The following is a 71,845-nucleotide window of genomic DNA, read 5'->3' on the forward strand; positions in this document are numbered from 1 at the left end:
GAAGGGATCCGAGTGCAGAGCGCAACACCTGGTCCCTTATCATTTCAGCACGTAACACCCGACAGTGACGGTGTTTGTGCCTCTTCCCCCTCAAAAATGTGTCCCGGACAGCATCCCTGCCCCAGCACAGGGCCTCTAGTCAGTGCTCATCAGACACTGAGGGGCATTTTACAGCCATTAGAATATGAACTGTGAGCCAGCCCTGGGTTCCAGTCCTGGTTCTGCCCTCACCGGCCACATGCGAAACCGGTCCTCGCCTCAGATCCCTCATTTGTAAAACCAAGAAGGAGGGTAACAAAAATACTGACTTAATACAGCCATTGTGTAGACCAAGTGAGTTAATATACGTATAAAGAGCTCAGAACTGCACAGAACACCTAGTCAGTGCCGTATGTTTGCTGTGATCAGTGAGTGAATGAATTAAGCTTTAACTGCATACTCGCTGCCCTGTGTGGTGTTGAAATTCACTGGGCCGGTCCTTTGGCTACCACTCATTCATTCTCTGAATGTCAGTTGTGTGCTTACCACAGGCCAGGCACTGTGCTAGGATGCGGGGGTGAGAAAAAGTTGGGATGATAAACTTTGCTCTCAGATGGCTCAGAGGGCGGGGAAAACTGGTGGGTAAGTGAATGTTAATGAAAATGAATGTTAATGAATGAAAGCGATTTGCTGCAGGTGGTGGGGAGACTGGGAGGCTGCCGGCAGCGGTGGGGGGGGGGGCGTGCTGCCTGCGGGAGGGGGCGGCAGCTGGAGCGGAGCATCGCGAAGGTGAGTCGACAGCATCCTTTAGAGAAAGCACAGGCTGGATTCAGACACGTAAGAGTTGATGTTTCCTTTCTTTGTTTTAATTCTCATAATAGAAAATGACAACAAAGCAGCAGTGCCAACAGTCAACGGAGCACGATTCCACAGCTACAGTTTTACATCCATTAAGGTTAGAGATTTTTCATCAAAAGAGCACGTTGAAGCCCTACGTTAAGAAATAGCCTTTTCACTGTAGTAAAAGTTAGTGATCCCATCTCGAAACCTGGGGGCTTGAGTAGCAAAGGACTACAAGAATAGTGAAAATACCTTTTTGTTCAGTAAACTACTAACATTTACAAGTTGATTATGAAAACATTCGTAAGACACAGGAACGTTTCTGGTTCTCTTGGCATGAAGACTGGGTATCTGGACAGCGGTTAGTTACAAGAACAAGGTTTAAAACTTTGAACAGTAGAAACGTTAGATAGTAGAAAGGCTGTTAGGATATTTTCAACTGGGGGAAACAGGGTAGGAAAAAGTCAGAAACAAGAGAAGATGTGGGTTTGCCCAAAGGCTGTTAGCCAGTCCTCCCACCCCCTACCCCTTCTAAGATTTTCGCAGATATACTGGCGAGGGGCCAGGTCCCTCAAGGTCCCAGAGACACACAGTTACTGGGAGGGGGAATATTGGACAAGTTCAGCCCCACCCTCCCATTGAGTTTGTTGGATTTTTTTCCATCCAGGCTGACTCTGCACGGAAGCCCAAGACAGTGGCAAGGGAGAGGGCGTGGATTTCCAAATGGCTTGCTGGGTGCCGGACCACTGCCCTTGGCTGGAATTATTATTTGAACTTGAGGCAGCAACCATGATCACTTCTGCAGCTCAGAAGAGCTTTGAATTATTCAGTGACTCACAAATGGGGAAAGGTGGAGCTTTGGAAGACACCCACAGCTCTGGAGTCAGAGATAGCACGGTCTAGTGCTGGGTGTCCCACCCTCAGCACTACTGGTGTTTAGGGATGAATAATTCTTTGTCGTGGGGGCTGTTCAAAAGCATCCCTGGCTTCTATCCACTAGACACCAGTAGAACACATCCCCCCACATCATGAAAAACAAAACTGTCTTCAGACATTGCCAAAGGTCCCTTGGAGGGTAAAAGTGCCCCCAGGTGAGAACCACAGTCCCAGTGGTTGAGAAATGTCATAGATGTTCTGGGCTCAAGGCTCTGCTCCCCTGCTGATTGGTCTGACCTGGCAACTATCTCAAACCTCTACCGAGAGCAGGTAGGGCAGGAGAGGTGGGCCCCGTGAGGTAGGCCAGGCAAAGACAGAACATTCAGCCTCCGACTGCTCCCTCTGGCCAGGAGAACAGCTCCTAGGGCCTCCCCAGCCCACCAGGGACCTGAGGACAGTCAAAAAGCATTTGCCACGACGTGGAGAAGGGGGCTGGGTGACAGCTGGCAGAGAACACGATGCCTGTCCCAGGGCTGGGACTGGTAATCCAGGGTCCCCCCTGAGTTTCCTGGCGAATGCACAGCCTCTGGGCTGGGCATCCGGGCAGGGCCACCCCTGTCTCTCCGGCAAACGCACAGCACGCTGGGGGATGGCGCCCTGGGCCGGGCATCCCGAAACCTGTCCGCTCTCCACCAATTTACCGCGTGGCCCCAGCTGCCTTCCCAAAAGGTAAAGGTCCTGATGTCACTGTGAGGCTCTGAGACTGACAAATACCTGGGCACTGTTACCCACCCCTTCCTAGGACTCACAGTCAAAATCAGCTCTTCGGGACCAGAACAGCCCAGCCTCAGAAGCCCGTCCTGGGAAGGTCCATTCTAAAGGGCTCATCACAGAGGGAATGGACGCAGGGTGACCACCCAGCCTGCAGGGCCAGCAGCGCTGGCTCTGAACCCCAGCCCCTCCGCTGTGGGTTCCCAGGTGCACAGCCTGGCCTCAGCTTTCTCCACAGAAAAACATGACCGCACACCAGCCCCCAAGGGGTGATTTGAGAAGTACGTGAACTATATACAGCACACAGCACAGGAAGGTGTGTAGTCACGACAGCAGGAGGAATAATCATTGTTAACCACATCACCGCTAATTATGAGGGAGGGTCATGGTCCTGAGAGAGGGGAGTGCTTGTCTGGAAGGGATCGGCAGCAGTGTAGATGGCGGCCGAGCCTCTCCAGTCCCCAGGGAGGGATTCGGACAGATGCTTGTGGGCTGGCGGGCAGCCAGGCCCTCCATTTAGAACAGACTGGAAAATGGCCTGTTGTCTCTCCAGCCAAGTGGTGCCAGCCTGTCCCCCCGCCTCTCTCCCTCGGATCCTACGAGACTCCTGAAAGGAGATATAAGCGTCTGTCTCTGGCGGATAGATGGTGTCAAGGGAATCTCGTTTGCCTCTTGACCTTGATCCCATGGAAAAGGGGAGGGCAGCAATGGCAGAGCAGGAACCAGCAGAGCGATCTCTCACTGGGGCCTCATGGGAAGCAGAATCTCCTTGGGACATGCTCCGGCCTCTCCTCCAAAATTCCAAGGACAGCAACTCATGACCTCATAAAGCAAGCGAGGTCTGTTTGGTGAAGGGCACACATGGGTGTGGAACACCTACGGCTCGCAGCGGGGAAATGGAGGGGCTCGCTGAGGGGCAAGTGCAGGGTGCATTCCAGCAAACAGAGGACCCCTTCCCTGAGGAGCAGCGACTAAAGAGGCAAGCGTCTCCTCCCTCAGCATGGGCCGTCAAGCCAGGGTGGGCTCCGAGGCCAGCCTCACCTGGGAGAAGCCAGAACGGGAGCCCCAGGCTGGCTGGGGTCTGAGGGAGGAGCACCCCACCCCCGACCCCGACCCCACCCATCCCTGTGCTTGGGAGAGCCCTGGGGCTCAGCGGGAGGCCTGAGCCTGTGCTGGCTGGGGCCCAGCCTGCAGCATGGACCATCCCACATTGAGGATGTCCTCATCAATTCTGGCTGCATGAGCCTCCTCCTCCCGAGGGCCCCACTGTGGGTTCTGGGTTTGGGCCAGGGACCTTCTACACGTATCCCGAGAAAGCTGGTTTCTGGGAGCTTCTCTAGCCAGGCAAGAGACTTGTATTCAACTTTAAGGAACAGGGCAGGCGACACCGTGTTCCAGAAAGAGCCGGCTTTAGAAGCCAATGGTTCTAAATGGTTCAAGTTCAGCCTGCTCATCACTTTCATGCTGTGTGGCCTCGGGCAAGTTAGTCCACTCCTCTGAGCTCCTGGTTCCTTATCTGTGTATTGGAGCAATGATGCACTAGGGTAATTGTAAGGATTAAATCTGTGCATGCGAGTGGGGCACAGTGCCCGGACGCAGGACACAAGCCCTGATGTCAGATCTGCTGGCCTTTCTTAACACCCAAGACAGAACCCCAACTGAGGCAGGAGGGAGAGGGCAGCCACTCTGGCTGGAAATCTAACGTGCACATTGATTCTCACCATTATCTGAGTGAAGGTGGAGACAAAGAAACCACAGGAGATGGAGATGGAGTGAACTTGGGCAAGTCACTGTAATCTGTATGATGCAAAATTCGGATAGAAGGCCCCTAAAGCTCCTGACCATCTATGGCCCTGACAGAAAAGGGAGAAAGATTTGAAAGTTGAATTTAACTGTCACTCATGTCAGGGGGAAAAAGCTTTCACAGGGGAAACCCCTGTGCCCAGAAGTACCCAGTGAACAGGGGCCCACCAGGGCTGGCCTGGAGGCTGGAGCTCTCCTTACAGCTAGAAGCCAACCTTTTCTCTCCTCTCCCCATCATGGCAAACATAGAATTCTGTTTTCACAGGCCTTTTGAGAATAGGGAGCTGCCACCTGCCTCTTACAGGGCTGCGGGCTTCCCTGGGAATGTCAGGTCAGGAGGCAAAGAGTCAGAGAATTTGGGCTTGAGTGACCCCCCCATGAAGACACATTTTCTCCCCACCCTGGCTCTGGACCTCCCTCCTTGGCTCCTTCTCATAAAGACATGTGTCTAAGAAAGACCTCGCTCATGTGGCGGACGCCAGAGCTTCACGGAGAGGAGTTTGCTGTAGAAGCAGCTGGGACGGAGTGTTTCCCATGGCAACCACCCAGCCCTGCCTCCAGGCTGGTCCTGCCTGCACACAGCAGGGCCCCGTCAGTGATTCCAAAAGAGGTCCTGGTAGAAGGTGCCACATCCCTTCTCCCACTTTGCAGAGGTCACACTGGCTTTCTGTGCTCCTGATCTCCACTCGAGCTGAAGCATCTGTGGATGGACGCCGGGTGGCAGTGACGGATGCGGCCAATAAGAGCTGGCGGCTGTCTGCCGGCACTGTCTGGAGGTCGGGTGTAATCCTGTTACCAGGGCAGCTTGGTGCCAACCTCCCAGAGATGAGTGGCTGCCCCTGGACAATTAAGATGTCCCTTTGCCTGGCATCAGGAGCACTCATTTCTCCTGGGACCACAGTGACAAATTCAGCCTCTTTACAATTGTCCGCAAATATGCATGAAGGCTTCTTATTGGCCCTATAAGTTTCTCCAGCACAAAGGGGGAGGTCATGCCCTTCATTTTCTTTTCACAGTGCAGGGGGGAGGCAAGGAGAAAGCCACTCCCTGCCTGCAGGCGAGTGAGCCCGCCTCTGAGCTCCTCCCACTCTCGGGGGGCAGGGATGGGGGTCGGGGGAAGGCTGTCTCTGGAAGTGGGGGCACTGTGCAACGACCTTTCCTAAGGACGAAAGAAAACTGAGCCCTTCCCTCTACTGCCTCCTCCAGCACATCCATCCTGCTCTAGTCTTGACGAGGGGGCTCCCTGGTTTGCCAGTCCCCCCGGCCACTGGCTTTTAAGCACATAAGGACATTGACTCAGGCAGAACCCGTTCATGCCTGCAAGAGCACCTAGTGGCCAAACCACATTTAAATGTGGGTGGCTCACCACCGTGCCCACCCTGGGCTCAACTGCCTGCGATCAAAGGCGAACCACGCCCCTCTCCTGCCCATCTGCCAAAGGAGGAGGTGGACTGGAGCCTTATTCATCCCAAACTCCGTGATTTCTCAGAGAAGGAAGGACATCTTCAGTAGGGGTCCTGAAGAGTTAACTGCTGGGCAAATCTGATTTTTAAAGATGCCTTCTCCTCTTTTTAAAAAGAAGAGATAGACTATCCAGCAGATAAAAACCACCACGACCACCCTGGAAACCTCACCGTCTCACCAGTAACCCCCCCATTCCTGGGTTTTCTGATGCTTTCGGGTTTCATAAGGGGCCAGGTGTCTGTTGACAAAGATGCCATTTCTAAGTCAAACAAGGAACATTCAACAGCCCTTCAAGGGGCTGCCGCCAGTATTCTGAGGGGCTAAGTGGGAAACCAAGATTGGCGTGGGCACACTCAAGTTCTGAGGGCTGCTCCTGCCCCAGTGCTCCACACACCACGTGTGATAAGTTTGCATAAAAACAAGACACATAAATGATTATTTACTGTCAGCGAACTATCATCCAACCATGTCTGTATTTTAAACCTAACTGGCCATTCCCTCTGGTCTCATGTTCTTGAGATGCAGTTTTCAGAATTTCCCAATCTGCTCCTCGGAGGCTTGGCCCTGTTGTGACTCTGGGGGCTGGAAGTCATGCCTTCGCGTTTACTGGATCAGCTGGACCACAGCGTGGAGTATTTGAAATCAGGGCTGCTTAGGGGAATTCCGGTTGCATGGCGGCTCTGCTTGGAGAGGCTGTGTGCCTGGTCAGAACTCCTGGTTCTAGAACGTGGGTGTGGCCCGCAGCCGACAGCCGCAGCGCCTCGCTGGCTGGGCCGTCTGGAGTCGCTCAGAAGGTGAAGGCGTACACCACGCCAACCACCACGATGTTCCCCAGCGTGGCCACGATGGCGATCCACAGCAAGACGGCGTCATTGGAGGACCGGGGCGGCTCCTCCGGCTGGCCATGGCCGCTGGAGGCCGCGTGGACGTTGGTGGAGGAGTTAAAGAGGGAGTACTCGGTGCTGAAGTCCTCATTGGGCGAATCCATGAAGGCGCCTCCCATCATGGGCAGCTGAGAAGAAGGAGAGAGAGAATGAACAGGGCACCTGGGGGCAGGAGGACGGCCCGCAGTGGGGGGGGGGTGTGGTGGCGGGGCATCTACCTGGCCGAGCAGCCCTCTCCGAAGACACAGCATCTACCTGGGCTTTGCGTTTGGCGTTTTAAAATAATTGACGCCGCGTGGTTTAATCCAGAAATATCAGTATCCCTGCAACCTTGTGAGGCAAACGCTCAGGCCCATGTTGCAGGCGAAAGCCTCAGGGCTCCGAGCGGCTCAGCAGCCTTCAGCCCAGCCGGTGGGCAGCTCCCCTACAGACCCCCCTCCAGGATAGCATGAGTCCTAAATGTCTTTGCTCCTCTTCTAATTTTAATAACAATATAGGCTCAGGACGGAAGATTAAGACAATACAAAAGAGGAGAAAAAAGTGTAATCTCACCAATTTGGAATAATTACTGTTAATGTTTTGCACCTTAGAATGTTCATATTCTTTGTTCAATTGGCAGTCATTTATTCATTTATTTATTTAGAGGAGTAACTAGATTTGTCTATTTATTGATCGATTTTTAATGGAGGCACCGGGGATTGAACCCAAGACCTCGTGCGTGCTGAGCTACACCCTCCCCACTTAATCACTCTCAACAGTTTGATATCTTCCTTTGCAATCTGTTTTTCTGTGTGTGTGTATGTCTGTGAGAGAGAGAATACCTTTAAACCTGTGGCTGTATATTCCAGTATTAATAAGTCTATTAAAATACATTTTAACTGTTGTATAACATCGTAACATAAATACAAGCCATGACTTAACCGTTCCCCTAGAACTGGAAAGCTAGGAATTTTGATGTTCTCTTATAGATAGCACACTGATAAGCATCCTTGTGCGTGCATTTGGGTGCACACACGTGCCTGCACACACACTTTTATTTAGTGAGCAGACCCAGATACAGAACTTCCCAGTCAATGACTTGTGAACATTTCAAGCTTCTGCTGCACAGGGACAAACTCCCCCCAGGAGAGTGATTCTAATCTCCAAGGCTTGCTTTTTGGCACCTGAAGATGCTGGTATGTTTGTGCTCCGGGGATCAGAGCTTCCTCTTTCTAGTTGTAAAGGCTTTTGCTCCTGAGACTCAGGATGGAGGTGGGAGAGGTGGGCTGCTCAAAGGGTGAGCTTGGCCTGGATACAGCCATGGAGAGGCCCCCTTTACCCGCTCCAGCCCAGGAGACCAATGTCCATGCCATCCAGGCCTTTCCAGACCCCTCCAGAGGCTGACATGCCCTAAGCCTCAGGGTTGGCTCTGGCAACTGTTCGATCCATAGTAAACTTTTTTTTTTAATGGTACAGGAATGAATGAACACTGAACAGTTCATCTTTCCTTCAATTTATTGAGCACTATTCCTCTTACCAACATGGAGGCCCAGCTATGGTCAGGGAAAGTGCTAGGGATTTTTAAATACTCTCATCAAATCCCTCAGCTGTCCTGCTGGAGGGTACCACTGCACCCCCATTTCACAGATGGGTAAGCATGGGTCATGGCCACTGCACTCATCTGAGCTGCAATCAGGGACGAGAACCAGGTGTGTCCGACTGCAGAGCCAGGGTGCTTCGCACCCAGCACTCTAAGAAAGCGGGGCGAAACAGGAAGCTGACTTTCTCCCTCCCAAGCATGCCTGGACCTTGCAGCTGGTTCCGCAGCCACGTCCCCTGGCGTCCCTGCCGCACTCCCCCCATGTTAGTAACCGCACGTCTGGTGTCCTCTGCCCACTGGCCGGCTCAGCCTCTCCTCCCTCCCCCAGGACCCAGGTTTCTAGACAGACGTCCTGCTTGGACTCCACTCCTCCACCCTGTTGGGCTCTCTGGGCAAGTCCTGAACTCCCTCTCTTCTCTTCCGGGCATCTGTGCATTCAGTGAACATTTCCATCCGAATCACTGGGGGAAAAAGAGAGGGGACTGGGCAAAGCCTTTGGTCGGCGGAGGAGAGAGGAGCCCCCCGGCTGACACAGCCCTGCCACCAGCCTGCACGGGGGCTGCTGCCCCCGCCCCACGGGTCTCACCCCGTCCCCATCCCTGTGGGTATCTGACGCCCTGTGTTAGCTTCCTATAGCTAGTAAATGACCATAAGCTTCATGGTTTAAAAGAACGCACATTTATTATCTGACAGTTCTGGAGTCAGAAGTCTGAGTCTCGCTGTGTTCATCATACTGGGCTCACATGGAGCCTCCAGGACCACCTCCCAACTCAAGATCCTGCACCTTCATCACCTCTGCAAAGTCTCTGGCTACCTAAGGGGACACATTCATGGGCGGCTCTATCTGGAGGTCAGCCTCCCACTCCACATGGAATTCTTCTGAAGACAAGGCCCCCTCATCTCGTGCTCCCTCAGCTCCACTCATAATGCAGAAAAGGAGACACATACAACCATGTGGAATTAATGAACTTGAAACCAGCAGAAGGGCTCCTAGCAGGCTGCACTTCATACCCCTGACCCCAGAGGGCCCCCAAGGTGGGACAGCTCATTATCCACGGTGAGCCCCCCTCTGCCTTGCACCTGCAGAGACGGACGGCTCAGCACTGCCAGAGGTCACAGCCAGTGTCTGATTCTCCTGCCTCAGAGCTTGGGGAACGGGGAAACGGGAGGGTTCCGCTGTCAGAAAGGCTGCCTCCTTACAGTTAGTACAGCCGAGTGAATCATTTAATCAGCTTGCCTCAGTTTCCTTCACTGTAAGTAATGAAGATAATACACTGGAACCAGCAGTATTCTCGCAAGGAGTAAATAAGATCCTATATGATAAGTCAAATGTGGCACAAGACAATCGCTCGATAACTCCTAATAGTCTTTCCTTCTCTTGTTCATGTAGTAATTCACAATCGAGAGTATCACGTGCATTTCTTATCCAACTGCTTAAGCTAAAATGAGGGAACTGGGGCCCCGGCATTTCTGGTCCCGAGCCTGTGTGGGATCAACTCACCACAGGCTCATCTGCAGCAGTGCAGGCTCCCCTGCTCCCCCAAGTTCTGCCGCCGAGAGCTGCTCCAGGCCAGCACTGCCGCTCAATCTGTCTCCTCAGGTTTGTTAGTTTTGATGTTTTTTTTTCCTTTGTAAAAATAAATTCTACTTCAAAGTAATGGGGTAAGCAGGAAAATGAGTTTAAACAGCAAAATCCCATGAATAGAAAATCAAAGGAGGTCAGCCTCGGTTCCGTCATTTGGAAGTTGGGAAGATTTGATCAGAAACTGACTCTTGGTAAGAATGAAAGAATGTCGGTGGCGTGTCATTACTGAGACAAGCAACTGGGCCTTCTCACCCCCGTGGGCAGGTGAAGTCACTGGAGCCCTGAGCATGGGGCTGGCTGAGTGGCTTGGATGAGGGTTTAGCTCAGAGCAGATCTGGAGTGATGATACATAACTTCAAGCACCAGAGGGTCCATCATGCAGAACAGAATGCAGCCCGAGGAGGCGGAACGAGGGAAGGAGCCTCCTGCTGCTGAACTGGACACCAGCAGTCAGAAGGACACAAGGTTGGAGTGAGGGTGGGGGCTTGCTTCCTCATCAGAGATGACCGTGTCAAGATCAGGAAAACTCTCGCTGGCTTGTTGAAGAGGGCTCCCCAGCACAGAGTGGCCCAATGGCCAGTGTTCAAGGTCAGTGTTATCTCTACAAGCTTCCTGACCAGAACTTCCAGGACGGCAGGAAGCTTCCCTGTTTCCCAGTATCCCAGGGCCTAGGACAGAGCTGATGCTCAAAACACACTTCTTGAATAAATGAATTCTAGAATCAGCCAAAAATCCTGGGGGCACGCTGCGATTCAGCCCCTGAGCCAACATGTCCTCGCTCGGGGCCCAATTCTTAACCTGAGGCTCAGGCTTCTCATTTAAAAACAGGGAAAAGAACGCAGACTGCCTCATAGCAGAAGGGGGGCTGGGAGGCTCTGACAGTAAGTGAAAAAAAGCTTTTTGTTGGGGGAAAAGGCAAGTCACAAAAGAAACTCAGTTACCATCCCTGAAATTAAAAACACGCCTAAAAAAAATACTGTATCTCATGCACGGCTCCACTTGCAGGGAACCGTGCAAACATGGACTGTGAATATAGAGTCAGGTTCACGACAGTGGCTGCCTCTGAGGAAGGGGGTGGTGGGAGGAGACAGACTGATTTTGTTTAATATTTTATAATAAGAAAAGATGAGCAAACATGGTAAAATATGAAAAAATGGTCTATTCTGGTTAGTGGGCACACAGGCGTCTGTCACTTTTTGGTGTTTTAAACTTTACGACGTTAAAAGTGATGCTTTGAATAATGCAGCACGTCACACACAAGACGGTTAGGACCAGCTGCCCTCTGAAGCCAGGAGGGTGACCCAGCCCTCGGGGTCCCCGTCCCTCATGTGATGGGGTCACCGTGTGGCATGTGTGGCCAAGCGAGGAGTGGAGGGGCTCCAGGAGGATATGGCTGCCGTGGGCCAGGGGGAACAGAGCTGCTCGGAGGGGGCGTGGCCTCTGGGTCCCCATCTGTCCCTGCTGAGACAGAGGTTACGTAAATGTCCCCTAAGTGGGCCTCTCAGAGAGAGGAACAGAAGATGCTTTCAAAAGAAAGTCTTCAAAGCGCAGGAACCAGAGGTGGCCCAGCTGCACATTTTCCTGAATAATGACCGCCTTTCAGAGGAAATGAGAGAGAAGGGGCTTTTGTCGGTGGAGGCTCTGTGAAGGGGAGCTTGCTAGCCGTACCCCGGGCTACCCCAGGCCGTCCTCCCGGCCCTGCCACAACTAGATTCAATGCTCCTGGGCTGTGGATTTGAAGATAAATTTGTGCGGGAGTAAAAGCATTTCTGTAAGTGTCCCCTCCCACCCTCCTGGGCCCAGGAGCCTTGGGGTCTCCCTGCCTTCCTCGCTGAGCCTCGCTTACAAGGTAGCAGACCAGGAGAGTGATCGCCAAGGTCAAGCCCGGGGCCCCGGCGTCCTTGCCAGGTAGTAAGGAGGTCAGACGCAGTTACAGACGGTCCCAAAGTGAGAGCTTGTGTGGTGAGGGTCGTCAGATAAATTGACAAAATCTTCCGAGAAAATGCAGGAGACCTAGTTAAATCTGAATTTCAGATAAATAACCACGAAACTATTTTTTTAGTACAAGTATATCTCAAGTATTGCATTGGACATACTTATAGCAAAGAGTTATACTAAAAAATTATCTGACATTCGAATTCAACCGGGTGTCCTGTGTTTTTATTTGCTAAATCTGGCACCTCCACGCATGGCCAAGCCGAGAAAGAGCTGCAATTTCAGAATTTGTACAAGGGGCCGTGCCCTCAGTTTGTCTCTGCAGAGCCTGCCATCTGTGGCCCAGGCTCTCTGGTGACCTAGTTCATCGGAAAATTCCAGGGATGCCTCCAGCCAGACTACAAACATTATAAAGATAATTTCTCTCATCAGTAAGTTCTCAAAGGGTCTTTTGCTCCAAATATAAAGGCTGGATAGATTTAGAGTGTCATTCACCCATTCATTATTCATTCAGCAAACGCTGAAGACCCACTCTGCACCAGGAGGTGTTGGACAGACACTCGGGAGGTCAAGGGTAACCCATGACCTCTGCCCTTGTAGGGCTCACATTTAAAAGGAATAGAGACTCAAGCACGCTGTCCTAACATGGCATTACCCGCTCTTTAACAGAGATGAGAAAAGGCAGTGGGCTCCCACGGCGTGAGGCAGGGCAGGTTGGGGTCAATTCCGTGGGCTGGAGAACCAGGCATGAGGCTGAGCCCCAGCTCTGTCCCTTTCTGGCTGTGTGACAGGGGCAAGTGACTGACATGTTCTGGGCCTCAGTTTCTTTATCTGTAAAATGAGGATAATAGTGGGAGCCACACCCTAGGGTCTCATGTCTGAAATATGCAGCGTCCTGGCTGTAAGTACCCAGGGTTTGTGAGCCGTAATTGTTAGTATTGTCCTGAGGGGGTGGGGGTGGGGGTCCAGGCACCCGTGGCTGTTGCCCTCTCAAGTCCTCACCAGAGTGAAGCTCTCAATTTTCTCCATCTTCCACTTTTGGGTCTGTTTAATTTCAAGTGAATCCCACCGGGAGCAGGAGAAGAGGAGTCCAGGGCCCACCGCAGAATGAACAGTGATGCCCTTGCAGTGTGCTCCGAAGGCGAGGGTTGAAGCCCCGTCAGGCGGGAGCATCAGGGGAGAGAGCAAGGCTCCGACTTCCACCTCTCGCCTGTGGATCTTACTAAGCGTCACGACTCCCCGGAGGCCTGGGTTGAAGGGCACACTGAGCTGGCCGGTGAGGCCGCGGCCTCCTCACCCGGGGAAGGGAGTAACCAGGCCGCGCATGGTCAAGGATGCCCGGAGATGCCCCAGGAGTTCGCGCCGTCCTGGCTCCAGGCCCAGCTGTGCCTGCCGGCCTGGCCCTCATTTACTGCTCAGTCCGTTTCCTGTCTAAACGGTGAGGCCTCCAGCCCCAGACCCAGGGGACCTTTATGAAAAAGTCAGATTAAGATGAAAGGCTTGTGGTGCTGGAGAGACACAGCACAACTAGGAACTCTCGACCTGGGGGCTGATGAGGGAGCAGCAGGCGGGGCGGGAGCGGGGAGCTTTCTGGGGCTTTGCCTCCTTCCCTCCCCACTTCCCCAGAGAAGCCCTGGGAGAAACCCTCCTTCTCGACAGAGAACTGAGAAGAGGGACTCCCAGCAGCTGGAGAGCTTGGGGGAGTCTCGAAGTTCTTTCTTTTTTCTCTTTTCTCTCTCCCGGCCTTGTCCCAGGGCCAGTCTCAGTCACTGGACTGTGCTTTGATGGCCGTGATGGTGGAGGCTGTGACCTAAAATGTAGGAGAAATCCCTTCTCTCCAGCTAATAGGATGGAGAAAAGGGCCCCTCGGGGTCTGAAGTGTGCGGGAGTCTCCCTTACCTTTTTTTCCTGCTTTGCCGTGTGGGCATCTTGGCAGTATGGAGCTGGATGACAGCACAGGAGGATGGAACTGACAGAAACACCGACTTTCCAGCCAGAGGGTTGGGAAAGAAGGCCCCTGGGAGCCAGAGTATCCTGGGGGTAAATCTCTGGGGGAGAGAGCTGGAGAAGGGGTCCTCTAATTCTGTGTGTGAACCTCACATGTTCTGGGCTCGCTCCCAGCTGCACATGCTCAGAAGTGAACCAAGGAATCACAATAAAGGCTTTGAGAACAGAATGAAGCCCCCTGAGAGCCCAGACTCAGCCCTGAGAGGTGCCTGTGCAGAACAGCCCTCACAGAGCTGCAAAGATGTCACAGCCAGAACTGACATCAGGACCACTACTTACAGAAAATAAGGCAAAAACGTCCCCAAAAAAGAAACTGCTAAATGGTTTCACTGAAAAATTATATCGAATGTAAGGAAGAATCATACGAGTTCTACACAATCTCTCCCAGAAAACAGAAGAGGAGACACTTTCCAGTTTATTTTATGGGACATCTCCTAAATCATGTTAATGATGCTAGCATTATCTTGCAACCAAAATCAAAGACATGACAAGAAAACGGAAGATCAATTTCCTAACTGAACACAGACAAAAAGTAGACAACAAATACTAGCAAATTAAATCCAGCAACGTATAAAAAGGGATAATGAAAGACTGGGTCAACATTCAAAGTCAACTAATGTGATTCACTATAGTAACGGAAATAAGAAGAAATAAAACATGATCACATCAATAGACGCAGAAGAGACATTTGACAAAACTAAGTATCTATTAATGGTAAAAACTCTTAGCAAACTGGAAACAGAAGAAAACTCCTTAAATTTGATAAAGAACATCTACAAAAACAAAAAACAACAAACAATCTAGAGCTAATATCATACTTAATGGTGAAAGATTGAATGATTTCCCTCTAAGATCTGGGGAATAGGCAAGAATGTCATACTGGAAGTTCTAGCCAATGCAATAAGGTAGGAGAAAGAAATAAAAGGCATGTATATGGGAAAGGAAGAAATAAAACTACCTCTAATTGCAGAAGATATGATTGTCTGCATAGAAAATCCCAAGGAATTTACAAAAAGATCACCTCACTCTTAAGTGAGTTTAACAAGGTCATAGAATACAAGGTGAATATTAAAAACCAGGAGGGTGGATATAGTTCAGTGGTAGAGTGGGCCCTTAGCATGCGTGAGGTCCTGGGTTCAATCCCCACTATCTCTGTTAAAAAAAAATGTAAAAAACCCCAATTGTATTTATACATTTAAGCAATGAACAATTGGAATTCAAAAAAGAAAAGTCTTATTTACAAAAGTACCAAAAATAAAACACTACTATAAATCTAACAAAATACGTGCATGATCTGAATGCTAATGAAATAAATCAAAAAAATATCTGAGTAAGTGGAGAGAAATATTATGACCCAGAAGAATCAAGATTGTTAAGATGTGAATTCTCCCTACAGTGATGTATAGGTTCAATGCTATAACAATCAAAATCCTAGCAGGAATTTTTGTAGATATAGACAAGCTGATTCCAAACACACACACACATGCACACACACACACACACACAGACAAAGGACTGAATATAGCCAAAACAATTTTGAAAAAGAACTAAGCTGGTGCACTCACAGTACTTTAGCAAAAAAAAAAAAACAAAAAAACAAAAAAAAACCAAAAAAACAAAAAAAAAACCAAAAAAAAAATACTTGCTATAAATAAAATATAAACTTATAAATAAAAACTTACTATAAATCTATAGTTACCAAAACTATAGTTCTGGCAAAAGAATAGATACATAGATCAATAGAACAGGGGGGTCTAGAAATAGATTCATATAAACATGGTCAGTTGATTTTTGAAAACATTGCTAAGGCAATTAAATGAGAGGAGGGTAGTCTTTTCAACAAATGATGCTGAAACAACTGGACATCAACACGCAAAAAAAAAAGTTACCTGGAACCCAACCTCTTATATAAGAATTACTAAACAATTCTCATGACTTACACAAAAATTAACTCAAAATGGATCATAGACCTAAATGCAAATATAAAAGTATAATGCCTTTAAAAAATACAAAGGAGAAAGATGTCTGTGACCTTGGGTTCGACAAAGAGTTCTTTTAGATCCAACACCAAAAGCACAATCCATACAAAGAAAACACTGGTAAACTGGATTTCACCAATATTAGACACTTTTCCTTTGTGAAAGTCACTGTGAAGAGAATGAAAAGACAAGCCATAAACTGGAAGAAAATATTTACAAGTCACATATCTGACAAAGAATGTGTAACTAGAATATATAAAGTTCTCTGAAAACTCAACAATAGGGAAAAAAAATCACACTTTGAAAAATGAGCAAAAGATTTGAACAGCCACTGAGTGGGAGATACATAGAAGGCAGACAAACGCCCAAAAAGATGTTCAATGTCATTAATCATTAGGAAAATGCAAATTAGAACCATCATGAGCCACCACTACACGCCTATTAAAATGGCTAAGTTAAAAACACAAAAACCCGTCACTATTTAGTTCTAAGAATGTGGACGAAGCAAACAGAACTCTAGCACAAAGCTGGTGAGGAAGAAGAATGGTAGAGACATTTGAGAAAATCGTTTGGTAGTTTCTTACCAAGTTAAACATACACTTACCAAATGACCCTGGGATGCTGTCCCATGCATTCACCCAAGAGAAATGAAAACTTATGTCCACACAAAAATCTATGTGCAAATGTTCCTAATAGCTTTATTCATAAGTGCTCCAAACTGGAAACAGTGCAAACATCTCTTAACTTGTAAATGGACAAATGGTGGCACATTCTCACAATCAAACACTGCTCAACAATAAAAGTGACGAATTGCCAATGTACACAGCAACACAGCGAATGGCAAATGCGTTAGACTCTACTGAGTGAAGCAGGACTGAAAAGGCTGCATCCTGGATGATCCAATTCATGAGATATTCTGGAAGAGGCAGAACTGTAGGGCAGACACTGGGAGAAAGGTGTGGGTGTGACAACAAAGGACAGCAGGAGGCAATGTTCTGGGTGTGATGCAAAGTTCTAAATCTTCATCGTGGCCATCGTCATAGGCCTCCACGCATTTGTTAAAACGTATAGGACTGGATCGCCCCCAAATAGTAAATTTTACGGAATATATATTAGAAGGTACATCACAGCGCACCAGTGGAAGGGCACTGTCATCCATGCCGCCCCCTCTCTGATCCAGGCGCTGAGCCCTGCCCGTAGCATGTGGTCCTCTTCATGCCCCCAGGAAGTGGTGGTAATGTTCCCGATTCACAGTCTGGGCTGAGGCCCCAGTGCCGAGCCAGACTCCACCCACGACAGGCTCCGAAGCCCAGGCTCTTTCTACGTGGCCCAAATTTTGCTGCATCTCTGGCAATGGTGCTTAGGGAAACTGGGGCCCACATCAGAGATCACTGTGACGTTCTGACAGTTCTGCTGCGGCCTTAGGATGCTGACCTCAGGAAGGGCCAAGCACCCTGCCTGCTTTGCCTCCCTATAGCCACTCACTCCCTTGCCTCACTGGGAAGCTGGTCCAAGATCTACATGTACCAAAATTTCAGGTCTGGGTACTATTTCTGGAAACTTCTCTTGAGGTTCCATCTTCCTCTGGTGCCCAAAGCATTTCACCTGTGGTTCTCCTCCCCACCCCCTCAATACGAGAGCACTGTGTACTGAACTCATAACATACACACAAGAAGGATGGAAGGGAGAGAGGGAGGAAGGGAGGAAGGGAGGAAGGAAAAGTAGACTCTGATTCAAGGGCTGGAAAGTTTAACACCCAAATCCTGCCACCTTGGTCAGCACATAACATGGGTCAGAAGAATATTCTGATCAAGGAAAGTGACAGTCATGTGAAAGGTTATCAGGGTGGGGTCTCCTGCCTGTCACCCCCCGGGGCTCCTCATGCAGCACAGGCTTGGAGTTCAGCTTCCCAAGGCTGAGTGGTCCCATCCCTGGGGCTACAGGTCTGGTCAACAGGCTTCCTGCAGACCCCATCAGGAGAGAGGGCTTCAGGTGGTGATGAGTTGGCCAGAGGCTGGAGTCCCCACTGGGCTATGTGGTGAGCATCAGTATCTTAATTGGAGTGACCGCAACAGCAATGTGCCCATCAGAACACTGGAGTTGATGCCACCAGGGCCAGGGCAAGGCTGGGGGAGGGGTCTGGCCCAAACATTTCCCCATATGAGGAAGTGATTCCCTTACGATGGAGGCATGGAGGTCACATGGGCACTGGTGGGAGAAGCAGCAAAAAAAATGTCACAGAACAGACTGTACGCCCAACAATGTGCTCAACAAAACACCTGTACACAAATGTCCACAGCAGAACCATCCAGAATCACTCCAAACTGGAAATAATCCAATTGCCCCACAACAGTAAGAGGATACATACATTGTGGCATGTTCACACGATGGAATTCTACACAGCAGTGAGAGTTAGGAACCACAATTCTACACAGCAGCATGGATGACTCTCACAAACACAATGATGACAATAACAAAACAAAATACCTAGACACAAACAAGAACAGTGTGACTCCATTTCTATCACTGGGTCTCAAGTAGGAGAAATTCTGCCCCCTAGGGGACATTTGGTGATGTCTGGAGACATTTTTGATGGTCACAACAGGTGGGGAGGGAGTTGCTACTGGCATCTGGTGGGTCAAGGCCCAGGATGCTGCTCCCAGGACAGCCCCTGACAACATAGAATCATCCAGCCCCAGTGTCAACAGTGTGCAGGTTGGGACATGGTGATTCTGGTAAAAGTCTTCAAAAAAAAAAAAAAGGGAAAACTAATATCCGGTGTCAGAGTTGCTCTTGGAGTGGGAGGCAGAGTCTGAGAAGAGGATGAGGGGGTTCGAGCTGGGGGTTGGCTATGTTCTGATCTGGGTGCTGGTCACACGGGTCTGCTCACTTGGAGCAAATGCATCATGCTGCGCACTTTTCTTCGTGTTTATCATACTCCCAGAGTGGTCGTTTAAGAAGGCAGAGGGAACAATGAGGCTTGTACAGGAATCCTGAGTTTGATTCAAATGAGTTTTGAGATGGAACCTCCCTTCAGACAATTCACACCATCATGAGATGTTGCTTTCCCTTCTCAATACCTCAGGGGATGCTCAGAAAGAGCTCGCCTGTCCCTGCAAACCACAGGCAAAGAGCAAAGCAGTGTGGTGGTCATTACCACACACGTTTAACTGCCTTCCAGGGACCAGCAGGCCCCAAGGATGGGGAGACAGAGATGAGGCAGGGGGATCCTGGGGGCAGAGGCGAGGGCGGGATGTGGGGTGTGCAGGCACCTCCCGACACACCTTCAGTCTGGATCTGCAGAACGGCTAACGGCACAGAGAGGGCCGCTCTTATTAATGCCCTCAGTGGAGGGGGTGCGGAGGCTGGCTCTGGAAAGGTTTGAGGAGGTTTAACTGCCCAGAGTCAGTCCCTCTGCCCAAGGGGCAGAAATCAGAAGGTATGTGAGTGAGTGTGTGTATATGTGTGTGTGTGTATGTATGTGTGAGGGAAACACACACACACACACACAGAGACAGAGACACAGAGATTGAGAAACAGGAGGAGAGACAGAGAGAGAACACGGATGAGAGAATCCAGGTGAGCAGGTGGATGGAACTTTGCGATTCCCACACCAGTTCAGACTCAGAATCCGGGTCTCTGGGTGACACACCTTAAGTGTATCCTCTCCCTGAAGCCTTGCATGTCTACAAATAGAGTTTGCATTTTATCCACCGAGGGCGGCCCCAGAGAGGCCCAGGGAGGAGGATGACGACAAGATAGGTACCGGCTTCAGAGAAGGAAGGGGGGCCGAGTCCAGCTCCAGGGACCCAAGTCCCAAGGCACTGTGCTCTGCGGGACGCTAAAGGGGGAAATCACTTATTTAAAAAGCAAGCAAACAGGTCAAGATTGTAAGATTCTGGGCAGAATCTGGAGTTAATCACCGTGGGAAACAGGCAGTCCTGGGGGGACCACCCGAGTGCCCTCCACGGGGGAGAACCCTCCTTTGGCAGAAACGCCCACACCTCTCGGGCCCCTGGCTCAGCTCCGGCTGCGGGGCTGGAGGTCAGGGTGGCATTTGGGCAAATCCGCCTGGCTTAGTGCAAAGGGCAACTTCCATTCTGCGAGCAGGGCTCTCGGACATGATGTACTAAATGGAAGCAGAATGAAATCTGGCACTGTTAACTTCCTCCCCGGGGACCTGGGGAAAGGAGGAAGGAATGCTAACGAGCACAGGTGTGAAGACTTCTCCAAGGGCCCCTATAAACTCCCACGAAAATAAAGGTCAGCGGGCGGGAGCTGGGAAGAAGGGACCCAAAACAAAGCTCTGTTCCCATTCCCGGGATTATTAGGGAGATCGAGTCTCCACTGTGTGCCGGAGCTCAGCGCCTGGAACAGAGGTGCGAAAGGCGACGAGGTGATGGTGGATAGAAGCCTCTACAGTGGCCTGACCCTCACGCTACAGTGGCTGTGTTCTGCCCTCCTTTCCCACCAGCCGTGCTGACCAGCTGATGCCCCCAACACACACACATGTGCTTGTTTGGATGAAGGTGGAAATTAAGAGCTCCAAACAGACCCGCTTCGGTCTCATGTGGAAGTAGGACACCCTTCTCTCCTCCCAGGGAGGGTGCCAGTGGGCAGGCTTCCCCTCCTCCTACAGGTGCTGAAGCTCACGGCCAGAATCAGCGCCCGATCGAGTCTCTAGTGACTGCTCCCCTCCAGCCCCAGGTTTTAGGCATCTTGCCTAAAATCACTCAAATGAGCATCACACATTTGGGAATGGCATCCGGGCCTCTGGACCTCCAAATCTCCAAGGCCCTCTCGTGAAGTCACGTGATACCTGGGGATGCTACCTTGGCAGAGACTGGCCCCCCAGCTTGGCTGTTTTGTTGGAAGAGCACAGGGGAAAAAGTAGTTCTGCCCTTTAATCAAACCTTGCAACGCACAGCCAGCTACCCACTTCCCTGTGTTTTCTCCCACGTAGGCTGCAGTTAATGGCAGTATTTGCTGCCTGATGTCAGTATTCGTCATTCGTTGACTAATGTTTACACGCTGAAGAGTTTTTAATTAAAAACAAAGCATATGAAATAAAAAGAAAAGCTAATATTTATTGAGAGCCTGCTCTATGCCAGATGTATTTTACAGGCATGATCACATTTCCTCACAAACAACGCCATGGGGTGGGTACCATCGTCATGTTTGTTTGCTAGGGGAAGAGAGGAAACTGAGGCTCACGCTGAGCGGGGGGAGTGGGGAGGCATCGCCCCACAGCCACTATACGCAGACACCTCCGTGTACCAACACTTTGCAGGACAAAGAGGAGAGACGCTTCATTCCCTCAAAGAGGGGAGGCAGAAGTCACGCCTGCAGCAGTCCCAGGCAGTGGCGTTGGGACCAGTGCTGAGCACACACTGAGAATTTTTAGAGCCACCTCTGTGTTTATTTTGGTTCCTCGGTAGCACGGAACCATTGTGACAGCAGTCTTGTTCAGCGGTGACACACAAAAAGGTTCCTGACCAGGGATGGTGACGGGTCAGATCCCTTCACGTGCATGGGCCACACTGGCCTCCTCACCACCCCCTGAACCCTACATGCCTGGCATCTTCGTGACGCCACCTCACTGCTCAGGCTGCTGCCCCTGAGACAGGTTCACCTGCTCCTCCACTGCCTATGCTCACATCCTCTCCTGACGCTCTCCTGAGCATCCAGGGGCCGAGCAGGGATGAGCAGGAAGTCCCAAGGAAGAACTGCCCTGGGCTGGGTGGGTGCTGTTTCACCCTCACACCAGCTGAGGACAAAGTGGGTGACTGGGGGCTCAGAGAGGCGTAGTCATTTTCCTGAGCTTGCACAGCTGTACGTAACTGATCAGAAATCAACATCCACGTCTGCCAGCTCCTGACCCTTGCTGTCACTCGAGGCTGAATGGCTTTCTCCACTGCCCTCCTCCCTACGCCACTAATTTATTCCTACAGCTGGAATGTTTATTATGGTAATTATATTATTGTATCATATGATGTTGCATTACATTATGTTATATGACATTATATCAGAGTTAGCTATGTACTAACATTACATCGTTGTATGTTATGCTGTTACATTATATTACATTGTACTATTTTTAGCTGTGTACTTGTTTATCTTTCTTAGGGAATGTGAGCTTTTTAAGGATAGGAGCTGAGTTTAACTTCTCTTTGAATCCCTAGTGCCTAGCACATCAACTCACGGAAAGTAGATGCTAAAAAGATTCTTCATTACAAAAGAAAGATTTCTCGATTGCTTGCTGTGCCTTGTACAATGTGATACAATATCTACATGGGGGGTGAGGTGATCTACTTGCTGTGGCCAAATATTTCTAGACTCACACAAGGCCCAGGAAAAGAGATATTTCTGGAATGCCTGAGAGCATTACAGAATTAAAGAGGAAAAAATCAAATTCACCATTTTTGAAACCGTTGCCATAGAAACTCAGCACAACACAGCAGGAGAAAATGCTGTCTCGTCAGAACACATCATCTTTGATTACCAGTAATAAAGGGAACATTTGCCTTGGAGACAGAAAGGCCAGACGGTGTGGCGGTCCTGGGTTCCCGGACCCTGTCCCCCACAGGCCGTCCATGGTCCACGGTGAGAAGTCAGGTGCCATCACTTGTTTTTAGGGGAGGCTGGCTAAGAACCTTGAGAGAAACAGCTAAAACCAGTTTGGGGCAATGCACCTGACAACTTCCCGTCTCCTCTGAGAAGCCAGGGCTCCCTGTGGGTGGGGTTGCCACACCTCTGTCCTTCAGCTTTGAGAAGCTCCCACCACCTTCACTGACTGTTTGCAAGCGAGTAAACACGGAAACAATGGGGAGTTTTAAAGTTCTCCCTTAGGGAACACTGGCAAAGGTGATCCTAAATTCCCATCCATTCTGCTGCCCCCAGTGAATTCAGGAGCATCCTTGGAGTCATTCAACAGCATCAATGCAACCAAATGAGTGTCCCCCCTGTGGGCCCACCCCCTCTGATCACCTTAAACTCCTTTTCACCAAGTAGAACAAAATCTCAGGGCCTTAGGGTGGTGGTGGGACATTTGTTCAACTCTTCATTCATTCACTGGCTGAACAAACATCTACATATGTGGGGGTGGGAGAGTGTTGGAAGCCAGAGGTGCAAAGAGAAAAACTATGTGATCTCTGTTTTGGAGGAAGAGGGAGGGAGAAAGGGGAAGAGAGAGAAAGAGGGAGAGAGACAGGGAGAGAGAAGGGTGGAGACACAACTAACAGATGAAGTAGAATAGAGTGTGTTCCTGTCGGCGAGCGCGAGCATCCTGGACAGAAGGCAGGCTGGGGCTACGGTGCACCCAGCACCTTTTCCTCCCTGAGTGGATCCTTCTGGGTCATTTTTAAATCTCCCCTCCTGTATATGACAGAATCCTTTTCAGTAGTAACCATAATATAAAACAAGTAACAGTAACACTGGAGGGGACACCAGGATCTCCACGGAACGTTTTTAAAACACCAGAGTCTTCTCCAGCCAATAAAAGTCCCGGTGGGTCCCACACCCTCCTCCCCAGGGACACCTGTGTGTGCAGGAAGAAGAAAGGACAGACACGCACAAGGCAGGGCACGACTCATGTCCTAGGAAGCTTCCAGAAGGTTTCCACGAGGCGGTGTCCCTTGAGAAGGGTCCTGCGAGATGGACGGGAAGGAGTCTGTCAGGCGGAGGAAGGGAGTTGGTCTGTCCAACTCCTTCTGATGCTCTGAGTTGGGACCTGGTTAGTAGCGGTCTCACCCCATCCTTCGTTGGCTACTGGTCATGGAAAGCTGGCTGCGGCTCGCACACGCCCACTCAGGACAGGTGCAGCCACACTGGCAGGTGTTTCTGGTCAGAAGCCAAAGAAAGACTCTCCTCCCCTCACTGAGAAGCTACAGCAAAGCCCCCTGCCTGAGCACAGGAGGAAAAGAGAGCCCGGTGTGCTGTGAAGAAGCAGGGCAGAAGAGACAAAGGCGGCCGGTGCCGCATGTATAACCCCCGCCAGAGTGCACGGCGGTTCCAGAATGGGCCTCAGCACAGCCCAGCGAGCCAGGAAAGCAAGTAAAGACTGGGCTGTGACTTTTTATTTCCCTCCAAAGACCCCACAGTCCTGCTCCTTGGGCCAAGAGGACTTTTAAAGGAGTAACTGCGTACAAGAAACCTTCATTCCTTTTCAGCTGACTTGGCCAGCGAGAGCTACTCCTTCTTAACCTTCTATCCCCGCGGGTAGCCACCCACCACTGGGGGGCTCACAGGGGCAAGGAGGGCTGAGACCTTGCTCACAGCAGCAGCTACTTTAAATCCTCTCTGGGTTCAGTTTACCAAACTTTCAAACAAACCTGATGATTCCTGCCTCAGTGACCTATCAGAGTTTTTTTGAGCATCAGATAAGATTTTCTTTTTATGCCGTAAACAATGGTTTTACTGTGGACTGACCTCCTCCCCACCCCACTCCTGGGGCCTGTTTTATCTTTGATCTTGAGTGTTGCACACACAGCAGGTACTCGATAAATGCTCACTGGAATGTTTGGGCAAAATCAACTCTGCATTGTTCACCACAGGAAACCTGCCTGTTGGAGAGAAATCATCTTAGAAACAAGGTTGTGGTCCTCCCAAGAGTATTTAAGGACACTCAAGGGCTAATGAGGCCCAGGGTACCCCCAAAAAGGGCGTGTTTGACAGCCTAGGAGCAAAGACAGCAATTCGAACCTCAGTGGAGAAACCCTGGTCCAGTTTCAGATGAAAAAGCCTGGAAAAGGAGTCCGGGCCTATTCCCCAGGGCTCTGACGAGGATGCTGCTCAGAGGATTGGCACCGAGGGGACCTGACTGTTACCAGCAGCTGCCGGGAACAGGGCAGGAGGAATTTTCTCAGAGAAGTGGCAGAAAATGCCTCCTTTCCAATCGAAAAAGACAGTCCTGTTGTTTCAGATGATTAGCGGAAAGACACACGGGGGTGGCTGTAGTCTCCATGTCAGCTTCTGCAACACGCAGGCAACACAGAAGAGCAGATAAAAGAGGATAGCACGAAGAGCCATCGGTCCTTCTGGCCTTCTGTCCTGATTAACTGGGCGTGATCAGAGGCCGTGATGTTCACGGCATAAGTGGAGAGGAGGGGTGGGCTGGGGTGCAGGGCAAGGTGCCGATTCAGGCTGTGCCTCCCATGGACGGTGCAGCCACAGGCATGCTACCTCACCCCAAGCCCACGTTCTCCCCCGACCTGTGGGGCAACACTCCGACTGCCAGACCGAGGGGCGGTTCAGAGATGATGTGTACACAGAGGGCACTCGATAAGTGAAGTGACTTGCTGGGAAAGGCAGGGAGCGGATAAGAAAGCCTCCTGACAGGGCTTTTGACTTCAAAACCTGCTGCAGGGCTAGGCCAGCTGGATAGAGGATTTATCTTGAGGAATTTTGATTAAAGCCTCATTAACGAGGATGTGGTTACCGAGATAGAAGATGAAGTATGAGAGGCACCATCTCGCTGAGGATTAATGAGAAAGTGTGGAATTAGGCGGAGGCGTTTATGTCTTTAAATCTTGCCCCGCAGGCATTATCTGGTACACACTGGTTACACCATGGCTGACAAGTTCTACTTAAAAGAAACACAGTAAATTACACACACACACACACACACACACACACACACTAACACCGTATTTGCTGCTGTAGCCTGATGTTCATCACGCCTGGTCCCAGCAATTACTCTGGGCTCTCCTGGTGGCCCCGCTTGCTATCTGTCAAACACTTAAATGAGAACAGGAAGTTCTTTGGGTGAACTTACGGACTAAAATCTGGGGTGACAACACACAGGCCCAGTGGCAACCAGTCACACCAAACCCCAGCTACTCTGACAGAAAGTACAGGAAGTTGGGCCATCTGTATTCCGACATCTGCTTTGGCTACCAAGGAGCTGTGTGACCACGGATTAACCCCTCACCCTCTCTGAGCCTTACTTTTCTCATCTGTAAAATGGGGCCAATGAGAATAGCTCCCTCCTTGGGGTGCTGTGAGGACCTCATGAGCCCACAGATGTAAAGACCTGAGCTCAACGTTTGGCACGTGGCGTTAAGCACAGGGAAGGCCTGACACCAGGCGGATAATGATTAATAAGCAATCATATTTCTAGCAGCTAGTGTTATTCGTATTACTATTAGCCATAGTAGTTGGTAGTTCTTTCCACTTTATTTTTGGTAATTTAAGATGGTGCATATTCTGAAAAGAATCTGTTCTCCTTCCAACTCACGAATCTGCAGCCATGAGCTGGGGGAAGGGGCTGGGGTAGAGGCTGGGAGATCAGGGAATCCTCCCCAGACGGCATCCTGGACCCTCTGATGTTTGCTGTGTGGACTGGATTTAGGGCTTATTCCTCTTTGTTGATTGGCTGGTGGTGGGTGGATTCTCTGGGGCTGTCCATGAGCGGGAGAGGAGAGGCACCCAGCTGAAAAGGAAAGCAAGTGAGTGGGTGAGGCAGGAAGGGGTGAGAAAGACAGAGGGAGAGGACACTGCCCTGGGGTAAGCCGAGCCCTGAATTCCCAGCTCATGGCAAGAGAAAGAGAGTGCGGGGGATGCAAACCATCTGCTTGAATCAACTCAACCTACTGTTTATCCACGGGACCAACAAACATGCAGGGCACGGGAAACTCCTACACCCCACAAAGCACGTCTCCACCGGCTCTGCTCATTCGGGGCTCGCTATGTAAACGGGGCTGCTCTCCACCTGGCCTGTTGCTCGGGGGCGGGGGCGGTGAGGACCTGCCTGAGGTCTTGCAGCGAGCCTGGGGAGCCAACTCAGACCTGGGCCGGCCACCACAGTCCCCTGCCTTCACGCTAGCCCCACGTCCCCCACTAGGGGGAGGCAAGGGAGAACAGCGCAGTCTGGGCCACGGGGGCTGCGCCTGACGTCTGTCTGCACAAATGGCAGCCCAGTGGATGGGAAGGAGCAATGCTGAGAGGATGGAAAAGACGAAGAGCTCTGCCTTGGAGTGGGGACCCAGGGTACCTGGCTTCCCGGGGGAGATGGTTCTGAACCTGGCCTTGAAGGAGGGGAGGGGAAAACCCAGGCAAAGCATGGAGTGTTCGGGTGGCACCTGGCCAAGGCTGGGACCAGGAAGGTGCGTGTGGGGCCTGACCCTTGAGAAGATGCCTGATCCAGGGGATGGAGGGTCAGTCCAAGGACTGCGACGTTATCCCACGGACGGAGGTGGGGGGCACTGAGGGGCCTCAGCAGGAGAAAGCTCCTGGGACAGGGGTGAGGAAAACAAAATGGATCAGGAAGGAACCAGACACAACCACCTGGAGAGAAGAGCCTGCAATGGTCCAGGGAGGAGAGGACGGCGGGCCAAGGGCTGCCGCGGCAGCACGGGAACTCAGGATGAATGTTCCCATGTCAAGAAACATGCTGGGACCTCTTCCTGGGGCCCCCTCGGCGGAGACTGCCCCCAGGTGAGCAGCATCCTACAAGTGATGCTGCAGCTGACAGGTGAGTTGGCACAGTGGCTGAGAACCAGGACATCCAACCGCAGACCTTCAAATCCCCTCTCCCAACGCCGCTCATCTGTTGTATGACTTGGGCAAGTGACGTAACCTTTGGGCCTCACTTTCCTGATCTGCAGAATGGGCACGATGGCAGGAGCACTTCCGGCTCCAGGATGTGAAGATGGACACGTATGAAGTGCCGAAAGTAGTCCCAGGCACATGCTAAGTGCTCAGTAAACCCCAGGCTGCATCCTTACCACCACTATTATATTTGCAAAGCTGTTTGCACACCTTAGCCCATCAGTGTTCGGAGCAAACTGGGATGGCAGGTACTCCTGAGCCCATTTTCAGACAGACAGACAGACAGACTCAACTGGCTCAGGAACCTGAGGGTCATGGCTGAGCTGAGACTGAGGGCTTGAAGCCCCTTGGGTTACCTGTGGCTACTCTACATGGAAGATTAATAACCCACCAGCTGCCCTTGGTCCTGCCTCCAGGGGCCCTTCGGCTGCACCCCAGAGGCATCTGGGGAGGGGGCTGGGCCAGACCCCGGCACTCTAGGAAGGCTGATCCTTCCAGCTCCATCTTACGTCCATCCTGTCTGATCAGTTGTGTCCAGATGAGCCAGGCGGTTGTTGATCCTCACCTCACAAAGCTCTCTGCTTGAGAGAACAGGCTCACTGTAACATCTCCCAGTGTCACGTGTAAATCTCTGCAGCGTGCGTGAGTGCCTGGCTGTGTGGGAAAAGCCACCAAGTTAACTTCAATTAAAAACTGTTCTGATAAATCCTGCTCTGCTTCAAAATGTCCTCAGAGAAGGTGAAGGATTGGAGCCTTTTAAAAAGTCTCCAGCAGGAAGACAGACTATTATAATCCCTGGCAGCATTAAAACAAAGTGAATAATTTTAAATAAGCCAGTATTTTACATGATTTTTAAAAGTCAGAATGCGGGGGGTTAAGTGCTGGGGGTCAGGGAAGAGGGGCAGCAGAAAGGGTGTCATTAAGCCACGTTCTTCCAGTGGGTAAAGCACTCCTGAGACAGGGGACAGTTATTTCCAGGAGACAAAAGATGTGAGTAAACAGTGTAAAAAAGGGAAGCAATTCTTCTGTGTGAAACAGATGCAGAGGAGGGGCTGAGTGAGAAGGGGGTACCCCAAGGACTACTGGCAGGGATGGGGGGACAGTGAGAGCAGGTGGGGACAATGACCAAGTCTTTGCGGGGGCACTGGCGGGAAAGGGCATAAGGAAACGTTCCACTTCGTGATCTGGGTGGCAGTTATGGGGGTGTCTACATATATTTGTCAGGGTCCCCCAAACCACCCCAGGTTCAGTGATTCTCTGGGAGGACTCACGGCTCCCATTTATTTCGGCACAGAACACAAAGCAGAGCCAGCAAAGGGAGAAGGCAGCGGGGCGAAGAAGCCACGGGAAACCGGCACAGGCACCCTCCCGGCGGGCGGGGTCGCACGGGGCGCACCTGGTACCCCAGCAACAGGTGGCCATGAGATGGCCAAAATGTAGCCAACTCAGGGTACGCAGAGCCAGGGTTCCTCCTGGGGGCTGGTCGCGAGGCGCCCTCTGCCCAGCACGTGCCCGATCCCAGACTCCCAAAAGGAGGGCAGGTATATCCACATAACCGATACGCACCATACTGTTGGCACGAACAGTGCAGAGAGCCATCCTTACCAGTTAGGGCAGAGCGGACCCCGGCCAAGGGCCAGCTTTGTAAGCAGAGCTTTCACAGGGTAGCAGCCAGGCTTGTTATTTAATTATCTGCACATAAAAATATGTAGATCTGTTGGGCTGCACGCTTAAGAGTGTGTGCTCTGTGTTGCCTGTAAGTTACCCTTCGATTAAAAAAATAAACCCAGAAACAAACAATAAAATAGAATCTACAGCTCTGCGGGGAATTTGAGAGACTATGAAGCTATTGACACTCCAGTTTTTCATCTTCATTTAAACAGATAAGAGGAAAGATTATTGAATATTTACATAACAGTTACCGTAAGATTTCAGTTAAAGCTATGCTGATTTTTCAGCTTGTCCTCTAAAGGTCACACTTCTTTTTCTTTACCAAGAGCCACCAGCTCTGCTGTTACCATGACAATTTTGTTTTAACAGGTCCAAGGGCTGCTGACTTAACAACCCTGGGTCTATGAACATTTGTTATCATTTGTGAGAATATTTGCTGTAGAAACCTCTTTGTTCAGCCAAGGTGACGGACTCTGCTTCAGGATTCTCCCCACCCAGCCGGGCTGCAGGTGGCCCACCGATGGTCAGTCCCCTAAACGGGCGTGACTCAGCTCAACGGCGCTGGCGCTGATGGTCTTAAAACCAGGAACATGGCTAACGGCTTGTGCTTCCTGGCACCCAATTATCTTGCGAGTAAAACAGCGTGGCTGGCAGATGAGCTTTCAAATGCAATGCCGAATCTCACCCTTGACCCTCTGAAGGAGCCCCAAAACGGGAATGGAATCATCATATTTGAGATGCTTTGAAAACCAAGGTGGTAACCCCCGCCGCCCTTTCCGGCTTGCCAGACTCAAGCTCTGTGTTGTCAGTCATGGTGGAAACGTGAGGGATGCCAATTACTGCCGCGCTCCGGTTCCCCACTTGGGCTGAGCTCAGATCTAAAAACAAACCAGGCCCACCTGGAGAGCCGCTGAGCCCAGGGAGTGAGCCGTGAGGAGAAGCCCGGCTGCCGGGTGGCCAGTTCAGATCCCAGCTCTGCTGCTTACGCCACCGCTCCGAGCCTCAGTTGCTTCATCGGAAAAGTGGGCATACTTGTAATTTCCACTTCAAAGTGCGATGGTGAGGCTGGCTGCACGGATCCAGTAGAGCGCTTAGAGGAGAGCCTGGCGCCCTCTGGATCCAGGGATCCGGGACGTGGGGGCCACATGCTCCTCTCCCCAGAATACCCACTAGCACCTTTTAATTTTCCTGACCGGAAGTATAAAAAATGGACTTCAGCCCCCAGAAGGCCCAGCAAACATCATTTGTTGGGAGGAGGCTGAGCAGATTCTCCATCTGAGGAAGACGCTGTTCCTCTGTCCGCCCACAGCACCGTCCACCCCGCTTGCCACTGGGGTGCCAAGAGCGGCAGGGTCCATCAGCCGAGGCCACTCCAGTGGTTCCAAAACATCCCAAGGACTGACCCCTGGGTTGGGACAGAGCAACAGGCGGCTCCAGCCGTGGGGACCTGCTGTAGGCCACCTGAAGAACCCCGAGCGCGCCTCTGGCCCACCACCTTCCTACTCGCTACGCCCTGAACACGCAGGGCGCTCTCTGAAGCCGGCAGCCCTGCTGATAAAACTCAGAGCCGAGAGGGGCCCTGAGCACTGACTGGGGTCCCAGGCCGCGCCCGGTGACCAGCGTTTCCACCACCTGTGGTGGAAGGAGGTGTGATTAGCTGGCGAAACTGATGATGTGGAGCAAAGAAGTAAAGTGACTTGTCCAGGTCACAGGCAACCAACAAGGGGCTAAAGGGAATCTGGACCAGGAGGTTTTCACCTTGATTCCAGGAGGCTTCCATCTCTTCACACCAAGAGATCTTATGGTCTCCCGACTCCCGCCCCCTCTTGTGGACCAAGAAACAGGAAATAATATGGCATCAGAGTAGGTGCCGTCTCTTGGCCAGGCTCTGCACCCACATAGCCTTCTGCTTCTCCCAGCAACTCCGTGAGGCGAGGAAGGGCATCAGTTTTCAGGGGAGGAAGCGGGCTTAGGTGGCTGTACTTGACTCTCCCAGTTGGTTTCGAACTCAAGATTCAAACCCAGGTCTGTCTGAGTCTACATCTCATCTTAACCATCACCGAGTTCCTAAAAGAAGCCCAGAGACGAGATGTTAGCCACCCCGCCCCAAGGTTACACAGTAAGTGAACAGCCACTGCCAAGGCCAGGTCTCCAGCATTCCAAGTTTATCATCCCTGAACCCCATGGGAGGATGCCTTGGGCGGTTAGTTCTGTATCCCCCCCGGGAGGCAGAGCACACAGGGTCCGGCCACGTGAATGCCCATGAACTGCTTCTGAATGCTGCCAGCATGCTGAGCCGTCTGCAAGAAGCTTGCAAAATGAGTTTATACCCCACAGTCTTCTTTGTTTGGCTTCTCGTAATCAGCTCTCTCCAGGGAGCAGCTCGGATGGCCGCTTTCCTCACCAGGCAGCAAGCTCATGTCTTCAGCCCCATGCTGCGTTCCAGGAGTCTCAGGCTTCAGAAACGAGAGGGCAGCATAATGGCTCTGCTGAGCACCTGTCACCTGCGGACACGTTCCAAACAGTCCACATTTATCATCTCCTTGCGTTCTTCCTGAAATCCCACAAGGCGGGTGCCACATAACGGATGAGGAAGCAGAGGCTTTGAAATGAATTCATCTGGATCCTGGAGCCCAGGCTCTGCTCTCTCTGCTCCAAGTTCCGGACACCAGCTTCCCGGGTCTTCACCACTGGCTGGTGGGCTTGGGGCCAGGATGGTGACTCTACCCCTTTGACAGGAGAGAAGGAACGGGAGCCCCAAGTCATGGTGACTGTGGGTTCTGCTGCCTTCTCTCCGTGGTCTTCTCAGTAGCAGGCACAGTCAGGATGCTTCAAGGACACTACTTCAAAGACTCCTTTACAGCACTCCCGGAAGGTAGGACTAAAACCTTTCTCAGGCTGTAGAAACTGAGGATCAGAGAAGCTAGGGGTTTGCCCAAGGTGGCACAGCTCTGGAGTGCCCAAGTGAGATTCAAGCCCAGATCAGTGCACTGCAGTTCTGATGGATAAATATAAACATACTGTTGGGAGACAACTCTCCATGGGTCTTTGTGTTCCACATGCCTTCCTAACAAAGATACGACAGCTCTTATGCCAGACTATCTATTCAATGATGTTTGTACAGCAAGCTGTCTCTTTAAAGAAAGAGATAGTGTCCCCTCTGGGGCAGAAGGCACTTTTACTTCCTGACCAGGCTGACTGTCTCCCTCTGAGACAAAGGCTGGGCAGGTTTGCTAGCAGTTCCCTTGAAAGGAGTGGGGTTTCCTAAGCAGGGGGTTCCTCACTGTTGCACAAACCAACTGTGCACACAGAATCCACCCGGGCTGCCCTGCCTGGTCCCCTGGGACGCGTGGAGTCAGGGGCACTGATGTGAAGCTGAGGCTGCTGACTGTGCTGTGCGCAATAAAGCCCTCTGTCTGTGAGTCTCACTTCTTTGGTCAGCATCTTTCAAATTGTGGCAGCCTACCTTGCAAGCAGGGTAAAATTTCAGACCCTTCATAGCTCTTGACATATCTGTGCTAAGGTTCAAGGAAATCAGTTGCACAAATTCTAGAAGGGCGAACTGGCCGAACAGCAGCACTCGGGAAAGAGAGACCTCTCATCAGTATGAGGCAAAAGCACAGCATGACACAGGGCAGGATTCAGCTCTCAGTGGCCACATTAATGGGTGTATCAGGGTTAGATCCAAGGAGGTGATAGATTCTTCTGGAGCATCATGTTTTGTTCTGAGAAAATTGATTTATAAGAAGGCTGATAGACCAGAGCCTGACCTGGTGAAAATTCCAAAGAGAAGAATCGTTTGGGAAAATAGCTGAAGGAAATGGCCACATTTAGTCCAAAATAGGGATGATGGAGAGGGAGGGTGCAGAATGATGGTTCAAACGTGATAAACTGGCATTTGTGCAGGGCATACTTTCACATCCAACCTCTCACTTCATCCTCTTGCCCACACTGTGAGCTAGGTGGTACTGTTTCCATTTAACAGACGGAAGAACTGAGGCTTTAAGAAATTAAGCACCTTGCTCCAAGTCATGAGTGGCAGAGCCAGCCCTGGAACTCAGGCCTCCTGCTTCCTCATCTCAGGCGCTCTCTGCGGCCCCAGGCAGTCACAGAACAGGCTGCCTCGTGCAAGTAGGATTAGACTCGCCTCCTAGATCAACAGGCAGAGTTAAAGCGAAGATGATTTTTGACTCAAGAGAGGAAGCTCATAAGTGGGAAGTAATTCCCATTTACTGACCACTTACCAGGTGCCACGTTACCATGTTTCAGCCTCAAAATCCTGAGGTTTATCATAACTCATCACAACTCCCATCAGCCCACTGCACAGTTAAGAATGCTGAGGCCTGGCGAGATGGAGTGATTTGTGATTTCCCCAGACGCATGGTGGCAGGGCCATGTCTGAGTCCAAGGCTACCTGCCTCCAGTGGAAGTCACTGCCTTGCGAGGTGGTGAGATCCCCATCTGTGAAGATACACAGAGGGCGATCCTGCCTTCACAGGAATCCCGGGGAGGGATTCTGGCATTTTATGGTAGCTCTGCCGAGGTGATCTGGCCAGGTTCTAGGGCAATGCAAACACACACGTCAGAACTCATGCCCACAGGTGAGGCAGGCGCTGCCCCTGAGTGGAGGAAGAAGGGATGGATGGCGTACATGAACTTGAGCACCTGCTGAGGGCCAGGCTCTGTGCTGCATGGCTCTCCTGTGAGGGCAGTGTTATCACACGCCTGTTGCAGAGAGGAGGATACTGAGGCTCAGGCCCAAAGTCGCCCAGGCAGGAAGAAGTGCCTGGTGAGCTGATGCAGCACGTGTTTTCCACCCAGCTTTTCTCATGCTTTTATTGATCCTCTGCTCTCTTGATTTATTTATGAAATATTTACCAGCTCTGGCCCTGGGCTGAGCAGCACCAGTCCTGGCGTAAATGAGACAGGAACCTTTGCCTTCAGGGACCCTCAGACACAGGGATGCCCCGGGGGAGAGCTGGACTGAGCTTCGGGTTCAGAGGAGGAGGGAGGGCTGATCGCTTCCCCCACTCCAGACCCCTCCCTGGTTCTCTGAGCCTCCTGTGGGCTCCGCCTCCGGCACTGATGCCAGGCTGCCTGAGCTTTGGAGCAGCTCGCTTCAGTCACAATGTTCTCTGCCCACACAGGCCCGAGGGAGGAAGGTGTAGGCTTCCAGAGGGCTGGTCCGTGGAGGCTTGTGATTGAAACACACCCGCCTGGGGCTCAGGTCCCCCTCCACTCCCACGTCAACACTCTGCAAACTGTCAGCTGCCACTCAGCATTGGTGCCTGGGCCCCGGGCTCAGACCTAGCCTGTCTTCCCTTTCCTGCCTGAGTGACTGTGGGCCATACCCTCAGGCTCTGAGCCTCAGCATCCTCTTCTCTGAAATGGGTGTGTGAAAGCGCTGTCCTCAGGTGGAGGGGTGCGCGCAACACAGAGCCTGGCCCTCAGCATGTGCTCAGGTTCATCCGCACTGTCCACCCCTTCTTCTTCCACCACAGGGTGGCTCCTGCCTCACCTCACCTGTGCGCTTGAGAACAATAATCTGTATGTAATTCATGCTCACATGATGTTGGTGAGGGTGGGAAAGATGGCCAAGGCTGGTGATGGCTTCATTTTAGCTCCTCGACATCTCCCAACACAGCACGGAGGGTGTCCCCATGGCGTGCTGCCTGCATGGCATTCTCTGCCTGAATGACCTGGTTATTGGGATCCGCTGCAGGGCCCAGGCAGAACCTCCAGCGGGAGGGAAGAAGTGTCGGCAGGATGTCAGAGAGGAGGTAAAAGATGCAGGTGGCACGTCACGGCTCAGCAAAGAGAGGTGGGGGCGCAGGAGGCCCAGGGAGTGCAGTAGTCACCTCCCACACGTCGCCCTCAAAGCCGCGGGAAGCCGAGTCTTAACGCTTTTCTACTCAGCTCCCAGAGCTCCGTGCTGAGATGGATGAGGGGCCGTCATGGGGTCTGGAGAGGACCAACGGGGGCCCAGATGTTGACTGCCAACCTGGGCGGGCCTGAGGCTGGAGTAACCTGTTTCCCATTCTTCACTTTCACCCTCCCGGGGAACGGGGCTCCCCGGGGTTCAGGTGCCTGGGGTGCGGGCCTGAAGGAACCAGCCCTGCTCGCTAGGCTGCCCAACTTCTGGCTGCTGGCATGAAGACCTGCCACCTGGATCACTGCCTGGCTCTCGATATTGCAGGGAGCGTCCCATCACAAGGATGTTTCTAACTCTGGTATCCAAGACTCACCTGTGAGGTTAAGCACATACATTAACCACACTTTACGGCATTCGGAAGAGACAGAGAAATGCCAGAACAAGGTGCCAAAGCTGGGAGGCGGAGGCAGTGGGCCAGATTCAGGCTTAATGTTATATTCCGTTCCCCACAAGGGGAGGAAAGGACGAGGGGTGGAAACATACTTGCTAAAAACACAGGGTTAAGAAAACTCTGCCTCCGGCCAAGGTGGAGTAACAGGGACTGGACTCACCCTCCCAACAGAAACAATAAACAAAAGGACAAAACCTATTGCAAAATGATTATAAATCAATAAAAAAAGTTAAAAAAAAAAAAGGACAAAACCTAGGACAATTGTTTTCAAGACAGTGGATATCAGGCAGTGAAGGTTAGTGACCTCAGAGAGATGGGAAACAAGCAAAATAAGCCCTGTAATTGACTCAGTTCGTGGCCTGGGCAGCGTTCCCAGGCTTGGAGCAGGAAAGGGGAACCCAGATGGAGCCCAGTGGGCTCCCTGATTGAAGAGATGGGACTGAGAGTCTGGGGAGACCAAGGCGTCTGGAGACCACGAGGCAGAGGATGGAGGATGCAGGGCCACACAGATATTTAGCAGAGGACCGGTGAGCGCATGCGTGTGAGGAAAACACCTGAGGCAGGAAAGAATCACTGGAAAGGCTGACAGGGAATAGTGCCCGGTGCCCATGCAGGCCAGGAAGGGCGCCTTGTTTCCACCAGCCATTTTGAAAATCTTGTAATTCACAGGGAATTGGATGGAATACGCAGGGCAGCCTTCACGCAGGAGTGAGAAATAGTTGATCTTAGACTAAAGCTGGCTCTGGTCCTGCCTTCAGTCTTAAAAGCAGGACCCAAAAGAATCAGACTGTTTCCAAGCTACACAGTTGCATCCCAGAACAAAGCTTGAGAATATTTATAGGAATAACAAAATATCTAGCATCCAACAAGGTAAAGTTCACAATGTTTGGCATCCAATACAAAACTATCAGGCATGCAAAGCAGCGGAAAATATGATCCATGAGGAGGAGAAAAGGCAATCGATCAAAACCAGCCCAGAGCTGATGCAGGTTTAGGATTAGTGTATGAGGACGTTAAAGCAGCTGTTAGAGGAAATACTGAACATGTTAAAAAGAAGGCTGAAAATATTTTTTAAAAAGACCCAAATTAAGCTTCTAGACATGAAAACCACAGTGTCTGAGATCAACAATATACTGGATTGGATTAGCAGAGATTAGGTATCCGAAAGAAATATTAGTGAACTTGAAGACAGGTCCATGATAACTATCCAAAAGGGAACACAAACAGAAAAAAAAAAAAGGCTCAAAAAAAGTGAACAAGCCTGACGGAGCTGTGAGACGTCAGGCAGCCTAATATATGTGTAAATGGAATCTCCAAAGGAGAGAAGAAAAATCTGTAAAGAAATAATGGAAAACTTATAAAATTCAGTAGTTAAAAAAAAAAACACTCAATCAGATTAAAAATGGGCAGAGGACATGAATAAGCATTTTTCCAAAGAAGATGTTCAAATGGCCAACAGGGACGTGAAAAGGAGCTCAACATCACAAGCCATGAGGGAAATGCAAATCAGATCCGCAAGGAGATGCCACCCCACACCTATCAGAATGGCTAGCATCAGACAGACGGAGCTAACAAGTGTTGGAGAGGATGTGGAGAAAAGGGATGCCTTGTTCATTGTTAATAGGAATGTAAATTGGTGCAGCCACTGTGGAAAACAGGATGGAGGTTCAAAAACTAAATTAAAAAATTAAAAATAGAGCTACCATATGATTCAGCAATTCCATTTCTAGGTATATATCTGAAGGGAATGAAATCAGGATAGCCTGAAGAGATACCTGCTCCTGCATGTTGAATTTACTGCAGCGTTATTTACTATAGCCAGGACATTGAAACAACCTAAGCGTCTATTGACAGATGAGTACATAAAAAAAGTGTATGTGTGTATTATTAAGCCATAAAAAAGAAAGAAATCTTGCCATTTGAGACACCATGGGTGGACCTTGAGGGCATCATGCTAAGTGAAATAATTCAGACAAAGACAGAAATACTGTATTACCTCACTTATATGTGGAATCTAAAAACAAAAAACAAAAAACAAAAAAACAAACCTCATAGAAACAGACCAGATTGGTGTTTTCCAGAGACAGGGGGCTGGGGAATTGGGTAAAGGTGGTCAAAAAGTACAAACTCCAGGCCTAAGATAAATAATAGTCAAGGCATTCCATTTGCAGTCCACCTCCAGATGTCCTGATTCCCTTAGCTCTGTGAGATACAACTGTTTCAAGTCAAATGGAATGCCTTGGCTCTTAAAACTCTATCTAGATCTGCAGATACTAACTGCTACATATAAAATAAATACACATCAAGTTTCTTCTGTACAGCACAGGGGACTATATTCAATATCTCACAGTAACCTATAATGAAAATGAATATATGCATGTATATGTATGACTGAAACACTACACTGTACACCAGAAGTTGACACAACATTGTAAACTGACTATACTTAGGTTAAAAAAAAAGAACGCTATCTAGAAATTTGGTCTACAAAACATACAACAGATTTTTACTTCTTCCTTAACTTCTCATCACATCCCTGCAAAAACGTAGCACTATATTCTCTCCCGAGGCAGGTCTAATTAGAATGATGAAATATTTAAATCTTTAAATGGGAATCTGAAATACAACGAGACAGCCCTTAGGTTAAAAACATCTGAGATAACAGACAATTTGTATTTTAATGAGAATTCTTGCTTTAAGAAAAAGGAGCAGTCGCTGGCTGGGGAAAACATTATCTAAGTAGCAAATTGCCAGACCGTCTAGAATTCTATTTTTCTGGGCAGAGCTGTGTTCCTCCGGGGAGGGAAGACTTCTACTGGTTTCTTGCAAATCTTTGGGAACGCTCTCACAAGCCCTTGAGAATAGCTACGATCATTTCAAGAGATAACCGAACCGCCTCTTCAACATGACCAAAGACTTGCGGGTTTGTTTTTTTTTTTCCCTCTCCACGAAAAATAATTAAAATGCAAATTAATTGTGAGCCTCCCAAGGTCCGGGGGAGGGAGGGCAGGAGAAGAGGGACCGACAGTGGATGTATCAGCATCTCAGCTGTGATGAGACCATGCATCTCGTCTTCCAGAAAGACCCACCCAGTGGGACATAATGTTCCAGGTATGACTGTGTTCTCTCACCAGCATGACCAAGGTTCTCAGAGCCAGGCTGAGGGGAGAAGTGTGTGTGGGAGGTGGTCCCAGCTCTTCAAACACGGGAAGCCACCTCAGATCTCCCCAGTGGGTAGCGACCACCCCTCCCCCTGTCTCCTCATTCCACCTTACATCTGACAACACTTCCTCCCTCCAGAAGTCAAGGAACTTACTCCCAGTTAGCACCTAGTAGGCTGAACTATATGAAATTGTCATTTGATAGATCAAAATAGTCATGTATCAGCAACTTCATATGGTTCAGTCTAATAAAGTCACGGTCCACCTCCTTAGTAATAATTTACTTCTCTCCTGGGCTTGGAAGTTTACAAGGTTTTGGCAAGCTCTACACACACCTGTCCCGTCTAGAGATATTCATTACACTGGCAGCCCTGGGATGAATCCAGCCCACACACCTGTTCTGTTTGGTCCACATGCAGCCTGTCTCCACAGATGGCGGCCATCCATCCTTCCAGCCCCCCGGATGTGCGTGCTGCTCTTTGCATCAGGAGGTGAAATCTAATCCCCTCCCCTTAAATCTGGGCTGGCCTTAGGATTTTCTTGACCAAATGAATGTGGAGTTAGTGACATTCTGGGACTTCCCAGTTTGGTTCATAAAAAACTTCGCAGGTTCTGGGAATGCCGGTTTGGCGGGGAAGCAGTGCCACACACGGAGTTCGACGACCCGGAGACCAGCATGCTGGAAGGAAGCCCCGCTTGCCTAAAGAAACATCTACAGGATGAAATGCCAAGTGCAGAGAAGGGTCAGGTTGCACGGAACTGTCAGACAGGTGTGTGCAGCTGTGACGGGTGTCTAGACTCCAGCCCCAGGCCCCCGCTGATGCCATCGGAGCAGAAACAAACTGCCTAGCCCACTTCTTCCCAAGTGCCTGCAAAATCAATGACTGCTTTAAGCCACAAAGTAACTGAAACGAGAAGCAATAAGTAATTAAAACAGCTCACATCACGGTTGGTTGGTTGGTTGAAAATTTTTAATTAGTTGCCAACATGTGAAAATCCAGACTGCTTGCAAGCATCAGAATTTTCCATTTTCTTGAAAACCCAGAAGCATCCATGGCTCTGCACCTGTGTGCTTGCAGAGCACAAGTGAGTTGCAGGTGCTCTGGGCCACTGTCTGTGCCCCCCCAGGCCAGGCGCCTGCTCTCTGGGTCACTGAAGTCCCCACTCCACCCTGCTCCACTCCCTGAGGCCACTGGCCCAACCCCTGTCTTCTGGGCCTCGTCCCCGACTCCCCTGCCACCTACCCCTCGGCCCAACCAAAGGGCTGCTTGCAATTCTCATTCCCAACAGGAGACACTACTTCAAGCCCCATGCCATTCCCTCGTCGGCCATGTCCTCACTCCTTCATCTACATAACAGCTATGCATCCTTCAAATTCAGTTCAACTCAAACCTCCAGAAGTCTTCCCTGATGCCCAAAGCTGGGTTAGGTGCCTCCTCTGGGCTCCCAGGGCACCTACATTTACCTCCACCCAGTTGGGTATCACAGGGCAGGGCCTGTGACCCTCTGCCCCCAGTACTTCATGTAGGGAGCGCCTGGCGCACAGGGAACACTTGCTGAATGACTAGAGGAACAGTTCCACGAGGAAGTCCATTTGTCCCCATTTCACAGATGATGAAACTGAGGTTTAGAGAAGTGGTCTGTCCACTGCTTCTCTAAGACCCATGATCACTAAAAGGAAAACTAAGATCCTTATCCTTTAGGGATCTTCAGACCCTATTATAGATTGAGTTGTGTCTTCCAAAAAGATCCAGAGAAGACTCTAATTTGAAAAGACAGATGCACCCCAGTGTTCACAGTAGCACTATTTACAGTAGCCAAGACATGGAAACAACCTAAATGTCCATCAACAGATGACTAGATAAAGAAGATGTGTATATATATGCAATAGAATATACTCAGCCATAAAAAGGAATGAAATAATGCTATTTGCAGCAACATGGATGGACCTAGAGATTATCATATTGAGTGAAGTAAGCCAGACAGAGAAAGACAAATATCATTTGATATCACCTGCATGTGGAATCTAAAATATATATATATATATACATATATATATATATATATATATATATATATATATACACACACACATATATATCCTATTTATAAGCCAAAAACAGACTCACAGACATAGAAAACAAACTATGGTTACTAACGGGGAAAGGGCAGAGAGGGATAAATTAGGGGTTGGCATTAACAGGCACACGTTACTATATTTATGATACAAAAACAACAAGGACCTCCTGTACAGCACAGGGCGCTATATTCAATTTCTAGTAATAACCTATAAGGGAAAAGAATCTGAAGGGAAAAAATACATCTGTATGTATATGTATAACTGAGTCACTTTGCTGTACACCTGACACTAACATTGTAAATCAATTACACTTCGATAAAAAATTAAAACAAAAAAAAGATACTAAAGTCCTAACTCCCAGTACCTGTAAGTGTGACCTTATTTGAAAACAGGATCTCTGCATATATAATCAGATTTTGATGAGGTCATTAGAGTGGGCCCTGATCCATTATGACTGGTGTCCTGATAAGACAAGAAGGGACACAGACACCAGGAGAGCACCAGGTGACAACGGGGCAGAGGCATGACAGCGTCTATGAGCCACGGAACGTCACAGATTGCAGACAACACCACGCAGCTCCAAGAGGGGTGTGGAATTATCCTCCCCGGTGCCTTTGGAGAGACCCCAGCCCTGTCCACACTTTGACTTTGGACCTTGAGTCTCCAGGACCAGAAGGGATTAAATTTCTGTTTTAAGTCACTCAGATTGGGGTAATTTGCAGCCTTAGGAAACGAACACAGACTTCTTTAAGACCTTGCTTAAAATTACACATAAACACAATATTTTGTGTACCTCGGGTCCCCATAAGGACAAAAATGAGGCTGGGCTCTTATGCCATAGGCATGCTTGTTCCACAGGGGGCTACAACCTAGAAGCGTGTGAACAGAGCTCCTGGTCCCCCTAGTCCATTCGATGTGCTGGCCCAGCACACAGTAGGTTCCTTAAATGTTCATTCCCTTCCTGCAGGAGGAGAGTCTTGTGCAAGACAGCGGACAGCTTCCAGAGCAAGCATGCCAAGAGTCCCAGTATTCTTTCAAGCTAATCTCACAATGTCACATACCCGCGTTGTCCTGGTCAGGAAGGTCACTAAGGCCAGCTCAAATTTAGGGGGAGGGTAATCAGATCCCCCAACCTGCTGATGTGGGGGCCAGTACACACACCTGGGAGGAAGGCGAGGAAAGGATGGGGCCCCCGATGAAGACAGGCTACCCCATCAATGGCACAGGGAGAGTCTGTGATTCTCCCCTCCTCCCCAGCTCCTGGAGGGTCTGGGTAGCCCTGCCCTTCTGATCACCTCTGGCCCTACAGAAACAGAAGCTCCTGTTCACTCTTCAACACTCCAGAGTGTCTAAGGACCCAGGGACTGTGTGGAGTATGCTGGGGTGTTTTCAGGGGATTGGGGGTAGGGAGAATGACTGAGTCCCTCCAGGGCTCAGGAGCAAGCTGTGCCTTTATATTTTCAATGCTTACAGCTTCTTCTAAGCCCAAACGCACAGCCCCATGTCCTCACACCAGGGAGGGCATAACTGCATGAGAGGATTTGCAGGATAACTGATGTCCACTCTGGACATCCAAGAAGAGTGTCTTTTCAATGCTGAGGTTCTGAGAGGGAAATCTGTCTCAAATGGCATATATCCTCTGGGCCTTTGTAAGCCACGAGCAGGAATCATATTTCACAACATGATGAAGAGGAAGAGAGTTGGGTTTGGAAGTCACAAGGATCTGGTTTCTTTCACTCAATCAATTAATCAAGCAGGTGTGCCCCCCTGACTCCCCCATCCCTCCAGCTTCTGGCCTCTACTGGGGCCGGGGTCTTCCCAAGGCACTGCTTCATTTATAAGCTGTTCCCTGCTCAACCTGCAATGGCTCCTACTGTCTACTGATTAAATATGGCCCTTTCATCCCCAACAGTTAGTACCTTCTAGAACCTGGCCCTGGCTTCTCCCTCCCAGATCTACTGTGTTCCCTACCCTCCAGCTTCCTGAAGGATCCTGTGAATATATTCTGGGCTTTCCTACCTCTGTGCCTCTCTGCTTAGAATGCCCTTATTTCCAAGCCCACCAAGGGAAAAGTTCTCATCCATCAGAAGCCCCACCCTCAAGTACCGATGAACAGGTGTTTGACGGGGAGGGCATCTGACACCTCAAACTCACCGTCTTTTCCTGTTAGTGTGTTTTCATGCACATACATCTCACGCTCAACAATCATCTAACAGATACTTGCAGAGGGCTTACTACGTGCCAGGAGTTTTGGTTGCCCTTTCTTGGAATGGCCTGGTCCATCATTTCTCCAATACTCTGCAAGTACCCAGAAAGAAAATCTATCTCCCATTCAACTGACCCCCAGCAGCTCCGTCCCAGCGCCCAGCACGGAGCTTGGCACAAGGCAGGCTCTCAACATTTGCTGAACAGGTGGCTGGAGATATTCACATTTCTCTATCAAACTGCCCTCTGCTGATGTGTAGGGACAGTGCTCGGTCACCCGCACCTGGTGGTCACTGCACACTCACAGCATGTGCTGAACACTCATTGCAGCCAAGCCCTGCTAAGTGCTCCCAAAAAAGAAGTAAAAGTTCCTGCCCTTGTGCGGATAAGAGGGACAGAGGATCATCAGAATGTCCATTAGATCACAACGCACCATGATAAGACCACTTCCGGGGGGAGGAGAAGGGATGAGTCATCGTTAAGTATGTCCACCCTGTCCCTTATGCTGTGTCTTTTTCAGGGTGAAGCAGCAAGGTGGGAAACCTAGCAGCTTTGCAGATACTCAGACCCGGATTTGAAACCAAATTCTTCTTGTTAATGGTGTATCCTGGGCAAATTATTTTATTTCGCTGAAGTTTGGTATCCTGATCTGTAAAATGGGGATAACAGTGCCGACATCACAGACGTGTAAGGATCTACTGTAACAGAGCGTGAGTCCCATGGCTGGCACACAGCAGGTGCTCAGCGAGCATCGGCATCTCTCCCCATGTGATGGCTTCGTGTTTCTGCTCCTTGTGGCCAGCCCAGGACTGAGCATGTAATCAATGCCCACATATCTGCCCACGGGAATAAACTGACCACATCAAACTTGAGTTGTAAACAAAAAGAAAAAAGAAAAAAAGAACCCAATCTCTGTGCAGTCTCTGCCTCTAGGTGCTGAAAAGCCCTGTGTTTATTTTGTCAAGTTACCATAGCAACTCCTGATGTTCCAGCCAGCCCCAGGGTTAGCAGTCATCAATTTATCTTGTAACCATGGAAACACCAGCTGTTTGGTGGGATCTAGAGGGGGAAGGTAGAGGTAAAGGGTGTGTGAGCTTCTCTCTCCTCTAGAAATAAATCCGGTGACATCTCCTCAGTCATCATGCAGCTACGGTCACCACTATCTAAAATGATGTCCATATGACAATATTTATAAACATGGCTTTAGGAACAGGAGACAGAAAATTAGGCAAAAAAAGACCAGCATCGATCATGGGAACAATTAGCAATATTGTGAACTTGTTAAGAGGCTGAGGCTGCACAGAGCTGGAATCCAGGTTCCTTTGAGCCAGCCTGGGGATTCTGCACCCATTCATGCCTCCACTGGGGACTCACTGGCCCTGCAGCCTGGATTTTACTGTTACTTTTAAACAGGCTTCCAACATGGTGCAGTTTGAGGGGAAAGTGTCTCCTGAAACTCCATTCCCTGGAAAAGTAAACAGCAGCCAGAGGGGCTCCTGCCACATACCCAGAGGATGAAAGGAGTCTTGGGGGCCCTTGTTACCACTAGGCTCCCAAAATAACCAACCCTATAGAAGGTGCAAGGTCTGAATTTTGTACATGGGAACTTACTCTCTCAGCCCAAATGTGGTGGCTCTTCCCTTGAGCCAGACTGTAACTCCAAGAGGCCACAGCCTGCTCGGGAAAGCCAGCGATGCCTTTGTTCTGGCTGGATAGTTCAGGCGTAAAACATAAAGATCACCCCACTCTTAGAACTCTTGGGGATTCTCCTGCAGCAAAGACCAAGCGATGAGAGGTCACCTGTTTTCTCTGCCACTGGGAACCTGTTTTGTGTCGAGGGAAGAGTTATGGTCGCGCCGGGCACTGATGGCTACAGACTCAGCACAAAGCAAAAAAGGCTGAAAACGAGCGCTTTGCTCTGGCGCTTGGCTGGTCACATAGCGGGTCTCTCCGCCTTCCTCAGGCTGCAGACGCCCATGATCTCCATCCGAGGAGTGAAAAGTGAGGTGGGAGGCGCCCGAGGTCAGTGGCAAGTGACAGATTACCTGGCGCCTCGAGAAGATACAGAATGGGGAAGAGAGAGGTTGCCCGCCCGCCAGGATTCGCACGGATCCGGGCAGCCCCGTCGAGGAGGGCTCCGGGGCGCCGGAGAGGGGACCACAGCGAGGGGGATAAGCAAAGAGGGGACCACTGCCCAGGCCCCTCGCACAGGTCGACCCGGGGAGCTCAGGATGCACGGCCCGCCCCACCATGGGGAGCCACGCTCGCCGCCCCACCGATGCGCTCACCAGGTGGGGATGCCAGCCCGCACAAAGGACCGGGACTTGCATCCCCGGCGGCCGCCACCGCCCGGCCTGAATCCTCCCGGTGCGTCCAACCCAGGCGGGGAGGGCGAGACCGTGGCCCCGAACCTGCCCAAACTTGGCGGCCCGGGGCGCGGGTGGAAGGTGCCCTGTTACCTGTGCGGCCATAAAGGACAGATCCATGGTGTCGCTGCTGCCGCCCGCGCTCGAGTCCTCGCTGCTGCTGCCGCTGCTGGTCCGGCGCCTGCACCGCTGCCTTGGGGAAGGCCGCGCAGCGAGCCGGCGTCCCCGAAACCCCGCGGTGGCGGCGCCGCCCTCAGCAGCCCGGGGGTGGCGGCAGGTCCCGAGCCCGCGACGCGCCTTGGGCTGGCTCTGCACTCTCGCCTCCGGACGGCGGCTGGGCGGAGGTCCTGGAGCCTGGGGGCGGGGCGGGATGGGGCGGGGTTCGGGGGACCCGGCGCCCCTCCACGTGACCACTCCCAGTCCCACCCCCGAGGGCGGGGCTCGGCGGAGCCCCTGAGCACTCACAATCGCCTGCCTGCGTGTTCCGGAGGGAGAAATTGAGGTCCGAGGTCAGCCAGAGGGTCTGTGCACGAGCCAGCGTGGAACCCGAGTCCTGCGCTGGCTCAACGGGGTCAGGATTTACAGGCTTTTTGCGCCAACACGGCGCCCAGAGTCCGGTGTCCTCGGGGCTCTGGAACTGGGCAGAGGGAGGTTTAAATCCTAGCTCAGCTCTTGCGGCTTGGCAAGGTAGTGTCTCTCTGAGCCTGAGTTTCATCGTCTGTAAAATGAAGAAAACAGAACCAGAGAATTAAATGAGATTATGCATCTGGTACATAGTGTCTTCCATAAATGTGAGCGCTAACATGGCTGATAACAGAGACCAAGATGCAGGGAGAGGCGTATTCCCGTGTGTGTGTGTGTGTGTGTGTGTGTGTGTGTGTGTGTGGTGTGTGTGTGGTGTGTGTGTGTGTGTGGTGTGTGTGTGGTGTGTGTGTGTGTGTGTGTGCGCGCGCGTGTGTATGACACAGAGAGAGACAGACAGACATCCCAGACCGGGGTAAGGAATGGATTGTGGGAAGACAGGTCTCGGCAAGTATTACTTGGACCCTCCTGGTGGTGTTCCTCCCAGGGCCTTCTCACCCATGGTGGCCATGAGCCTCTGGACCGCCTGTGAGGGAGGCAGCCCCCACCCTCTGGCTTTATCAAGGGTGAGTGAGCAGGGGCACAGAGAGATGGAGGAGTTTGTTCAAAGTCACCAAGCAGCTGGGAGACCAGCAGGGGCTGTGGGAATGAGATGACTGCCTTACTGACAATGTGTCCTTCAAAATTCGTATGTTGAAACCCTAACCCCCAATGTGATAGCTTTTGCAGGTGGGGACTTCGAGAAGTAATTAGGTCACTAGGTCACAAGGGTGGAGCTCTCATGATAAGTAAGAAGAGACACCAAACAGAAGTTCTTTATTTTAATTTAGTTAAAGTTTATAGATATTTGGCTTTACAGTTAGCCCTTATTTAAGAAATCCTTTCCCAGCTTGAGACCATAAAGATACTCTCCTGTAGTTTTAAATTTTTATTTTATTTTTTTATATTTAAGCCCTTTTCTTACTGATTTTTTTTTTTGGTGTAGGTTAAGGAAGCAGTTTCCTCTTTCCCATATTAATAATCCATTGTCCACCCTTTTTATTGACCAGTCCAGCCCTTTCTGTTTGATGCTGACTAGCAACACCAAAGTTGTCAGGTTTTTATCTAAGTGTGGGTCTGTTTCTGGGTGGTCTGTTCTAGTCCACTGACTGTTCATCCTTCTGAATAGTAATACCAATCTGACTTAGCTACCATGGTGGTTTTTATCTGTCAGCTTAGCTGGGCCACAGGGTGCCCAGAGAGCTGGTTAAATATTAATATGTATCACACTGGGAAGAAATTATGTATTTACCGTGTTGAGTCTTACAATCCACGAACACAGTATGTCTCTTCATTTATTTAGAACTTCTTTGCTTTTTTTTTTGTCATCAGTGTTGTGTAGTTTACAGCATATAAGGCTTATGTTTTTTTTAAATTTTTTTTTGTGTTATAGTCAGTTTACAACGTTGTGTCAATTTCTGGTGTACAGCACAATTTTTTAGTCATACATGAATATACATATATTCATTTTCTTACTCATTTTCACCGTGAGCTACTACAAGATCTTGAATATATTTCCCTGTGCTATACAGTAAGGCTAGATATGTTTGTTAAATACACACCTAAATATTTCTTTCTTTTCTCTTCTTTTCTAGTGATTGTAAATTTTTGATATTGTACTTTTAATTTTGGTGTCCATGTGTTCACTGCTAATATATAAAGATATCATTGATTTTATATGTTTGTCTTACATCCTGTGACCTAGAACTTATTAGTTCTTAGAACTTTTTTGTAGCTTCTTTGGGATTTTTCTATGTGGACAATCATGTCATCTGTAAACAGTGACCGTTTTATTTATTCCCTTCTGATCTGTTTGTTCTTTATGTCCTTGCCTGGCCTTATTGCACTGAGCAGAACATCTACATTCAATAAGGGTGGTGGGAGCAGACATTCATGTTTTTATGTCCTCATGAGACTCAGGGAGGTGGGCAGGGCAATGAGGAAGGCAGGGAGATCAGCACGAGGTGATGTCAGCTGAAGAGTGGGGCTCACACTCCTGTACCCTCGCTGCTTTGTAATGACAGTGTTCTGCGGACCAGGTGGCTCACCTAGAAGGTACTTTGCAGATAAAAGTTTTGTGCAATTACTGGCATGCAGGCCTGGCCTTAATCAGGGGAACCCAGCCCTCTTCTGGGACTCAGCTCTGAAGAAAAAGAGAGACAGGCCCAAGGTGAATTGTCTATTTGCTTGTTTTTATGTTTTAAAACCAAACTTCCTTGAGCAACACCTTGTAGTCAGTTATCTACATCAAGCTTTGTGTCCTTGAACCAGTCTCTCCTCTCTGGATCCCAGTTCCCTCATCTCTCAATGAAAGGGCAGCCATGGACCTGCCAATCGAGCTTATTTTTTATGCCCACTGTGTCCTGGAGGTGAACAGAACTATGTAACCTCAATGTCCTTGGAGAAAGAAAATACTCTCACTCTTGACAAGGAGGACCAGAGGATTTAAAAGGCTGTCAACAGAGCTTCACTCCTTTTTATGGCTGAGTAGTATTCCACTGTATATCTACACCACATCTTTCTTATCCATTCATCTATTGATGGACACTTAAGTTGCTTCCATACTTAGGCAATTGTAAATAATGCTTCTATGAACATTATGCATGTATCTTTTCAAATTAATGTTTCTGTTTTTTTTTTATATATATAATGAAATTTTGCCATTTGCAATGACATGGATGTATTTAGAGGGCATTATACTAAGTAAAATGAGTCAGATAAAGACAGATACTGTAGGATAGCGCTTATATGTAGAATCTAAAAAATACAGCAAACTAGTGAATAAAACAAAAAAGAAGAAGATTCACAGATATAGAGAACAAACTAGTGGTTATCAATGGGGAGAGGGAAGGGGGAAGGGCAATATAGGGGTTGGGGATTTACAAAAGGGTTATTTTGGGATTATACGAAACCATGTACATGAAACTTGAAAATTATAAAGCACCATAGAATTTAAAGTCTTTTATTCAATAAAAAATAAAATAAATGAAAAAGAAAAACATTATTTAAAAAGTTTTTGGGTTTTTTGAGGGGAGGTAATTAGGTTTATTTATGTATTTTTAAATTAATTTTTAATTTAATTTTATTTTTTTAGTGGAGGTACCGGGGATTGAACCCAGGACCTTCTGCATGCTAAGCATGCACTCTACCACTGAGCTATAACTCCCCCCAAAAAGAAATTTTATAAAGAAAAATAAATAAAAGCTTGTCAGCCAAAGCCCAAGCTGAGGTATTTTTAAATCACTCTGTTGATGTATCATTTACATAAATGTCTCCGTTTTACACACACAGTTGATGAGTCTTGATACATATATACACCCATATAAACAAAACTATAACCAAGATATAGAACATTCCACTCATCCCTAAAAGTTCCCTCTGTCTGTTTGCAGACAACCCTCAGACCTCCAGCCCCAGGAAAGCACTGATCAGGTTTCCATGACTGCAGATTAGATTTGTATTTTCTAGATTTTTCTATAGATGGAATCATACAGATTGCAGTCTTTTCTTTGTTCATTATTTCAGCAGGATGTTTTTGAGGATCATCCAGATTGTTGCTTATATGAGTAGTTCTATTTTTATTGCTGGAAAGCGTTCTGATGTATGAACGTACCACAGTTTGATCATCCATTCTCCTGTCGGTGGACACTTGGCTGTTTCTAAGTTTTTTGCTTTTGTGAATAAAACGCCTGTAAACGTTTGTGTTCAAGTCTCTGTATAGACATTTGGTTTTCATTTTCTTAGGTTAAAACCCTGCGAATGGAATTGCTTAGTTCTATGTTTATAATAAACTGCCAAACTGTTATACAAAGTGTTTGTACATTTTACGTTCCCACCAACAGTGGATGAGAATTCCAATTGCTTCATTTTCTCACCGGCATTTGGTATCTTCATTGTTTTTCATTTAAGCTGTTCACGTGGATATACAGTGATACTTTATTATGGTTTGAACTTGCATTTGCCTGATGACTGCATGACGTGGAACATCTCTTGTACTCGCTCATTTTGGCCATTTGTATATTTTCTCCTGTGAACAGTCTGTTCCAATCTTTCACCCATTTAAAAAAATTGGATCAATTGTCTTTTTATTACTGAGTTGTTAGAGTTCCTTATGAGTTTTGGACACAAGTCCTATGTCAGATACATGTAGTGCACATATTTTCTCAGTCTGTGGCTTTTTACATTTTCTTAATGATATTTTTCAAAGGAAAGTTCTTAGTTTGGATAAAATCCACTTTATTTTTTTTTTTCTTTTATGGTTCATGCTGTTTGTGTCCTAGTTAAAAAATCTTTGCCTAGCTCAAGGTCATGAAGATTTTCTCTGTTTTTTTTTTTTCATGAAGTTTTACAGTTATAGCTTTTGTATTTAAGTCTGTGATCTATTTTTGTTTTTTATATATAGTGTGAAATAAAGATTCAGGTTCTTTTTTTCCCCAAATGAATGTCTCATTGTGCCAGCATCATTACTTGTCATAACTATCCTTTCTCCATTGAATTAGCCCCGAGCAAGACTAGATTTAAGAAGACACAAAATTTAAGGTGGCACGTACTCTCAGGTGCCAGCTTTGCACTTGTGCAACCTTGAGAGTGTCTCCTTAAATTCTGACTCCTAGTCTCCTTGCTGCCCCACCCACTGACTAGTAGGCACCTCTCAGGTGGATCTGTTAGAAATATCACTCTATAGTCCTTCCTGGTCAACCTCATCCAGGCATGTAATGGTCCAGTGAGGACACCCAGACCTCTGTCTTGAGCTCTACATTGGCATATCCATCTGCCTATTCAGCAACTTCTGGTGGCTAATGGCTTCTCAAATTTATCCTGGCCAGCACTGAGCTGTGATTTCTCCCATCCACTCAGCTCCATCACGAGCAGATAATGGCTCTACCCAGGTCCTCCATGTACAGTTCTGCATGTTGCACACTGCACAAGGGTGTCTGGCAGAGAGGCAGATGGGGTTAAAATCCAGCCATGCTCCTCTCATGGAATCCTGTGTGTGGGTTAAGGGTGTGTCTGTCTAGAGTAAGAGATGCCTTTGCATCTCACAGTAGACCCAGGAATCATCCTTCAGTATTATTCTCTCCCTTGGGAAGAGACACAATTCAACCCACAACAACAAGGGAGAGAAAGATAATTATTCACTCTCAGCCCACCAACCCTTTCGTTCACTGTGCTCTGGCCACACGGGCCTCATTTCTGTCTCAGCAACACACCAAACACACTTCCCTGTAGGGACATAGTCTTTGCTATTGCTTTTGCTTGGAACTCTTTTTCTCCAGATCTTTCTTTTGATGGTACAGGTTTCATTTCCGAAACTACCTCCTCCAGGAGGCAGTTTAAATCATCCGTCCTTAAAATAAAAACACCTTGTTTTATTTTTCCACAGCATTTCTCCCTTTGAATGCATTTACATGTTGGGAGAGGCCATCTGAGCGTCTTGGGCCTCAGGCCACCTGTGTGCTCTCGGTCCTGGCAGCTCGGCTTGGGGGCAGAGGAAGGGGATGGGTTTTTGCGTGGCACACTTAGAGGATCTGGGTTCCAGGAACAGCCTCAAGACTGCTGTTCTGCCAAGTACTGCATGCATAATTCATGTGTGCAGAGAACTGGGGATCCTGCGGGGAGGCACATTCCGTTCCTTAAAAGGCTCTTGGACTGAAGGCCACAGCAGGGGAATGTGACCCTATCATTTCGCCTCAACTGGGACCCAGATGGAAAGGGCAGGGGGCCACAGAGACCATGGGCAAGATGCCCTCTCTTCCTGGGAGGACTTTAAGAAGGGTTTAAGGATTCATGAGCTTCTCACCAAGCCATTTAATCAATTATTCAGGGCACATCACAGGGGCAGAGATGGCCCAGGACCCATTCCGCTTTTAAGCTCACAGAACAAATGGAAGGCAGCAGTGGGGGCAGCAAAATGCACAGGAAATCCCGTTGTCCTTGGAAGCCTGGCCCCAACACCTCCTCCTCCGTCAACTCTCAAAGCAAGAAGCTTCTGACCATTCTGGAAACATGGGCTGAGCCAGGATTTGAACCCAGATGCATCTGACTCGAGAATCCACATGTCTTCTACACTATGGTTCCTGCCCATAAGGAACCTATATGTTAGACCAAGGCAAAACCAAATCAATATAAAGTCAGGAAGAATTCATCCATCCATTCATTCTTTAATTCAACAACTATTCCTTCATGCATTCAGCACCTCCTGGGTGCCGGGTGCTGTATGTCTGGAAGGGGTGGAGAGACTCAGGTAGAGCTTTCATAGCAATGACAAGGCACTGTAGTGTGGTCCAAAGCTCCCCATCTGGAGAGGCTGAAGACTCAGGTTTGCATCTTGGTTCTGCCACTTGCTAGCTGGATGACATCAGGCAAGCTACTTAACCTTTCTGAGCCAGGGATCTTTCCATCTCTAAAAGTGGAGGGTTGAATGAGATGACGGGAAGAGTGACCAGCACTGAACCCAGCACATAGTAGGTGTGCTGTCAATGGAAGGAGAGAAGGAAAGTTGGTAAAGTCCATGGGGAGAGGGAGGGTTGTTAGTTTTATCCAGAGATTGCTCAATTGCTTATGGTTATCCTAGTTCAAACACATGTTCTGCTAGAACAAGTACTCCAGGGGGCTACAGAGCGGGAGGCAGGATGGAATCTTCCTTGTCCGTGAAACGCAGCAGCACCTGGCAAACGCCTGGCTTACATAAAGGGCTCTGGGAATGTTTCCTGAACGAACAAACTAATGAGTTAATAAGCAATGATGGCTGAATAAATGAATGGATGAAATTAAGTAGGAGGGCGCAGGAAGTAAAACGGCTCCCTCTGTCCCCTTCGATGGCTTCACTTTGATGCTTTCCTTTGCTCCGTGCACACACGCCAGGGCTGATATTCAAAATGCCTGAATGCGGATGCTGGAAGCTCACCTGCTGGACCAACTGTTTCCTCGTGGATGTGGGGCTCCCGCAGCACCAGAGGGAAAAGGAACTTGCAGGCCCAGAGAGTTAGAGACCCACAGCTCCCAGCATCACTTCTTAATATAAAAGCAGGGAGACCCTCACACAGTCGGTCACTTCAAAACCTTTACTGAGTTCCAAGCAAGAGCCAGGCCTGTGCAGGGCTCCCTGGAGGGGTGAATACAGCCTCGTTGGGCCACAGTTCCTCAGGAGGGAAATGTACCAGGTAGACACGTGGGGACAAGGTCATCACCCAATGTCAACGCAGTACAGACCTGCATTGTCCAACACAGTAGCCACTGGCCACACAGGGCTGTTAAGCACCTGAAATATGACTGGTCTGAGTTGAGACATAAGTGAAAAATACAAGATTTTGGAGACTTAGTATAAAAAAAGTAATGATTTTTTTTATATTGATTACATGTTGAAAGGACAATATTATAGATATATGAGGCTAAACAAATATATTATTAAGATCAATCTAACCTGTTTCTTTTGGATGTTTTAAATGCACTACTAGAAAAACTTAAGTTGCCTGCATCGTGGCTTCCTAAAATTTAAGTTGTATGTAGCTTCTACGTCTGTTGAAGAACACTGGCAGAGACAGTTCAGAGCAAAAAGCACTGGAGGGGTCTGGACCAGCTTTGTGGCCTTCAAGGATGGGCTGATTTGGGGCAGGCGAGCAGAGACGGGGACAGAAAAAGTGCTCCAACCAGGGGGCAACTTAAAATAATTCCCCCGTTTCTTGAGAGAGAGGCATTTCACCATATGGGAAAGGTAACAGCCCACTGCCCCCTGGCATCCCAGGGCCAGAGCAGGTGGATCACTTAGCCTCAGAAACCCTGTGACCCCCTCAGAAATCCATGCCTTGCCCGTGTCTCCCACACACAGAGAGGACAGTGCCCCTCTCCCCCAAACCCCCAGCTAAACCCTTCCATGCCACCCACACTCCCTTCTCTTCACAGGAAGCTTCCAAAGCTCCAGGCACCATCCCTGGAAGGTAACTGTTGTTTTTGCTTCCTTTGTTGGCTGCGCCTCCAGACTCTGATGAACTCATTTTAATTAAAGCGCTGATTGCATTGGGAGGAAGCAGTGGGGGATGTGCGGGTCTGCTGGGGAAGGCGGCAGGGCTGTGACGCAGGAAGATGTTTCTTCCTCCAGCTCTGCCTGCCCAGGGCAGCCACATCTACTTATCTCCCAGTAACAACAGCAATGATGATGATAGTAATCTTGTGGTCCCCAGGCTGCGCTTAATTCCTGCACGTGGATGCCCCCAGTCCTCTCATGCCCACCTCTCGGTTACTGATGCCCAGGATAGAGTGGGAGCTTCTCACTGAGGCTCCCCCACCCTCCTGGTTCTGCCCTGCCAGCCTCTTCAGCTTCCTCTTCCAATTTCCCTTCTTGACTTCTCTGCTCTGGGCATGCTGAGTTCTTTTGATGAATCCAAACCAGCTGCGTTCCCTCTCTCCCCAGCCTCTGCCCACAATTTCCTTCTGCCTGGAGCACACTCCTCCCTTCCCATCCCTGCCCCTCCTGCTTGCATCCTCCTCATCTCTCACGGCCCCACGCAGTCATCCGGTCCTCTGGGAACCTGCCTGTGTTGGGGGTGGGAGGTGCCCAGCTGCGGTGACCACCCCATGGGTGCCTTCACTACTCACCACACTGACCCGATCTCCCTGCCCAGTGAAAGCCCCTGGGAGGTACACACCGGCTTCTCCACCGCTGTGACCCCAGGAGCTGGGTCCTAGACCTGAGGCTAGAGGCAAGTAGGGACTCTGGACCCAGGCTTGGCTTGGATTTGTTGTGGGTTGAATTGTGACCCTTCCAAAGATATGTCGAAGTCCCAAACCCACATACCTGTGATGTGACCTTACTTGAAAGTAGAGTCTTGCGGATGTAATTAAATTTAAATAAGTTCAATGGGCCCTAATTTAGTGTGATTGGTGCTCTTGTAAGAAGAGGAGAAGAGACACAGGAAAACACGCGGGGAGAGGATGGCCACATGATGATGGCGGCAGAGGCTGGAGTGATGCCGCTGTGGGCCAAGGAAAGCGGAGGACCGTCTGCCTCCACTACCGAAACCCAGGAAGGGATTCGTTTTCCAGTCCAGACTAGAAGGGAGGATTCTCTCTGGAGTCACAAGGGAACAGGGCCCTCCTGACACCTCGATTTCAGACTTCTCGCTTCCAGAACTAACAGAGTGAATTTCTGTTGTTTTAAGCCACCCTCAGAAACTAATACAGGTGTCCAGCTCAACAACTAACTAAATCATTTGCCCTCTGCTTCAGTTTCTTGTAAAATGGGGATATAATTACAGCACTTATTTTGCAGAATAGTGAGGTTTAAATGAACTAACAGTGTGAACCCTAGTAAACAATAAATACTATTTGAGAATTAGCTGTTACTATTTCTAATAGGTCCTCAGAGTTTATGTTGAAAAAATAAGCAGATGACAGGCACATAGTAGGTGTTCCAGAATTGTTCATTGCCTTTGCCCTCTCCAGGAAGAGCTGCCATTTAAGTCTGGAAACTTACAGGGCATGTGTGTTCTTTGTGTCTTGCCAGCTTCCCTTCTTCTTCTGATGACAGCCCCCCAGCTTTCCTGGGACAGCCCCCATCCTCAGCTCTCTGTCCATGTGGCTCAGCTGGGGCTGATCCTACCTCCCACTCCCAAGGAATTGATTCAGGGGAGAAAGCGTAATCCCAAGTTGGCCCAGGGAGAGTTAGCCCTGGAATTTTAACTGGAAAGAGGAGCTGTCTCTCGGCGAGGTTGCTAAACCGGCAGAATGTGAATTTGGAGTTGCTAGTAGCCATCTTCCTAATGAAGCTTACCCACGGGGAAGCAGAGTGAGAGACAAGGAGACAAAGTTCCCAGTACCGTCACTGAGCAGCTGGATCCTATGGTGCCTGAAGGCACGTCTACCCCTGGACTTTTCAGTCACTGGAAAAAACAAATGGGAGTTTTTATCTCTTGAAACCAACAGATCTGACTCAGTATTGAAACTGGTAGCAGGAGTGGGGTGTTGCAAGTGATGGAACCTAAAATGAGGGGTCAGCTGAGTGGTGAATGGCGTGGAGCGATGAGGGAAGCTGGCAGCCCTAATACACCATAGCAAACCAGCTACTGAGAGTCACCTGCTTGTCTTGGGACTAGGGCCATGTGCCTACTGGTACTGGATTTTAAGAGACATGCCAGGAAAAAGGATGTTAGAACATGTTGGTTTCTTCCTGTGGATTTCAGTAAGTTCTTACAAGAAAGAGATGAACTTTGATGAAAATTGGCTCATTCAAGTGATGAGTGAGAATAAAATCTGACTTCCCTAAAAGAGGTTTATTCTTCCTGTGGTTTACAATCCAAGTTAGATAAGCTTCCCCATTAGAGGATCAGAAAGGCCAGCTCTGCCTCCGAAGCATGTTAATTTTGGGGAAAGAAACAGCAAGCCATGCAGGGATCTTAAAAAAAGGTGACATCACCCTCCTCCCCTAGTCCCTCCCAAGTACCACCTTTCTGTCCCCTATGCTCCACTGGCAAGGGTGAGCCTTGTCTCGGGATAAAGAGGTATCACTGGTGTTCAGCCCAGGTACAGAGCAGATGAGCACACTTAGCTGCCTAGGCATCGTTGGCAAGGTTACCTGGCCAAAATGCGGTAGACAGAGCCAGAGGGAGGCTTGTTTCCAATCCATAGAATTTTCCAAGCCATGGCCTGGATGCAAGGACCCCACCTCAAACACAAGTTCTGGCTTTGGATGCTGGTTCAGAAAGTTGTCCTGAAACAAGTAGACTAGGATCTTTAAAAAAATTTTTTTGAAATATAATTGATACATAACACTGTATCAGTTTCAGGTGTACAGTATAATGATTCAATATTTGTATATATTGCAAAATGATCAACACAATGTCTTTCTTTCCTTTTATCTATCTTTGTATAATGACTTTTTATTGAAGTTTAGTTAGTTTACAATGTTGTGTCAATTTCTGGCGTACAGTCATACATATACATACATATATTCCTTTTCATATTCTTTTTCATTATAGGTTACTACAAGATATTGAATATAGTTCCCTGTGCTGTACAGTAGAAACTTGTTGTTTATCTATTTTATATATAGTAGTTAGTATCTGCAAATCTTGAACTCCCAATTTATCCATTCCCACCCCTGGGTAACCATAAGTTTGCTTTCTGTGACTGTGAATCTGTCTTGTAAATAAGTTCATTTGTGTCTTTTTAAATTTTTTTTTAGATTCCACATATAAGCTATATCATATAGTATATTTTTTTCTCTTTCTGGCTTACTTCACTTAGAATGACGATCTCCAGGTCCATCCATGTTGCTGCAGATGGAATTATTTTATTCTTTTTTATGGATGAGTAGTATTCCACTATATACATAAAATCACAACTTCTTTATCCAGTCATCTGTCAACAGATGTTCAGGTTGTTTCCATGTCTTGGCTAAAAACAATGAGTCTTGTTAAAATCCATCACCACACATAGTTACAGAATTTTTTCTTGTGATGAGAACATTTAAGATCTAGTCTCTTAACAGCTTTCAAATATGAAATACAATATTAATCATAGTTGCTATGCCATATATTATAGTCTCATGACTTATTTATTTTATAACTGGAAGTTTGTACCTTTTGACCCACCTACACCTGCTCCCCCTACCCCCATCTCTGGCAACCACTACTCTGTTCTCCATTTTTATGAGTGTTTTTTTTTTTTAAGATTCCACATATAAATGAGATCATATGGTATTTGTATCTCTGTCTGACTTATTTCCCTTAGCATAATGACCTCAAATTCCATTAATGCTATTGCAAATGACAGGATTTCCTTCTTTTTTATGGCTGAAGAGTATTTCATTTTCAAGAGTACTGCATTTTCCTTATCCATTTATCTGTCGATGGACACTTAATTTGCTTCTGTGCCTTGGCTATTGTAAATAATGCTGCAATGAACATAGGGATGCATATTTTTTTTGAAGTTTTGTTTGCTTTGGATAAATATCCAAAGCGGAATTGCAGGATCACATAGTAGTTCTATTTTTAATTTTTTGAGGAACTTCCATATTGTTTTCCATAGTGGCTTCACCAATTTACATTCCTACCAACAATGCACAAGGGTTCCCTTTTCTCTACATCCTCTCCAATACTTTTTTTTCCTTGTCTTTTTGGTAACAGCCATCCTAACAAGTGTGAGGTGGTAGCTCACTGTGGTTCTCATTGCATTTCTCTAACGATTAGTGAGCACCTTTTTGTGTACCTGTTGGCCAACTGTACGTTTTCTTCAGAAAAAGTCTACTCAGATTCTCTGCCCATTTTTTAATCAAATTGTTTGTTTTTGTGTGTGTGTTTTGTTTTTTGGGTTTCTTTTTCTATTGAGCTGACTAGAATTTTAATGAGACTGTAATGTCATTGAATTTCTAGAGAAACTCCAATCCTGCAAACCTAAAAGCCTGAGTTGCTCAACCCTCAAGGGAATCTTGAAGCCTTATACCTTACCTACACCAACAGAAATTGGATTGCCAAAGATATAGCTTCCTAAGGAGCCTCCTTCATGATTCAGCAGGGAAGGTAAGCCGATGAGGGGCACCTTCTCAGAGAGCAGAAGCAGGGGCAGCCAAAAGTGCTGACCAAGGAACTCGTCCATCACCAGGAGAGTCCTTGCTGTTATATATAAGCTGTCTCATGAGAATGGCAGTCTTATATTGTTTCCCCTTATCTTCTTTTCTCAAAGAAGTTTTTGCTGTTATTTTTCTTTCTCTCTCTCCACTGTTGTACAAGAGCTGTGTTAAGAGAGGGAGTTAATTTGTTGTTCAGCCATATGTTGCTGCAACTCTGGAAACCATACTCAGATCCAATCAAGATGAATGAAATTCACCCGGGGACGGTGGGCTAGGATCTGGATACAGACATGCCTTAAGTTGTCTCTATTTTGGTGCAGTGTTTGATCGTACGTGATTTTGTTGCATTCTGTTAGGTGGAGACATTTTTGAAGGGATGCGGAGGCTGTGGTATGTGGAACTGGGTAGTGAAAGTGCAGGATGCAGTCGACATCTATTGTTCTTATTTGCCCAGCCTCCACCCTTTTCTTTTCTGCTCTCAATACCCTGTTTCTACCTTGGGAAACAGACCTTCCCAACTATTGCACAGAATAATTAGACCACATTGACACCTCCTCTACCTTTCAATTTCTCAGTTTTAGGAGTTACTCCATGACCCAAACCTGGACGGTTAGTGGTTACATCCTTCCATTAAGAGTCAAGCAAATAAATTCTCCGGAACTACTAGGGGAAAGGAGAGTCCCTGCCCCGTGAGGCTGTGAAGATGGCAGAAGACCAGGCTGGATTTGCTGGCAGCCTCTTGTGTCTGTGAAGGGAAAGCCTGCCTAGAAGCAGAATTATCAGAATTGAAAAACTGAATGAGACAGACTTACAACAAGACCCTCTGGGCCCCTGGAACTCTGGAGCCCTAGAGCTGGCAGCTAAGTGAGCTGATCGATCTCTCTTGCTAAGCCGATTTGAATTGAGCTTCTGCCACCTGCAGCTGAAAGAATCTTGACACTAAGAACTCAAGTTGATTCTTGGAGTGAGGGTGGTTGGCACCATGAATTTCTGCATGGGTTTGATCTTCAGCATCGTCCTCCAACTATGAGTAAATGGCTTGGGAACTCCCCATCACCAGCTGCAGTGTTTCCAACAGAAATGTGGACCTAGTTAGCTACTGTGGTGTGGAACCCTTTACTGTTCGACTGAATTTAGCTTTTTTTTCCCTTACATATTGGGTGTCTATGGGTGAATACAGTTATCTTTGGACTTTACTGGGTAGCTCTTTATGTTAACATACAAGCACCAAAAAGTTGTGAGAATAGTACAAAAAACTCCCCATATAGACTTCACCCAGTTCCACAATGATTAGTATTTGCTGTATTTACTTTATCATTCTCTTTCTGTATATAAATATGCAAATCATTCATTTTTTTCTGAACCATTTGAGGATAACATTGCAGATAATATGCATCTTTACCCATAAATAGTTATTGTGTATTTTTAAAAACAAAGAATATTCATCTTACAATGATCAAAATCAGACAATTTAACATGAATATAATAACTATTATTTAACCTACAGGACTTTTTCAAATTTCATCAATTGTCGCATAATGCTCTTTATGGTCATTTTTATTCTAATCCAGGATTCAATTTTGGGTTTAAGCATTGCACTTAATTTTTGTTACTTTTTAGTCTCCCTTAGTTTGGAAAGGCTTATTCGTTTATCTTTGTTTTCCTTGACACTGGAATTTTTTTTTGAGAATATTCCTTATTTGGTGCCTCAGTTCTTTTGGGCTGCGATAACAAAATGCCACGGACCAGGGTCTTACAAACAACAGAATTTTTTTTCTCATGGTTCTGGAGGCTGGAAAGTCCAAGATTAAGGTGCCAACAGATTCTGTGTCTGGTGAGGGTCCGCTGTCTGGCTCATAGACGGCCTCCTTCTTGCTGTGAAAGAGAGAGCAAGTGCTTTCTGGTGTCTGTTCTTACGGCCTCACCCTCGTGAACTCATCTGACCCTAATTACTTCCCAAAGGCTCCACCTCCAAATAACTTTACATTGGGGTTTATGGCTTCAACATATGAATTTGGAGGGCCACAACTCAATTCAAAGCCACTGCATTGTTTTGATGTCCATATTGTCTCAGATCTGGCCCTTGGGAGCCCCTTTGAGTTGGCTCAAGTTGGTTTTTTGGTCCTTTTAACATGCTCTATGTTTTTTCTTTTTTTTTCTTTTCTTTTTTAGCACTACTTTTGAGATGCAATGTAATGTTATAGACCAATCTCAGATTTTTTGCATCTCAGCCTGGGGACCAGACATATTTCAAAGGAGCCTCGGTTTCCTTCAGTGGGGCTGGTGTTTAAAAATCAAGATCTAGCCGTCACTGGGCTTCTGAACCCAGAGTGGGACAAGCTTCAAAATAAAACTCTGATGAGCCTCTCTGAAAGCTCAGAGATCTTGGGGAGATCTTTGACCTCTCATCTGTAAAATGAAGACAATTTTCAGTTGTTTCAACCATTTTATTTTTAGCTATGACGTGCTGCTCAAAAAATCAAATGGCTAGAACATATGTAAACAAAGTGTTTGAGAAATTAATTGGTGTCTGGCTTCTCTGGCTGCTGAAGACACTTCAGTAAGTGTGAAGACGGATTTGTCCCCTCTCCTGTTCTGATAGGATGAGCCTCCAGGCTTTGAGTTCCAAGGTGGGTGCTCTCTTGCCTCAAAAAGGATTGATTCACTTTTGTGTTTCATGACGCAGCTCATTCTTATCATAAAGGGAGCGTAGTTTATTTCTGAGCTTTGAAGAGGGATGTGGAGTGGTCCTAAGCGTGGAAAGGACATGATTTTGCATGTTCCCGGAGTTGAAATGCCTGAACTCTGTTCCCACAAATGACCATCATGGATGGGGATGTGAACACAGGGGCTGGGAAACAGAGCCAGGTCTCTCCGCCATGTTTATGGTCTGAGTAAACCTTAGGGTTTCTGGCATAACTGAAGGGTATGGGAGGGAATCCTCAGTGTTAGATACTGGACTTGTTGGAAACTTTTAGAAGAACTCAGAGCTGGATCTCATTTGATTTTTTTGTCCAAAAGCAGTTGGATTTTTCTATATACTACAAACACTCTGTGCTGAGATTTGATGTGTAGCATCACCACGTTCAGCCCTGGGTGCTGGAACATCTCAGCAGCTGGAATCCAGAGAGTTTTCTCATTTGTAAAGTAGAAACAGTGATAGTATGTCACTGGGTTGAAACAAAAGTTAAATGAGATGATTTATGAAAAGTCCTCGGCCCAGAACCTGCCTGCAGGACGCAACACAACAGAATAGGCTGTCATTCTTAGTTTACCGATTCATTGGCTTATTTTTTGATTCATTCATGGGGCCCCAGTTCCTTGTTCTCTTCAGTGTGTCCCTAAGCATTGGCCTGCCTGACTCACTTCCTGGTCTTTTACTTGGAATGCCCCATGGACAAATGTCCCAAGTCAGTGTTGGCCCAGGCCACCATAAATCATTCCACCTTCAGATCCTCCACAGGGGGCTCTTGTCTCATACTCCAGACATGTCAAACAACCTTGACACCCACCAGCTGAGTGGGGTGGGCTTGGGCATGTATGTCTGAGCCACTGGCCTTTGCTGGAAATTCTCCACCTTGCATTATTTTGGGAAGAGTTCCCTGCCACCTGATGGGGCACAGGTGGATGTTGTGAGCATGCTGCCTTATCTCTGCATTGACCCTCCCCCAATCCCCCAGGAGATCTGGCAGCAGGAGAAGAGAATCCCGGGACGATGACCTTGATTTCCAGTAATGGATATTATGCTAATTAAGCAATTCTTTCCCAAGCTGAAAATCATCACTTTGGGGATGTACTGATGCATTCAGATCAAGTGAGTCTGCATTATCATCATGGGTGCCTTCCTGGGCCTGCCAACGAGGCAGCGCACCTGTCCATTCCACATTGAGGAGAACTTGGAAGACGAGGCCCTAGGGGATGTTTTGCAGGTAATGAGGCTAAAGATAGCGATGCTGAGGGCTCTTATCCACATCACACCACTAGAACTCAATTGAAAAGTGTTTTTTAGTCACCACAGTGGTGACTGAAGGCTCAGAGCCAGTGTGTGGGGGCACAAAAGGCAGCTGAAGTTAAAACACCTTTTCAGATGTTTCTTCCAGACACCCTCAGGGGAACCGAGTGTGATAGGGTCTCCCCGTGCCATACAGCAGGTGGTTGAGGGACCCCAGAATTCCCCTCTATAGTTGGGCTGGATTAGAGATCTTCAAGCTTTTCAGAGGCAATGTAGGGCTGTAGTTAAGAATGCCTGCTGTTGACCCTTGGTTTTACCTCTTACCTCCCTGAGTTGTACTTTTCCCTTCTATAAATGGGGATGATCACATACCTGTGTTACTGGTATTGTGAGGACTAAATGAGATGATGCATTAGGGAATGCTCATACTTAGTTCTCAGGTGCTCTATCTACTTTATTTCTTATGCTGTTAACATGGGCTCCACACACAGTCTACATTGCTCCATGGAAAAAGTCAGGGGACTGTGTTCTTCTGCTTTTCTGGAGTTGCTAACCATGTCCTTCTTTTCCACTTCATCCTCAGCTCTAAAAAGGGGCAGCTCTGGCACCAGGAGCCCTTGCAATACTGCCAGTAGTTTACTGGATGTCTGGGTGGAAATAGGTACCCACCTCCTGTTTTAGGAATTCAGCACTGAGATGTGAAGGCTAGGTCATCTGTCATGGGAAGCTGGGCTGAATTTGCACTGAGAGAGAACATAGAAGGCAATCAGGGAGCAAGATATGGGAAACCACACAGCCTGGAGAGAGAAACGCAGAGTTCAGGTAAAGGTAGAAGGGGTGGGGAGTAATATTTAGGATATAAGTTCAGCTGCTATGGCAGAAAACCAAAATAAACGTGGCTTAAACAAGACTGATGTATATCCTCTCACAAAACAGTCCAAGTTGGTTTACCGGCCTTTACACTGCAAAGTTACTTGGGGCCAGGCTCCTTCTACCTTCTTACTGTACCGTCCCTTGGTGTTGTCCTTGACCCCATGGTCCAAGAAGCCCCCTTCCCCACCATGTCTGCACACGAGCCAGTTGCAAGGAGGAGGCTGGCACATTCCTGGTTTCCAGGTACTCCCTGCACTTGACAGCCACGAGCTTCTCCTTGATGTTTCAGTCAGCCCGTTTGTACTTGAGTTCATCTGAGTAGATCTCTGTTCCTTGTGGTCAGCGTGTCTCTAATACATCCTAATTCTTAGGGGGAAAAAATAAACCAATGGATCAAATTTTATTACCTTTAAGTTTTCCTCCCATAATTGAAAGCATGATCAGAAATGTGCATGCTATTGTTAAGAATCTCATCAGAATTGAGCATCTTAGCTCAAAATCAGCCTCACCCTGTCCATTGCAAGGATGTGGAAACTGACACTCTTATACTGCCAAATAGTACAGCAGGATAACATTTTGAAATATTGATATTATATATATATATATATATATATATACATTTTTCATTGTAGGTAATTCCTTTTTACCCTACAATCTTTCCACTACTTAGAGTAAACCAGGTGGCTGAGGCTTATGGCCTCAGGGGGATGACCAATCTCTGAGAGAACAAAGTTATCAACCGAGTTTTTAAGTACATTATTTTTATAACCCATAGCCAAGACAACAGTCATGAAAGCTAAGATTTCAATTGTAAACTCAAGTATCTTGTTTAGGTTTCAAAAGTTTGTCTTTGAACCTTAAGAGCCAAACCCTGAAGGACCTGATACAAAAAGAGTTACTCATAAGCAACAGAGTTGGGAAGAATGCAGAGTGATTTAAGAGGCAGTTTTTGGACAAAAGCCGATAAAATCAACTGGCTGGGGAAAGAGAAGATAATCAAGGACATCGAAACCAGGTGGTGACTGAAGCTGGGGGAGTGGAACATCTAAACTTCAGGTAGTTCTGGAGGCTCCTAGGATGGAACTTAGACTGGCTTCCCAAGAGGTAGCCCAGGGAAAGGGCAAGTCTTGGAGAGAAGGTCCTGGAGGGGCAGAGCAGCAGTGGAACTGGGTTATGTACCATATAGAATTGCCTTATTCAATCTTTAATGCCGTATTATCATTATCATTTTACAGAAAAAGGAAACTGAGCCTCATAAATGTTAACTACTTCACTAGGTTCTGTGTATCAATCAGGATAGGCTAAGTTGTGCTGAAGTAACAGCTGCAAAGTCTCAGTGGCTTAAAACAAGTTATTTCTCATTCATGTGATGTATTCATAGCAAGTTGGACAGGGAGCTGTGCTCATCATAGACATTCAGAGACCCAGGCTGATGCAGTAGCTACCATTTTAAGTGCTGATGGTTGTCATGCCAGAGGAAAAGGAACACTGGAGGATCTCACACTGCCCCGGGACACTGCTCACAAATCATTGACAAGAAGTAGCTCCATCTGACCATCCAATCACAAGGGATTCAGGGACGTGTGGTCTATCAGATACCCAGAGGGAGGAGTGAATGGGGTATCCATGAGTAGCAGCAGTGACCATCACTTCCCAGTGATTCTTAAATGACCAAGTAGAGACTCAAAACCCAGATTTGTCATGCATCCAATAAATATTTGAGTACTTTCTTCGTCCCCCTCCTTCCTCTTTCCCACGTCTCCTCATCCTCCTTGTCCTCCCTTCCTTCCTTCTCCTCCTCTCCTCTCCTCCTCCTTCTTCTTTTTTCTTTTCCTTCTACTTGCCTTTCTCTTCCAATTATTACATTATTATTACTTACCTGACAGGAATTGTACTAACTTCTGGAAACAAAATGATTAAGAACAGAGCTGTGCCCTCTGCCTTCCTCAAGTTCATAGTCAAGTGGAAAAGCCAGATAATAAAACAAGCAGTTATAATGTTGTGAAAAGAGCTAGAACATGCCCGCTGTTACAGGAACACAAGGGACAGGCAAATAACCTGAAATTGGGGAGATAACAAAGGTCTCTGAGAGAAAGAAATATATGCTGAGACCTGGAAGAGGACAAGGAATTAGTAAGATGAAGGCAGAGAGGGAAGGAGGGAGGACAGAAGGATGAGACGGGAGGCTAGAGAGGCAGCCAAGGGACAGATCAAGGCCACTTGGAAGCCACATGAAAGAGTAGGGGCTTCGTTCTAAAGATGGTGTTGAAGGGTGTTAATCAGGCATCGTTCAAAAGATAACACTGCCAGTTGGAGAATGGTGTGAAGGAAGCACTGGAGTTAAGAGATAAGTTGGGAACAGGTTATACTTATTTTAGTACATAGACCAGACATGGCCGTGATGCTGGGGCGGATAAAATCAGCAGGTTCCAAAAGCATTTGTAAGAGACAGTTAGGGGGTGGAATGAACAGGTCTGGAAATTGATTCGGTCTGTGAGAGTGACCTGGAAAGGTTATGTCCAGATTTCTGGTTTGGCCAACCAAGTGGGTATTTTTGCCATTTCCCGACATGAAGATTCTGGAAGAGGTGCAGAAAGGAGGAAGCTTAGAGTCTGTTTTTCAGCATGTTGCAGTTGAGGTGTCATGATTGGCCATCCCAGTGGAGATGTCTGGTAGGCAGAGAGTCACGTAGTTCTAGAGCTCAGAAAAGAACCCTGGGATGGAGAATGACATTGGAGTTGCAGGGCTAGAGCAGACAGATGTCTGATTCCAGTGCCTGGGTGTGCACATACTCAGATAGACTGACTGGATTCCACTGAATGACCTGGAGGGATGCTATGTTCAGCATCTACCTCACACCTGCCACATGCCAGGCACTGTGCTGGGCACCGGGTACTCCGTAAGGAGTAACTTCATCCACGGTTTCTTCTCTTGTAGTTTCAAGACTCCATGACTAACTATATGTAAAAAAAAAAAAACCCAAAACATATGGTATTTACATCATCTTGGGAAACCAACGCTTCCCAAGGATTTCCAATCAGGCACAAAATCATCTGTGCATAGTAAAAAAAGCCATTTGGTAACTGAGGCTGTTCAGCATTGCTTAAAGGATATCAATTTTGTGTCCAGAAAATCTCGTTAGCTTTAGAATCAAATCCATCAGACACCTCCTGAAAAACAGATTGTTGGAAAGCAAGATAAATAAGCCACAGAAGGGATATAGATCAGCCAATTCAATCCGCCAAACAGGGCAAAGATGCTGGAGACCAGTCTTTGAATTAAAAAGTAACCAGCTGTTAGACGATGAAACTCTGAGCAGCAGTGCTCAATATTCAGCCCGACATTGGGCTGTGGAGGAAAGGCTGTCTTGGCAAAAGAATCCATGAAGGTTATCTATGTTCAACGGAACACTAAGGGTAAGACTTGATAGAGGAACTTCATTTGTAGATGTAAATGAAATAACAGAAATAAAAACATACAGGGTAAGGAAGCAAGTACAGAATATTAATGGAAATGATGCTATAATAGCAAGAAAAGGAAAGACACAACCTCAGTGACCATCCATTAAGAAATGGGTAAATCAGCTAGGATAAATCCATAGTGCGGAATGCTGTGCAGCAATGTAAAAGTCAGATGGTGTCCCAAGTACTGACATGTACGATTCCTAAGACATTACAAGAAAAATTATCCACATTTTTTGTTAGATAGAAGGCACATGAGGTCCAATTTCTCCTTCTTAGTGTAAAATTCTATGGGTTTTGGTAAATGTAGGCAGTTGTATAACCACCACCACTCTCAAGACATAGAAGAGTCCCATCACTCCCCAAAGAACCCCCGCCGTGTTTCTTTGTCGTCAACACCTCTCCCACCTCCAGTCACAAGCAACTGCTGACCTGTTATCTACCCTTATAATTTTGTCTTTGCAAGAATGCCATAGAGATGGAATTGCACAGTACGTAGGCCTTTGGGTCTGGTGCCTTCAATGCATTTGAGATAAAACCACATCTCCATGTGTCTCAACAGTTCATTTTGGTTTTGCTGCTGAGGAGTTATTCCACTGCGTGTAAGGACCAGTTTGCTTACCCATCCCCGACTTGAGGTAGTTTCTTTTCCCCTCTTTCTTTTTTAACTTTTTTTGGGACAATTACAGATAAGTCACCATAAACATCCATGCACAGGTTTTAAAATTGGGCCGTAACTCACGTACCTTAAAATTTACTATTTTAAAGTATACAATTCAGTGTTTTTTAGTGTATTTGCAGAATTGTGGAATCATTACTGTTATCTGATTCAAGATCATTTTGGTCACACCTATGAGAAACTTCATGTCTGTTAGCATCTACTCCCAACTTCCTCCCCCTCCCAGTGTGTGTCAACCACTCACCCATTTTACCTTTCTATGGATTTGCTTATTCAGGAGATTTCATATTAATGGCATCACACAACATGTGGCCTTTTGTGTATGGTTTCTTTTACTTAGTTTAATTTTTTTCAAGATTCGTTAGCATTGTAGTATGTATCACCACTTTATTCCTTTTCAAGGGTAAAAATATTCTGCTGTTTGTATATAGCGCATTGTGTTTATCCACCCATCACTTGATGGAGATTTAGTTCTGTCACTTTTGTCTATTATAAATAATTCTGCTTTGAACATCCATGTACAAATTGTTGGCTAGATATATGTTTTCAGTTTTATTGGAGTAGGATTGCTGGCTTTTATGGTAATTGTATGTTTAACTTTTTCAACTGCCAGATTGTTTTCCAGAGTGACTGTACCATTTTGTATTTTCACCAGTGATATATGAGGGTTCCATTTTTTCTACATCCTCACCAACACTTGTTATTTTCTGTTTGTTAATTCTGGTCATCCTATTGGGTGTGAAATGAGATCTCATTGAAATTTGCATTTAATGGCTAAGGGTGTTAACCATTTTTCATGTACTTCTTGACCATTTGTGTATCTTCGTTGGAGAAATGGCCTTTCAAATCTTTTGCCCATTTTAAAATTGGGTTGTCATTTTATTGTTGAATGGTAAGAGCTCTTTATTCAAGATACACGTTCCTTATCAGAGCTATGATTTGCGAACATTTTCTTCTATTCTATGGGTCTTTTCACTTTCTTGGTGGTATCATTTGTAGCATAAAAGTATATAATTTTGATGTAGTCCAATTAATTTCTTCCTTTGTTGCTTATGTTTTTGGTATCATATCTAAAAAACTATTTTCTAATCAAAGGTCACAAAGATTTAGACCTGTGTCATTTTCATATAGATTACTAATTTGCCAGCATGCAGTTGTTCATAGTATTCCTTTATAATTCTTTTTATTTCTCAGCGGTCAGCAGTAATGTCACTTCTCTTTTCTGATTTTAGTAATTCAATTCTTCTATCTTTTTTCTTGATCCATTTAGCTAAAAGTTTGTCAACTTTGTTAATCTCTTTGGAGAACAAACTTTTGGATTCAGTAGTTTCTTTCTATTGTTTTTCTAATCTTTATTTCATTAACTTCCCTTCTAATTTTTATCACTTAATTTTTTCTGCTCACTTTGGGTTTAGTTTGCTTTGCATCTTAAAGGATTTCTTTTTTTGCATCCTGTAAATCTTGGTATATTGTGTTTCCATTTTCATTCATCTCAAAATAATTCTTAACTTTCCTTGTGGTTGATTCTTTGCTCCATTAATTACTTAGGAGTTTGTTGTTTAATTTCCATGTATGTGAATTTCCCAAATTTCCTTCTGCCAGTCACTTGCTACTTGACATGTTATCCTGGTGGTAGGATCAACTAAACAACTTGAAGGGCCTAGGCAAAAATAAAAATGTGGAGCACCCTGGTCAAAAGTTATTAAAAATTTTAAGATATCAACAGCAGGGTGTTAGACAAAGTGCAGGATGCTCTGAGCTGGGCTCCATGTGACTACACAGGTCACACGCCCATAAAGTCATCCCCGCCTCTGGTGGGGGCGGGCTGCACTCTCTCTTGTTCTGACTAAGCCTCAGTTTTAGGCAGGAGCTCTGTCCCTTGGTCCTGGAGATGGGGACTCTCAGTGATCCTGCCCACCTCCAGCTGTAGGTCTGGTCAAGGGGCAGCGACCTTGCACCTTCCCCCAAACAGAGGGCATTTCTTGGTCCCCTTGTAGCAATCATGGGTTTCACCAGTGCCCTGAGGGTGACAGGGTTTATTGTCCTGGGGCAATAGTTGGTTGTCCTCTGACCTCAGTTTTCTGAGAGCTCAAGGAAAGTTATGAATTTACAGATTGTCTGACGTTTTTATTGTTGTTGTAAAGGTGGCAGCATTTCTCTTCCCATTCTCCTACATCCTAGGTGGAGCCTGAAAGTCTATACGCATACACGAATTTTTTTAGTATGGTCAGTTTCTGTATAATGAACCCCATAATTCAGCTACAATGGTCAATTCAAGACCTATCTTGTTTCATTTCATTTCTTCCTACCCCCAGTGGGTTATTTGCAGTAAATCATCATCAAATTTCAAACATAATATGTCTATATATTAAAGTTAAAATATAAGATAAAATATTTTAAGTCAATAAATATATCACAGCAGTGGAATAATGACTCAATGTGACCTCATTTGTGTTCAAATAAATGTCTCTATGCTTCATATGTTTCCAATGAATAGACAGAATCCCAGAAAGGGACACAGCCAATGGATATCAGCATTTATCCTTGAGAGAGGACTCGAATTGGGTGGGAGTCAAGGGTGACATATGTTTCATTTTGAATGTTTTTATTAACAATAAGAACTATTCTTGTATTATTTGTGTCCTCTAAAAAGTGTAGAAAGGAAAATGGAAAGAAAGTAAAGGATATGAACAGAATAGAAACAGACTTTGGGATCCAACATGGGTTTGAATCCCAACTCCCCTGCTGACCGTATGTGTGACCTTGGACAAGTCACATGACCCCTAGGGCTGAGGGGTGGGTAGGGATGGGGGGTGCGCTGGGGCAAAGATGAGAATCCTTTACAGGATTAGTTGCACTAGATGATTAACTGTAGACTTCCTGGCACATAGTAGGCACTCAGTAATGTGAGGGACCTAATTTCCTTCCATGCCCTCGCCCTTTGTAGAATTATGAACAGGTACAAACTCACAGGGGATTAAACTCTAATCATAATGAGCTTCTTCTGCCCCTGTGTGGTGTGTTTAAGTTACTGCTAGGATTTTTCTAACTCAGAAGCAAATCAAAGTGAACATTATTTCCCCATGAGTTGGAAGTCATCTCTTATACCTCTTGATGTCTAAGACCTCTTTTGCAGTGTCTTATTTAGGCTTCTATTACAATTATGTGCTTACAATATCTCGGTTTCCCCCACTAGCTTGTAAACCCCTTGAGGGCAGGACCTTCTTTAATGCTTTCTCTCTCTTCTTCATTTCCAAACCAAAAAAAGATGGGATAACATAGTATCAAGCTTGCATGGCGGTTGTGATGATTAAGCCACCTCGAGTCTGTGAAGCATTTTGTAAACTCTAATCACTTTCCAGATTTTTTCATGTGTCCATTTGCAAATTAGTGTCAACAACGTCTGCGGTGGGAAGGTATAGCTCAAATGGTAGTGTGTGCTTAGCATGTACAAGGTCCTGGGTTCAATCCCCAGTCCCTTCTCTAAAAATAAACAAACCTAATTACCTCCCTCACACCAAAATAAAAAAATAATTAAATAATACCATAATAAATAAAATATTAAAAAAAAAAAGATGTCTACGGCTGCATGCCTCATAATTTGGAGGGTATGACTCAGTCCCTTGAAGAACTTGTGGCCTCACTGGTGGTGAGAAAGAACAACTAACCATCAGAAACTGCAGAAAGACCACTGTCTGCGTTGTGCAAAGTACTGTGGAAACCTGGATAAGGGAGAGGAACTTCGCTGGGGAGGGCGGGCGGGGGCAGAGTTTCCACGAGAAGGGGGTCTGAGCTGCAGCCTGAGGTCTGGGAAGCAGTTCACTCTGTGGAAAAAGATGATCCCAGGGGGAATGACATCCACAGATACAGAGATGGGGAGACAGGGAGACACGTCTAGGACCATCTCAGTGTCCTGAATGGCTGGAGATGCGGGGCAGGGTGGGTGTGGCTGGAGAAGCATCTAGAATGGTGGGCTGGGCAAGAGCATGGAAGGCCCTTGAATGCTGTACTGGAGATTGTGAGCACAAAGCACCCAAGCTTAGCCTGGTGCCTTCCAGATGGTAGACACTCAACAGTCACCCATGAAATCAAATTAGATGGCTGTGACAACCGGAAGCTTCATTGTTTCCATCTTGAATTGCCTGTTGTCTTTTATTGAGAGGGGATTTTTAAAGTTCCAGCTTCACCAAGTCCATTTGAATGATAGCATTTCTCTGAACACTTTTTACTATACCAGCATGTGAAATCTATATTCAATATAAAGAAGAGCCTCGTGTCTTCTTTTATTATTTTAAAAAGTCTTTTTTAATAGTCTATTTTTAGAGCAATTTTAGGTTCACAGCATAATTGAGCAGAAAGTACAGAGTGAAGAGCCTCATGTCTTGACAATGTGATTTTTTTTTTCTCAGAAGGTAATCCTTAAAAAAACAGCTTTCTGTTTTTAAAGAGGGCTAGGACATGTGTACACTTTTTGGGATACAAAAGGTTTGGTAATCAAATCCAGATTTTGGAACATCTAAAAGGAGCTAAGTGCCTTTTTGCCAGAAGATAAATTTCTCTCGGAAGAACTTGATTATCCTTTGAGCAGCTGACAGCCAGCATTCATCAAAGTTGTTGCCTTCGGGCTTTTAAGAAAAAG

General features: G+C 47.7%; 1 protein-coding gene across 1 annotated transcript; it reads right to left on the minus strand.

Annotated features, from left to right (window-relative positions):
* Positions 1-819: 819 nt before the first annotated feature.
* C6H14orf132 (chromosome 6 C14orf132 homolog) lies at positions 820-46,139 on the minus strand. The gene is made up of 3 exons (XM_074364832.1): positions 46,096-46,139; positions 45,149-45,530; positions 820-6,745 (listed from the first exon to the last, which is right to left on the minus strand). The coding sequence occupies exons 1-3, from the start codon at positions 46,137-46,139 to the stop codon at positions 6,521-6,523; spliced, it is 651 nt and encodes a 216-aa protein (XP_074220933.1). The 3' UTR covers positions 820-6,520.
* Positions 46,140-71,845: the final 25,706 nt, after the last annotated feature.

The sequence above is a fragment of the Camelus bactrianus genome, chromosome 6 (genome assembly GCF_048773025.1).
Source record: "Camelus bactrianus isolate YW-2024 breed Bactrian camel chromosome 6, ASM4877302v1, whole genome shotgun sequence".
NCBI lineage: Eukaryota > Metazoa > Chordata > Mammalia > Artiodactyla > Camelidae > Camelus > Camelus bactrianus.

Excerpts from the sequence above, each read along its gene's own strand:
- C6H14orf132 (XM_074364832.1), bottom strand. The coding sequence starts at position 46,139 with ATGGGTGAGAAGGCCCTGGGAGGAACACCACCAGGAGGGTCCAA. Across the intron at positions 45,531-46,095 it reads ACACCACCAGGAGGGTCCAA|GCAGGCGATTGTGAGTGCTC; the intron begins GTAATACTTGCC and ends CGGAACACGCAG. Across the intron at positions 6,746-45,148 it reads TGTCCTTTATGGCCGCACAG|CTGCCCATGATGGGAGGCGC; the intron begins GTAACAGGGCAC and ends CCTTCTTCTCAG.